The sequence below is a fragment of the Bubalus kerabau genome, chromosome 4 (genome assembly GCF_029407905.1).
Source record: "Bubalus kerabau isolate K-KA32 ecotype Philippines breed swamp buffalo chromosome 4, PCC_UOA_SB_1v2, whole genome shotgun sequence".
Taxonomy (NCBI): Eukaryota; Metazoa; Chordata; class Mammalia; order Artiodactyla; family Bovidae; genus Bubalus; species Bubalus kerabau.
Window position 1 is genome coordinate 61,030,829 of NC_073627.1, and position 72,089 is coordinate 61,102,917.

Sequence of the window (72,089 nt, forward strand, 5' to 3'; positions counted from 1 at the left end):
ATGGCGACTGCAGCCATGAAATTAAAAGATGCTTACTCCTTGGGAGGAAAGTTATGACCAACCTAGATAGCATATTAAAGAGCAGAGACATTACTTTGCCAACAAAAGTCCATCTAGTCAAGGCTATGGTTTTTCCAGTGGTCATGTATGGATGTAAGCGTTGGACTGTGAAGAAAGCTGAGCACCAAGGAATTGATGCTTTTGAACTGTGGTGTTGGAGAAGATTCTTGAGAGTCCCTTGGACTGCAAGGAGATCCAACCAGTCCATTCTAAAGGAGATCAGTCCTGGGTGTTCATTGGAAGGACTGATGCTGAGGCCAAAACTCCAGTACTTTGGCCACCTCATGTGAAGAGTTAACTAAGTGGAAAAGACTCTGATGCTGGGAGGGATTGGGGGCAGGAGGAGAAGGGGATGACAGAGGATGAGATGGCTGGATGGCATCACTGACTCGATGGACGTGAGTCTGAGTGAACTCCGGGAGTTGGTGATGGACAGGGAGGCCTGGCATGCTGCGATTCATGGGGTCGCAAAGAGTCGGACATGACTGAGCAACTGAACTGAACTGAACTGAAACAAATTAAAAGATGAAAACCATATGATAATCTCAGTAGATGCTAAAAGCTTTTGACAAAATTCAGCATCTACTTTTGATAAAATCTCTTTAGAAAATGGACATAGAAGGAACACACCTCAATGTAATAAAGGCCTTATATGATAAGCCAACAGTAAACATGAATGTCGATGGTGAAAAACTGAAAACATTTCCTCTAAAAGCAGCAACAAGACCAGGATGCCCACTCTTGCCACTATTATTCAACATAGTTATGGAAGTCATAGCTACAGCAAGAAGAAATAAAATAAATCTAGATTGGAAAAGAGAAGTAAGACTTTCACAGCTTGTAGATGACATAATACTTTATGTAGAAAATCCTAAAGATGCCACCAGAAATTTACTAGAGCTAATTAATATAGTAAAGTCATATAATAATGATGAAAAATCAGAAAGAGAAATTAAGGAAGCAGTCCCATTTACCATTGCAACAATAATAATAATATATCTAGGAGTAAATCTGCCTAAAGAGATCAAAGACCTGTATGCAGAATACTAAAAGACACTGATGTAAGAAATCAAAGATGGCACAAACAGATGGAAAGATATACCATGTTCTTGGAATGGAGGAATCAATATTGTGAACATGACTATAATACCCAACACAATCTAGAGATTCAGTGCAATGCTTATCAAACTGCCAATAGTATTTTTCATAGAACTAGAACAAAAAAAAATCATAATTTGTATGGAAACACAAAAGAGCCTGAATTGCAAAGAAATCTTGAGAAAGAAAAACCTGTAGGAATCAACCTTCCTGACTTCAGACTAACTACAAAACTACAGTCATCAAGACAGTATGGTCCTGGCACCAAAACAGAAATATGAGCCAATAGAAAAACGTAGCAAGCCCAAAGATAAACCCATACAACTATGGATACCATATATTTGAAAAAGGAGGCACAAATATACAATGGAGATAAGGCAGCCTCATCAGTATGTGGTTCTGTGAAAACTGGACAGCTACATGTAAAAGAATGAAACTAGAACACCTCCTAACATTATACAAAAAAATAAACTCAAAATGGTTTAAACACTTAATGTAAGGCTAAAAAATATAAAATTCTTAGAGGAAAACATATGCAGAACACTTTTTGACATAGATCACAGCAAGATCTTCTATGATCAACTTCCAAAATAATGGAAATAAAAACAAAAATAAACAAATGGGATCTAATTAACCTTAACATTTTTGCACATCAAAGGAAATGATGAACAAGAAGCAAAGACTACCCTCAGAATGGGAAAAAGTAATTGCAAATGAAGCAACTAACAAAGGATTAATCTCCAAAGTATATAAATAGCTCAAGTAACTAAATTTCAGAAAAACTAATTACTCTATTGAAAAATGGGCAGAAATCCTAAACAGACACTTCTCCAACAAAGACTTACAGATGGCTAACGAACACTTGAAAAAATGCTCAACGTCATTACTATAAGAGACATGCAAATCAAAACTACAATGAGATATTACTTCACACCATTCAGAATAGCCATCATCAAAAAATTTACAAACATAAAGTATGAGAGGACATGGAGAAAAGCAAATCCTCTTGTACTGTTTGTGAGGATGTAAACTGATACAGCTTCTAAAGAGAATGGTTTGCCTTGGAAATGAACAGAGATCATTCTGTCGTTTTTGAGACTGCATCCAAGTACTGCATTTCAGACGCTCCTGTTGACCATGATAGCTACTCCATTTCTTCTAAGGGATTCCTGCCCACAGTAGTAGATATAATGGTCATCTGAGTTAAATTTACCCATTAGCGTCCATTTTAGTTTGCCGATTCCTAGAATATCAATGTTCACTCTTGCCATCTCCTGTTTGACCACTTCCAATTTGCCTTGATTCATGGACCTAACATTCCAGGTTCCTATGCAATATTGCTCTTTACAGTATTGGACCTTGCTTCTTTCACCAGTCACATCTACAACTGGGTATTGTTTTTGCTTTGGCTCCATCCCTTCATTCTTTTTGGTCAGTTTTCATTCCAATCCCAAACAAAGGCAATGCCAAAGGATTCTCAAACTACCGCACAATTGCACTCATCTTGCACGCTAGTAAAGTAATGCTCAAAATTCTCCAAGCCAGGCTTCAGCAGTATGTAAACTGTGAACTTCCAGACGTTCAAGCTAGTTTTAGAAAAGGCAGAGGAACCAGAGATCAAATTGCCAACATCCGCTGGATCATTGAAAAAGAAAGAGAGTTTTAGAAAAACATCGATTTCTGCTTTATTGAATATGCCAAAGCTTTTGACTGTGTGGATCACAATAAACTGTGGAAAATTCTGAAAGAGATGGGAATACCAGACCACCTGACCTGCCTCTTGAGAAACCTATATTCAGCTCAGGAAGCAACAGTTAGAACTGGACATGGAACAACAGACTGGTTGCAAATAGGAAAAGGAGTATGTCAAGGTTGTATATTGTCACCTGCTTATTTAACTTATATGCAGAGTACATCATGAGAAACCCTGGACTGGAAGAAGCACAAGCTTGAATCAAGATTGCCAGGAGAAATATCAATAACCTCAGATATTCAGATGACACCACCCTTATGGCAGAAAGTGAAGAGGAACTAAAAAGCCTCTTGACGAAAGTGAAAGAGAAGAGTGAAAAAGTTGGCTTCAAGCTCAACATTCAGAAAAAGAAGATTATGGCATCTTGTCCCATCACTTCATGGCAAATAGATGGGGAAACAGTGGAAACAGTGTCAGACTTTATTTTTGGGGGCTCCAAAATCACTGCAGATGGTGATTGCAGCCATGAAATTAAAAGACGTTTATTTCTTGAAAGGAAAGTTGTAACCAACCTCGATATCGTATTAAAAAGCAAAGACATTACTTTGCCAACAAAGGTCCATCTAGTCAAGGCTATGGTTTTTCCAGTGGTCATGTATGGATATGAGAGTTGGACTATAAAGAAAGCTGAGAATCGAAGAATTGATGCCTTTGAACTGTGATACTGGAGAAGACTCTTGAGAGTCCCTTGGACTGCAAGGAGATCCAACCAGTCCATCCTAAAGGAGATCAGTCCTGAGTGTTCATTGGAAGGACTGATGCTGAAGCTGAAACTCCAATACTTTGGCCACCTCATGTGAAGAGTTGACTAAGTGGAAAAGTCCCTGATCCTGGGAAGGATTAGGGGCAGGAGGAGAAGGGGACAACAGAGGATGAGAAGGCTGGATGGCATCACCGACTCAATGGACGTGAGTTTGGGTAAACTCCAGGTGTTGCTGATGGACAGGGAGGCCTGACGTGCTGTGATTCATGGGGTCACAAAGAGTCAGACACAACTGAGTGACTGAACTAAACTGAACTGAAGAATAGTATGGAGATTTCCTTAAAAAAAAAAAAAAAATAGAAATAAAACTACCGTGTGACCCTATCTGTTGGGTCATCAAAAGAGCAAGAGAGTTCCAGAGAAACACCTATGTCTGCTTTACTGAGTATACCAAAGCATTTGACTGCCTGGATTACAACAAACTGTGGAAAAGTCTTAAAGAGATGGAAATGCCAGACCACCTGACCTGCCTCCTGAGAAAGCTGTATGCAGGTCAAGAAGCCATAACTAGAACTGGACATGGAACAACAGACTGGTTCCAAATAAGGAAGGGGATATGTCAAAGCTGTTTATTGTCACCCTGTTCATTTAACTTATATGTAGAGTACATCATGTGAAATACCAGGCTGGATGAAGCCCAAGCTGGAATCAAGATTTCTGGGAGAAATACCAATAACCTCAGATGAGCAGATGACACCACCCTTATAGCAGAAAGCAAAGCACTAAAGAGCCTCTTGATGAAAGTTAAAGAGGAGTGTGAAAAAGTTGGCCTAAAACTCAACATTCAGAAAACTAAGATTATGGCATCTGGTCCTATCACTTCATGTCAAATAGATGGGGAAACAATGGAAACAGAGAAAGACTTTACTTTTTGGGTTTCAAAGTCACTGTAGATGGTGACTGCAGCCATTAAATTAAAAGATGCTTGCTGCTTGGAAGAAAAGCTATGACCAACCCAGACAGCATATTAAAAAGCAGACACATTACTTTGCCAACAAAGGTCCATCTAGTCAAAGCTATGCTTTTTCTGTAGTCATGTATGGATGTGAGAGTTGGACTACAAAGAAAGTTGAGCACCGACGAATTGATGCTTTTGAACCGTGGGTGCTGGAGAAGACTGTTGAGAGTCCCTTGGACTCCAAGGAGATTCAACCAGTCCAACTTAAAGGAAATCAGTCCTGAATATTCATTGGAAGGACTGATGCTGAAGCTGAAACTCCAATACTTTGACCACCTGATGGGAAGATTTGACTCATTGGAAAAGACCCTGATCCTGGGAAAGATTGAATGCAGGAGAAGGGGCAACAGAGGATGAGATGGTTGGATGGCATCACTGACTCAGTGGACATGAGTTTGAACAAGCTCCTGGAGTTGGTGATGGACAGAGAAGCCTGGCATTCTGCAGTCCATGGGTTCACAAATAGTCAGAATTCTCAAATCAAAATATAGTTTGATTTCTATCTTTTAAGTACACAGAAACATAAAGTCTCTATTTGTACTATTGTTCTAGGCCCCACACATGTTAGTGGTTGATCTGCAACTAGGAGAGAGGTAAGGTTAATAAGAGAGTAGCAATATCCAAAATATCATCCAATGACTGTCTTTCCAAATAAGGGGATTGCTGTGCCTGGCATTTGTGTGAGGACCATGGGGATAGGGAGGAATGCAAATCAGGAAAGCCAACATGTATGGAGGGAAGCATATAGACAGAGGAGAGATTTCAAAGAAACAGAGGGGAGAGACTTGAGAGAAGCTCATATAACTATGCAAATGAGATGTAAATGTATCATTACTGAGTTTAAAAAGGAAACACCTTTAGAAGTTGTACTCCAATTGCAGGGGAATGTTACTTATCATATACTGTTTAGATTAAGAGAGTCATGGCACAGAGGTTGTTTTCATCAAATACTAATGAGTAATAATTGCTATCTAAGTAATACTACTCTTCAGAATGACACAGTAGAATACCTTTTTATCACATCTATTTATGATGTCAGTGGACAGAATATAATGGGAAAAATTTTATGAGGAGACAAGCACACATAAACCTTTCAAGTGAACTATCACAGTAGTGATGGAAATAAAACCATGTGAATAACAATGAAGATTTTCCCACAGATATATCTGAGAATGCCTCCTAAGAATACTACTTGTTAGTAGAGAAATGTTCAACCTTTGTGAGACTTAATTTCTTCATTCGTAGAGATAGGGATAATATAAGCTAGTTTGGGTACTACAATAATTAAATGATGTACATAATACATTTATTATAGGGCCAGGAACAGATTAACAGTAAATTGAATTAATTTTTGTGCTATTAATCTATTAAAATAAAAACCAGATCTTATCACTCCTTTGTTCATAAGCCTCTAAGGTTGAAAGTGCCCCATCACTAATAAAGGATAAGCCAAGTTCTGACAATGCATAAGAGGCCTCTTACACTTTGGCTGCACAGATTTCTACCTCACTCCCTTTCTGTCTGAAATCATCTCCTCCGGCTCACTGCTGTGGCCACACAGGCCTCCTCACCACTCCTTACCAAGGTCAGGACACCTGCATTTGTTTTTTCTAGGATCACGCTTCCCCTGCATGTTCTCTCAGTGAGGTTTTCCAAGATTGCTTTATTTAAAATTGCAGCCTTCCTCCTGAGAAGTCTATATCCCTTTGACTGCTTAACTTTCCCCAGTGTTGTTCATTGTGTTATTTACCATGACACATTTCTTACTACATTCACTTTTTGTCTCACCTCAGTGGATAGTAATCTCCATGTAATGGGGGATTTGGGTTTATTTTTGAAAGTCTTTATATTCATGGTTCCTAGAACACAGTCTGGCCCATATTTCACACTCATTAAATATTTATTGGATGGTGATGATATGTTTGATGATAAAGATGAAGACAGATGCATAGCCATAGCATCTACAACATTTGTAATTGCATATCTTATTTGGGGAGTGAGAAGGAGAAACGAATGTTCCTTAATATTTGTTAAAGCAAAGTGTAAAGCAAAAAGAGGCAGACAGCCTGAACTTCGGCCTCATTGGTGTTATTATATAATTATGTACCATGCACATCCATCACCACTCCTGGATTTCGGGTGCCACAGTGGTGAGTAAGATTGAAGATCATAAGCCTTAGAGTCCTTTCATTCACCAGTATAACATGTTTACCTATTGTTTCATTGTCTTGCTTTTTATTAAAAAAAATATATATGGCATCTTAGTACTTAATTTTTTAGAATAACTTTTCTTTGTACTCATCCTGCTTCTTAAATTCCTCACTTCAATCTCTTTCACATTCCTGTGGGGTATTATTGGGTTGGTCAAAAAGTTCCTTCAATTTTTTAAGCAAGAATGAAAGACACATTTTTCATTTTCATCAAGAACCTTATTGAACAATGTATTCACCATTTTACTCCATTACCTCTGCCATTTTGCAGGCAACTTCATAATTCCATCTTTCCAAAACTTCTAACTATTGATGTCTTTTATGATCTTCTACCAAATTGAACTTTTTCTTATTAAGAGAATTTTGCAAAGACCAAAATAAATGAAAATCCAAAGGTGCAATATCTGGTAAATAAAGCAAATGAGTCAGAACTTCTCAGCCAAGCTGTAACAATTTTTGCCTGATCATCAAACACATGGTCTTGTGTTGTCCTGATGGAAGATTATAAATTTTCTGTTCACCAATTCTGAAATCTTTTCATCAAGTTCTGCTTTCATTTGGTCTAACTGGGAGCAGAATTTGATGGAATTAATCATTTGGTTTTCTGGAAGGAGTTCATAATACACAATATCACTTTCTTTGGATGAAGACTGGCCTTCGGTGTGGTTGGTAGTGTTTTATTTCAATTGCCCCCTGATTTCTTCTGTTCCACATTATTTATATATCCACTTTTCATCACCCATCACAATTTGTTTTCAAAACAAAAGGTTTTCTGATACATTTCAATAGAGAACTACATGCAGAAATATGGCTAAGAAGGTTTTCTTCACTTAGCTTATATGGAACCCAAACATCCAAGTGATTAACATAACCAAGCAGATTCGAATTGTTTCAACACTTGATTTGGATATTGTAAGTATGTCAATTATCTCCAACATAGTGAAACATTCAGTTCAGTTCAGTTCAGTTCAGTTGCTCAGTAATGTCTGACTTTTTGCAACCCCATGGACTGCAGAACGCCAGGCCTCCCTGTCCATCACCAACTCCCAGAGCTTACTCAAACTCATGTTCATTGACTCAGTGATGTCATCCAACCATCTCATCCTCTGTTGTCTTCTTCTCCTCCTGCCCTCAATCTTTCCCAGCATCAGGGTTTTTTCCAGTGAGTCAGTTCTTTACATCAGGTGGCCAAAGTATTGGAGTTTCAGCTTCAGCATCAGTCCTTCCAAAGAACATTCAGACTGATTTCTTTTAGAATGGACTGATTGGATCTCCAAGCAGTCCAAGGGACTCTCAAGAGTCTTTTCCAACACCACAGTTCAAAAGCATCAATTCTTCAGCACTCAGCTTTATACTCCAACCCTCATATCCATACATAACTACTGGAAAAACCATAGCTTTGCCTAGCTGGACCTTTGTTGGCAAAGTAATGTGTCTGCTTTTTAAAATGCTGTCTAGGTTGGTCATAGCTTTTCTTCCAAGAAGCAAGCATCTTTTACTTTCATGGCTGCAGCCACCATCTGCAATGATTTTGGAGCCCAAGAAAATAAAGTATCTCACTCTTCCATTGTTTCCTCATCTATTTGCCATGAAGTGATGTAACTGGATGCCACGACCTTAGTTTTCTGAATGTTGAGTTTTAAGCCAATGTTTTCACTCTCCTCTTGCACTTTCAAGAGGCTTTTTAGTTCTTCTTTGCTTTCTGCATTAAGAGTGGTATTGTCTGTTTATCTGAGGTTATTTATATTTCTCCCAGCAATCTTGATTCCAGTTTGTGCTTCATCCAGCCTAGCATTTCTCATGATGTACTCTGAATATAAGTTAAATAAGCAGGGTGACAATACACAGCCTTGATGTACTCCTTTCCCAATTTGGAACCAGTCTGTTGTTCCATGTCCAGTTCTAACTGTTGCTTCTTGACCTGTATACAGATTTCTCAGGAGGTAGGTCAGGTGGTCTGGTATTCCCATCTCTTTAAGAATTCCCCACAGTTTGTTGTGATCCACACAGTCAAAGGCTTTGGCATAGTCAGTAAAGCAGAAGTAGACGTTTCTCTGGAACTCTCTTGCTTTTTTGATGATCCAATGTATGTTAGCAATTTGATCTCTGGTTCCTCTGCCTTTTCTAAAACCAGCTTCAACATCTGGAAGTTCACTCTTCACATTCTGTTGAAGCCTGGCTTGGAGAATATTGAGCATTATTTTGCTAGAGTTTGACATGAGTGCAATTGGGTGGTAGTTTGAGCATTCTTTGTCATTGCCTTTACTTGGGATTGGAATGAAAACTGACCTTTTCCAGTCCTGTGGCCACTGCTGAGTTTTCCACATTTGCTGGCATATTGAATGCAGCACTTTAATAGCATCATTTTTAAGGTTTGAAATTGCTCAACTGAAATTCCATCACCTCCACTAGCTTTGTTTGTAGTGATGCTTCCTAAGGTCCACCTGACTTCACATTCTAGGATATCTGACATTCATTGTTGTCAATTAATGTCTCAGTTTGATATTATCAACCTCAAGTGGTCTACCTGACTGTCAATCATTGTCTGAGGATAAATTTCTACCACAGATTTCACAAACCACTTCTCACACATTTAATCAGTCACAGCACCTTCTCCTTACACTGCACAAACCTTTTTTTTTTTTTTGAATTGCATTTTTACCTTTCTTGAAATAATAAAATATAATATACTGTAAATACTGCTTTTTTATTCCATGTTCAATATTAAAATGATGACACAAAAATGCATCAATTTTGAAAAACTTTTTTTTTTAATGCGTGCTGGTATGATAGCTGTCCCAATACAGTCTCACAAAATTGTTTTAAATGAAGTTAAAGATAAATAAGTTCTACTTTTACTAGAGCCATCTTATGGAAAAGCTGCATGAACATTTTGGCCACACAATATTTTAGCTTAAAGCTTTAGAAATCAGGTATGTAGAAAACTTCTGTCTGTTCCTTCAATGTCAATTCTGCTTTTTCTTTCTCTTGTAAGAACATAAAGAGATCTCTTGTTGCAGTGCTTGGTCTTTGACCTGTCATTAACACAAGGCTACTATAACCTTGTACATCCCTAAATGATGATAGCTCTAAGAGCATCTCTTAAGTGGATGGGCTCCTGGATGGGCATTAGCTACAGAGACGTCCAAGCCATGTTTTAGTTCAACTCGACTACTCATCATGTCTGACTCTTTGTGACCCTATGGACTGCAGCACGCCAGGCTTCCCTGTCCATCACCAACACCTAGAGATCGTTCAAACTCATGTCTATTGACATGGTGATGTCATCCAACCATCTCATCCTCTGTCATCCTCTTCTCTTCCTGCCTTCAGTTTTTCCCAGCATCAGGGCCTTCTTTAAAGAGTCAGTTCTTTGCATCAGGTGGCCAAAGTATTGGAACTTTAGCATCAGTCCTTCCAATGAATATTCAGGATTGATTTCCTTTAGGATTGACTAGTTTGATCTCTTTGTAGTCCAAGGGACTTCCAAGAGGTTTATCCAACACCACAGTTCAAATGCATCATTTCTTCAGCACTCAGTTTTCTTTATGGTCCAAGTCTCACATCCATACATGATGACAGGAAAAACCACAGCTTTGACTAGAAGGACCTTTGTTGGCAAAGTAATGTCTCTGCTTTTTAATATGCTGTCAAGGTTTGTCATAGCTTTTCTTCCAAAGAACAAACATCTTTTAATTTCATGTTTGCAGTCACTATCTGCAGTGATTTTGGAGCCCAAGAATATAAAGTCTGTACTGTTTCCATTGTTTCTCCATCTGTTTGCCATGAAGTGATGGGCCCAGATGCCAAGATCTTAGTTTTTTGAATGTGGAGCTGTAAGCCAGCTTTTTCACTCTCCTCTTTCACTTTCATCAAGAAGTTCTTTGATTCCTCTTCACTTTCTGCCATAAGGATGGTGTCATCTGCATGTTTTACATTATTGATATTTTTCCCTGAAATCTTGATTCCAGGTTGTGCTTCATCCAGTCTGGCATTTCACATAATTCACTCTGCAAATAAGTTAAATAAACAAGGTGACAATAAACAGCCTTACCGTACTCCTTTCCCAATTTGGAACCAGTTCATTGTCCCATGTCCAGTTCTAAGTGTTGCTTCTTGACCTACATACAGATTTCTAAGGAGGCCACAAAGGACAGAAACTGTATATACCTAACAGAAGCAGAAGATATTAAGAAGACATGGCAAGAATACACAGAGGAACTATACAAAGAAGATCTTAATGACCCACATAACCATGATGGTGTGATGACTCACCTAGAGCCAGACATCCTGGAATGCAAAGTCAAGTGGGCCTTAGGAAGCATCACTGTGAACAAAGCTAGTGTCAGTGATGGAATTACAGCTGAGCTATTTCAAATCCTAAAAAATGTTTCTGTGAAAGTGGTACACTCAGTATGCCAACAAATTGGAAAATTCAGCAGTGGCCACAGGACTGGAAAAGGTCAGTTTTCATTCCAATCCCAAAGAAAGGCAATGTCAAAAAATGTTTAAACTACTACACAATTGCACTCATGTCACACTAGCAAAATAATGCTCAAAATTCTCCAAGTTAGGCTTCAGCATTATATGAACCATGAACTTTCAGATGTTCAAGCTGGATTTAGAAAAGGCAGATGGTCCAGATATCAAATTGCAAACATCTGGTGGATCATCAAAAAAGCAAGAGAGTTCCAGAAAAAACATTACATCTGCTTTATTGACTATGCCAAAGTCTTTGACTGTGTGGCTCACAACAAACTCCGGAAAACTCTTAAAGAGATGGGAATACCAAACTGTCTTATCTGCCTCCTGAGAAAACTGTATGTAGGACAAGAAGCCATGATTAGAAGCTTGGAATTTTCAGTTCTAGTGCTCAACCTCAAGAGAGAAGAGAGAGGCTAGAAACTGAATCAGTTAAGCTTACATGAAGAAGTCTGTATAAAATCCTAGCAGTCCGAAGTGTGAAAGTTTCTAATCTCATGAACACATCTATTTTGGAAGTTCCAGTTACATTTCAGTCACTCAGTCTTGTCCAACTCTTTGCGACCCCATGAACTGCAGCACACCAGGCCTCCCTGTCCATCACCAACTCCCGGAGTTTATCCAAACTCATGTCCATTGAGTCGGTGATGCCATCCAGCCATCTCATCCTTTATTGCCCCCTTCTCCTCCTGACTTCAATATTTCCCAACACTGGGGTCTTTTCAAATTAGTCAGCTTTTCATATCAGGTTGCCAAAATATTGGAGTTTCAGCTCCAACATCAGTCCTTCCAATGAACATCCAGGACTGATTTCCTTTAGGATGGACTGGCTGGATCTCCTTGCAGTCCAAGGGACTCTCAAGAGTCTTCTCCAATACCACAGTTCAGAAGCATCAGTTCTTCTGCGCTCAGCCTTCTTTATAGTCCAATCCTCACATCCATACATGAGTACTGGAAAAACCATAGCCTTGACTAGATGGAACTTTGTTGACAAAGTAATGTCTCTGCTTTAACCTAGACTCTGGAAGTGACACACCCCAATTCTATGGTGACAGAAGTCTTGTCCTTAGGGCCCTCCCAGAGCTTATCTGACTGATCATATGTATCCTTTATCATGTCCTTTGATAAACTGATACACATAAGTAAGTGTTTCCCTGAGCTACTCTAACAAATTAATCAAACCCTAGGAGAGAAACATGGTGACCTCTGATTTGTAGGCAAATCAAACAATTGTGGGAAACCTGCTACTTGCAATTGACATGTGAAGTATAGTGGGAGCAGTCTTGTGGGACTGAGCACTTATCTGTGAGATCTGACACTATCTCCAGGTAAATAGTGTTAAAATTGAGTTACAATTTAGAGGACTCAGTTGGTATCACAGGGCATTGTCCAGTGTAAGAAAAAAAAAAAAAATGCTGACTTGGTGACCAGAAATGTGTTTTATATGAGTAAAGAAGGAAACACACAGTAGGGAAAATAAGTTTTTCCCTATATAAGAAGGAAAAAAAAAAAAAAACTAAGTTTTTCTTTATAGGTGAGATAACAGATTATAAAGTAAGCAGTATGTTAGGAGACTTATTGAAATGAGAAAAGATATGATGGTAACTTGGATGAACATATTCTCAGTTGATAAGAAGAGAACAGATAAAAGATAACCAGGAAGCAAACTGAGACAACTTGATGAAGGCCTGGGATTTTTTCTTTGGAGCATCTGACTCCATTCTTTACAACATAAATAATAAGCCATAATGAACAAAACTGAAGTTGCCAATATATGAAATCATAAAAAATATGCTAGGCACATTCACAGATTAACCATTAATTCTTAATAGAGATCAAGAAAAGATCATAAGAATTTTCAGCATTTCAACTGAATTTTAAAGGATGTAGAATTTTTTTACTGGGCAGGGTAAAAATATACCTGCTCACTAAATGCTCTTGTTTGAGAAATCCATTGTGGCCACCATATTGCTTTCTTCCTTCTTTGCCTGTAGGTCACCATGTTTATTATACTCTAAACCTCTTATCTTAACCAAAGCTGACTACATTCAAGAGCCTGATGCAAAGGCCACCTGTAATGGCTTTTTTCTACCCACTCAAGTGTTCTTGCCTGGAGAATCCCCGGGACGGGGGAGCCTGGTGGGCTGCCGTCTATGGGGTCGCACAGAGTCGGACACGACTGAAGCGACTTAGCAGCAGCAGCTGCAGTGTCTGGCCAACAGCTTATAAATTAATCAGGTGCCATGCTTTGTCTAGTTCTTCATGAAAACTAGGTTAACCAATTGAAACCAGTGGCTGGATCACAGGGATAAGCTAGAAAATCTTCATCATTTTATGGGTGCAGTTTTAGAGTAAAGAATGCCTATTGCTGTTATTGTTGTTGTTATGATTATTAGTGACTCACTAGATAGCCAGGGCATGAGAACAAACTTGAGTCCTCCATAATATTCCACCATTCCATTAGGACTAATTTTGCAGTACTTGAAAATTTTTCCCACTTTGCTTGATTTGCTGACCTAAGCATGTATCTATACCTTGAAGCAAAGTGACTAAGTTGATTCTCAATATCCAGTTTTTCAACTATTTTAATAATGTCACCTCTTTTCCAGAAAATGAAAAATATTAGAAACTTTAAAAAATTTCAAAAAATTAATACTAATTTCTTGTTTTTATTAAGTAGACACATTTCCAATATTCTAAAAATCAAAAATATGTAAATGGATTTTAGCATTAGCATTATCATACAGTTTCAGAAGTGATTTGCACATGTGAAAATGCTGAAATTTTATTTTTTCCTAACAATCCCTTGGTTACTATGGGATTACTGTAGCTTGAACAATGATAGAAGGAATCTGTACCCTCTAATCTGTTCAGTACTTTGATGTTATACATTTCAGTGAAACTATCTAGCTTTCAAATGTAAATTCAAATATCTTATTAAGTGCTTTAAAGAGTACAACATTAAAAATATATATCTTTGTTCACATATAATTAATTCTCTATGAAGTACAATATTTTCTTTGAAATTAGGGCTAAATGCTTCTAAGTTTACCAGAAGTTACCATTATATATTTTCAAATAGGGGAAAATTTTTGGATGTAAAAATTTATAGGAAGTAAAAATTTCTTGTCACTGATAACAACAAAAAGTTATTTCCTATATTAGATTTCTTGATAGATCAATATTTATACTGTTATAGTGAAATAATAATTAATATTTTGGTAATCTTCTGAAGGCTGCAAATTCTTTAGGCTTATTATGTATGAACACAGGGAGTAAATCTCAGAATTTTACCATGGTCTTATACAGTCTATGTCAAGCCGGGATGTTAGGACCTGGGTTAAACAAAGTGCTTTATCTTCCAGTCAATTTTGTTATTAGTAGTTTATTATTTTGGTTGTTTATTTGGTTTGTTATTTGATCTATTGAGATTTTCTTCCATTTATAGAAAAATATGTAAAGAATCTCCCTTTTTACTAAGTTTTTTTGTGAAACAATTTTTTTGAAAGTTTCAAATAGAGAAGCCACTTTTTATACGTTATTTATATTTCCTCATAAGCTTCTTTAAAATTTTCCCTGTATTAAATTTATTCTTATACATAGCTTAAAAGTTCAGATAGATATTTTCAAAATGGCACTTTCTTTCCCTGCCAAGACCCAATTTCTGCTCATTCCCTAGCAGCCAGTTTCTTCTTTTAACTATTGTTTTGACCATTTATGTCTACATTTTCTATAATATATTCATAATATTGTTCCTTGATTTTCTTTTCTATTATAGATAGGTATCTTGCCAGTCTCCCAAAGAAGGAAGGATTTTGCATTCACACACAAGCATTACATACTCTGACCCACACAGAGGCATTTCCTTTTATCCATTTCCCCAATATATTTCTATGACATTTTACAGTTTTACTTCTCTAAAAACATATTATGCACAGTTGTGTCACATTACTAAGATTATATAATTCTTCCTGTAAATCTTTTTGTATTTTCTAGGGTTAATAATTACTTTTTTTGTTGCTTAGTTTTCTATGGCCCTATCATTAATTCTCTTGAATTATTTATCAAAAATGTAAAGCTTATCTCATCATAGCCAAATACATCAGTGATTCTGTTACTTCCTCTTTGGAGATATTATTCCTGGACTCCTGGAAACCCTTGCTACAAACTGGATAGATTAGCTTTTGTGTAACTATCATCCTTGAATCTGCTTTCACTTTTATCATGGAATTGTCTTCACTGTCTTTTATGCAAACTGCAAACCTTGACTTTACCTTACACCACATACACAAATTAACTTGAAATGGATTATAGACTTACATGTAAGTGTTTAAACTATAACATTTCTGGAAGACAATATAAAAAAAGTAACAGTGGTTTTAGTTTGGCAAAAACAAAGAAATAAATTCATCAAAATTTAAAAAATATATTATAAATACATTAAAATTAAAATTCATCAAACATTTTAAGAAGTTCTTCAAAAGGTGCAGTTAGAACTAAAATACAAACCACATATAGGACAAAGTATTTGCAAAATATGTATTCAGTAAAAGAATACATACAGACAACATAAGGAATTCTTACTACTAAATAATGAGGACAAATCAATTAAAAACAGAGGGTACAAAAGATTTGAACAGACACTTCACCAAAGAAGATAGAGTTGACAAAAGAAAAATTGTTCACCATCATTAGTCATTAATAAATACAAATTAAAACCAGAGTGAGATGTCACTATAGAGCCAGTTATTATTTATCATCTCTCACATCCAAATTTACCCTTCAATACCTGCTCTTTAATTTTAGATTGGATTCCTCTAGAATTCTTGCAGTACATTGAGCGGGATGTTAGAATTTCTCCATAGAGGGACCTAGAGGTAACTGCAAGAAGGAGGGAGCTGGTTTTGCTGGTTCTAGCTGCTCCACTGTTGCTCAGTGGTGCAATGTGTGGACATTCTGAAGTGCTCTGCCTTAGCCCTATGCCCAGAATTTGTGGTCCCTAAACAGACCTGAAAATGTGTATCAAAGTCAGTAGCAAAAACAAGGAAGGCCAATAATAAATATTGGTGTGTGGACCAAGAGAAGCTAGAGCTAGGATAAAAAATGGATATCTTCTACAGAAGTGAGTAGGTGCAAAATCTCAGAAATTACCAGATGTAAAAGATTTTTATTCCTAATAGAGTCTTGCATGTTTCTCACTATATGTTAGCTGAGTCAAAACCATTTAAAGATTTTGGGTCAATAAAACAGTTCAAGTAACTCACTTATATTTCTGAAGCTACTGTGTGATAGAAACTGAATTTGAACTTAGATCTAGTAGTCTATGAAATCTGTCAACATCACACAGCATTTGCCAAACTATATTTTACTGGAAACTGCTTTTACTTAATGACAACAGTTATAATATGGCAGAGAAGGAGATATCATGAGCAGTTAAGCTGGGAAAATGCTAATAAAATAGCTGTCTTTACTGTGGAAAAATTTAGGAATATACTGGTTGATAAAGAGGACATGTATTCAACATACATTTCAAGCCTTAACTGCTTTCATTAAAGGAGCATCTCTTGGGACTGGTGTTCTGCAGAACATAATTTGGAAATATTGTTGCCTTACAACTTACAACTCACGATGATGTCATAATAATTTAGTTCTCCTTTCATGCTGTAGAGTCATAGCACTGTTTTCTCAAAACAATTTCAATAAGAAAACCACTGTTTACTTATTCCGAGCATAAGAAATGCAGTTTTTTTCTTTTTTTTACTTCTGTGTGGTTTTATAATACTCCAGCCTCCCATAAACAGGCATGAAAATCAGAGTAACAGTTATTTTAAAAAGAATATCTACATTGCTGATGGTTACTTGAGTGTTTGCTAATTACCATCCCTCGTGCAGCTTTCCAGGATGCTTCATAAGACATACTGAATTCCGTAGATCCTTCTATCATCATTGGTGCTTTGTAACTGACAGTTTCAGATATTTCTGAGGATTTATAGGTTCACTACACTTCCAGTAAACAATTTTTTTTTTTTAACAGCCACTTTTCCAGACCCTTCTGAAGCTCTCCACAGTAGTTATTTAAGCTGTTTTTTCTATTTTCCTCTCAGAAGTTTCCAAGTACTTAGAGATACAGTCTTTAACTCATGAAATCCTTTCAAAAAGTAATAGGTTTCAAGAGAGCTGGTAGGCCACTGAAGAATGTTAAGAAAGAGCTCCAGAGAATACAAACTATATCTATTGGACAATGTGGTAATAATGCTTTAGCAATTTTAAACTATTTTTCAGTATATAAAAATAACATAAACATATTGGAAGCAACTCAGGAAATAGAGGAAAAAAAATTATAATTTCATCACTTTGAGCCAAACATGATTAGTGTCTTAGAGTATTTTTTCCCTATGTAGTTTTACCCCCATTCTTACCTGAGAACAGTATTGCATTCTGCTGTTTCACTTAGTACATGAACCTTTTTCTATGGAATTTCATGCTCTTCATAACCAGAACTTTAATGGGTTAAAAATATTTCAGCAATTTATTTAATTATTCCCCTTTGGAAGCATATTTGGTTTATTTTCTATTTTCTCTGTAAATACTTCTGCAATAAACTCATGGTGCATAAAGCTTTTCCCCTATATTTTGAACTCTTTATGATAGCTTCTCTTAAGTGAAATTACTAGGTCAATGGACATGAACATTTTTATAGTCTTATGCCTATTATCAAATTACTTTCTGAGAGACTATACAATTTACAGTGCGACTAAGTGTGTATAAAACTCAGTTATTTAAAGATAATCTTACTCTTAAGGCATCTGTCAAAGGTGTTAGTTTATGCATTTCTGTATTTCCATACTTTATTGATTTTATGTATAACAGCAGATCATTAAAATACCAGTAAATAGACCTCATAATCTGCTTTTTTTTTCCCTTCCAAGTCCATATAATAAATATATTTTAAAGAATAGCATTTAATTGCCACTTTTTACACATTCTTTCAAATGTGGGGTAATTGTGTTTTGTAGTAAAATAGATGTACTTTGGAGATACGTGCCCAGCCTTTTTTATTTATTTATTTATTTCTTACTTTACAATATTGTATTGGTTTTGCCATACATCAACATGAACTTGCCTTTTTTAATTCTCTGAGAGTTGCCACATTCAAGCCTCAGGTGAACCGGTGGGTTCTTTCAAGCCATATTTTGTTACACTAGCTCCCTCCTCCCCAGCCAAAGCATATGGAAACTGAGATTGCTACCTGACCCAGTCAGATTTCCTCTTCCAAGACCTTGAACTAAGAGACCCAGAAGTCTTCAGGCAGTCAGCATTTTCTTGGAAGTGACAGTTCATGAAGACTTAAGAAGGAGACTAGTTGCTTGGTGTCCAAATAGCGGATGAGCAGCAAAAAGAGGGTTTCTTTACAAAGAGACAGAGATGCTGGGGAAAGAGACAGAAGATTTAAGTTTGCTTTAGTTTCATTTGGCTTTTTAATTCCCATATTTGGTCCCAAGTATGACCAGACTATTATGCCTATCTAGCGCTATAGGTTCAGTTCAGTCGCTCAGTCGTGTCCAACTCTTTGCGACCCCATGAACTGCAGCACACCAGGCCTCCCTGCCCATCACCAACTCCCAGAGTCCACCCAAACCCATGTCCATTGAATTGGTGATGCCATCCAACCATCTCATCTTCTGTTGTCCCCTTCTCCTCCTGCCCGCAATCTTTCCCGGCATCAGGATCTTTTCCAATGAGTCAGCTCTTCGCATCAGGTGGCCAAAGTATTGGAGTTTCAGCTTCAACATCAGTTCTTCCAGTGAACACCCAGGACTGATCTCCTTTAGGATGGATTTGTTGGATCTCCCTGCAGTCCAAGGGACTCTCAAGAGTCTTCTCCAACACCACAGTTCAAAAGCATCAATTCTTTGGTCCTTAGCTTTCTTTATAGTCCAACTCTCACATCCATACATGACTACTGGAAAAGCCATAGCCTTGCCTAGATGGCCCTTTGTTGACAAAGTAATATCTCTGTGTCTCAATATTCTGTCACAACTTTCCTTCCAAAGAATAAGCATCTTTTAATTTCATGGCTGCAATCACCATCTGCAGTGATTTATAATACTAAAAATCACTATACCTCATGCCATGACAGTTCCAAGGATGACCAAAAAGGACAAAAATGAGTCATGGTCCAATTTCTGAAAACCCCCACCCTTTTCCCCAAATATATAATATCCCTCTCACTCATTAGAGTATGAAATTACCAAGCGCATAAAAACTAACCAACCCCATACCTTGGGGGTGTTCTTATCCTTCAAGAAGGCCTGCACTTTGGTTTTAGAAAAGTGCATCTGTCTTTCAATAAACCCACTTTCACTTTACCTTGGCTTACCTTTCATTTCCTTCTTCTCAAAGCCAAGGACCCTCACTTGGCGGCCAGTTCCAGGGATTCACTCTGACCTGGGGCATGACCATTCTCTTGCTCCTTCTCCTCCTGCCACAGAGTCAGTCTCCAAGCTACACTCCAGCACCACAGCCTGTTGTTCCCTTGCCTCCAGGGGACAACATATTCTGGGATATAGCTCCTTGTGGGATCAAGCTGAGACTGAAACTTTCTCTGAAATTTCACCCTTTCTTGGCTTACCTCCCTTTAAAACCTGCTTCTCATCCATCCTTACCACTCTAATCCTTCTTCTAGGAGCATTTACTTTATAAATCACTAGCACCCAAGTCCTTAACTTCAGGTCTGCATCTGGGATAATCGAATCCAAAACAATGACCTGTCTTGCAAAGGCCAGGGACAGAATAGATAATTATGCATAGTAAAGTGAATGAACTGCCAACTATCATTATGTACCATTTAAAGTTTTCAGGGATAGATTACCTTATGTAAAGCTTATCTTGGAAGAAAAGCAATTAAAGTTTTATTACAGCTTTTAACCTGAAAACAAGATTAAATCTGATCTATTACTATAAAACAGCCTTCTTACTAATGAGGAAATTCTGTGCCATGTGTTTGCATTGAAACTTTTATCTCTTTTCTCACCAGAATAATGTTTGATAAATGACACAGGCTATACTCTGATTTAAACTGTTACACAATAATTATATCCTTATTCTAGGTAACATGCATGCTAAATTGCTTCAGTTGTGTCTGACTCTTTGCGATCCTATGGACTGTAGTCTGCCAGGCTCCTCTGTCCATGGGATTCTTCAGGCAAAAACTGGAGTGGATTACCATGCCCTCCCTAAGGGGATTGAACCTGTATCTCTTATGGCTCCTGCATTGGCGGGGGATTCTTTACTAGGGCCACCTGGGAAACTCTAATTCTGAGTAGACATAATACAAATAATCAGACAGCAAAGGGTTAGCTAAGTTATTTAACTATATATTAGACTATCCCTAACAAAACATTATATGTATGCACGCATGCTAAGTCGCTTCAGTTGTGTTCAACTCTTTCCAACCCTATGGACTGTAGCCGGCCAGGCTCCTTTGTCCATGGGGATTTTCCAGACAAGAATACTGGAGTGGGTTGCCATGTTCTCCTCCAGGGGATCTTCTGGACCCAGGGATAGAACCTGCATCTCCTGCATTGCAGGCAGATTCTTTATCGCTGAGCCACCGGGGAAGCCCAAAAACATTATATATCAGCTGATAATTTTTAAAGTTCTCTTATGTCATCACCACTCTGTATTGTAATTGCTTTTCAGAAATCATACATTACTGAATAACTGCTAAATAGCAGAAGCTAAGTATTTTGAATTTAAAGTCTTGCATCATTTCGCTACGTAATGATATAAATTAATAACTCCATTATTTGCTATGGTAGGTATTATATCACAGAAAAATGGGTTCAGAGAGGAAGAACACTATTGAAGGCCTCAAGGTAAATGACTGATATATGAAAAAGGGGGACATGTTCCTTGCCTTTGAGCAGCTTAACATACAATGAAGATAGGAATTTTATTCATCTTAGTTATACCTACTTAAACGATCACTTATACCTCAAGGAATCTCAAATCTTTCTTTGGATAGTTTTTTTCTAAACTTTTTCTGCAAATAATAGAGATTATCTGCAGTAGTAAGATTTAGAAGACATATTTCTGTTTTAATGCTACTGTTAAGCATTGGCATTTGATTATTCTAGATTTTTTACTTGCCTCCTTAGTAAAATAGCCATAATTGTACTCAAGGCTTTTATACCACCTTAAAGTGGGCTTCCCTGATAGCTGAGTTGCTAGCGAATCTGCCTGTAATTTAGGAGACCCCTGTTTCATCCCTGGGTCGGGAAGATCCCCTGGAGAAGGGATAGGCTACCCACTCCAGTATTCTTGGGCTTCCCTTGTGGTTCAGCAGGTAAAGAATCTGTCCACAACTGGGAGACCTGGATTCGATCCCTGGGTTGGGAAGATCCCCTGGAGAAGGGAAAGGAAAAGGCTACCCACTCCCGTGTTCTGGCTTGGAGAATTCCATGGATTGTATAATCCATGGGGTCGCAAAGAGTTGGACACAACTAAACGGCTTTCACTTTCACTAATCTCATAATTAACTGCTGTAACATTCTCTCCAGGGTCAGAATAGTGAATTAACGTAAACTAAATAAAAACCAATCTTAAATGTACCCTCCATCTAGAAAAAGCTACACTTCTAGAGAAGTCTGAATTTCAATAAGCTTTCAAACTTTCTAGCTGAGTCTTTACTTTTCATACTTTAAATACCTGTGGATAAATACTGCAAAGTTTCATGAAAATACAACTCTGGTGAAAAGTACCAACCCTCACCTGTATTAAGAGAAGATGACACTTTAAGCCAAGAAGCTATTTCCTCCTCAAATCGCTCCCTGCTTTATTCCTTAACTGCAATTGCAACCTCCCTCTCAATGTGCCTTCCTCCACTTAATCTCTCTTCCACCTCTGGGCTATCACTTTGAAATATACAGTACTTGGAAAAAATGGCCTCAAGAGAAGATATGATTCTTCAACATATTTTATGGGTGAACCTACAGGAGGAAGAAATAAAATCTTTTAAAGCCCAAGATTTAATGAAAATGGGAACAAATCACAGTGGAATGCAGTTCCAGCTATGAGCTACAAACACACGAAGGGACACTGAAGTTAAGTATGCTTTATATTTCAAATGTCTTGAGCACATGGTGATTTAAAGTGGCCACTAGAGAGTATGCAAAATGTGCATAATTAATGTGTATTGGATTTCCTTTTGGTGGATCTCCTTTTTTATTTGCTGTTATCTTCTTGCCTTAATTTACCTGACCTGTCAGTTATCTTGAGTTCAGAAATAACAGTCAGCTTATTTGACCTTGACTGATGGTCAAGTGTAAGTCATTAACAGAAACCACAAGGCAGAGTGCAAAACAATAGAGACTTTGGAATCATAAAGAAAGGGGTTCAAGAGTAGTGGTTCCCAAAGAGAGAAGGATGAATTGGGAGTGTGGGATTAGCAGATGTAAACTGTTATACACAGAACAGATAAACAACAAAGTCCTGCTGTACAGCACAGGGAACTCTACTCAATATCCTTTAATAAACCATAATAGAAGTGAAAGTGAAAGTCAGTCCTGTCCAACTCTTTATGACCCCATGGACTACACAATCCATGGAATTCTTCAGGCCAGAATACTGGAGTGGGTAACTGTTTCCTTCTCTAGTGGATCTTCCCAACCCAGGGTTTGAATCCAGGTGTCCCACATTGCAGGCAGATTCTTTACCAGCTGAGCCACCAGGGAAGCCCAAACCATAATGAAAAATGATATGAAATAGAATATTTGTATATCTGAATCTCTTTGCTGTAAAGCAAAAATTAAAATATTGTAAATCAATTATACTTCAATAAGATGTTTAACAAATGAGAAGAAGTTCAAATTCTATCTTTGTTACATATAGTTTTTCTTTATACATGTCATCCAATTCTTTGGTTCCTCAGGTTTTCATAGGTAAGTAGAAATAATTTTAGCAGAAAAAATAACTGCTATTTGTTAGCAGTTATTTTGGACTATGAGATAATGCATGTAAATCATGTGAAGTGCTTTGCAAAGTGGCTGGAATATGAAGTATGAATGTCCTTTAACATTATAACTTAAATTTTAGTAATTTTTATAATTCAGTTCTTTCTCATTATGACTTACTTACAGTTCCATTCAGTCATTCGGTCATATCTCACTCTTTGCAACCCCGTGGACTGTAGCACTCCAGGCTTCCCTGTCTATCACCAATTCCCAGAGCTTGCTCAAACACATGTCCATCAAGTTGGTGATGCCATCCAATCATCTCATCCTCTGCTGTTCCCTTCTCCTCCTGCCTTTAATCTTTCCATAATCAGGATCTTTTCCAAAGAGTCAGTTCTTCACATTAAGTGGCCAAAGTATTGAAGCTTCAGTTTCAGCATCAGTCCTTCAAATGATTAATTTCCTTTAGGATGGATTGCTTTGATCTCCTTGCAATCCAAGGGACTCTCAAGAGTCTTCTCCAAAACCACACTTCAAAAGCATCAGTTCTTTGGCACTCAACTTTCTTTATGATTCAACTCTCATATTCATTCATGACTACTGGAAAAACCATAGCTTTGACTAGACAGAACTTTGTTGGCAAAGTAATGTCTCTGCTTTTTAATATGCTGTCTAAGTCATAATTTTTCTCCCAAGGAGTAAGAGTCTTTTAATTTCATGGCTGCAGTCACCATCTGCTGTGATTTTAGAGCCTAAGAAAATAAAATCTGTCACTGTTTCCACTGTTTCCCCAACTATTTGCCATGAAGTGATGGGACTGGATGCCATGATCTTAGTTTTTTGAATGTTGAGTTTTAAGCCAGCTTTTTCACTCTCCTGTTTCTCTTTCATCAAGAGTGTCTTTAGTTCTTCTTCACTTTCTGCCATAAAGGTGGTGCCATCTGTGTATCTGAGGTTATTGATATTCCAAGTCAAATATTTGTTTTAAAACTATTTAATTTTAAAATATGCACTGAAAGGAAATTAAGGGAATGGGTTGTATTTTCCTTTCTACCTATCTCTTCTCAATTTCTCTAGTGGCTTAGCCATATTTTAGGTGCTTGATAAATAAATATTGAACAGATTTTGAACCATGGAAAGTAGTCATAAACTGGAGATTTACACATTTTAACATTTAGCTTTAGAAAACTGAAATACAAGATTAACAATCTGAATCATTGCAAAAAAGTATGAAGTAAAAATGACACCTCATAGTAAAAGGACATTAGTGGAAAAAAATAGTGAAATTTGAGTAAAATGAATTCTAGTTAATAGTAGTGTATTGATGTTGGTTTCTTTATTGTGATAAATGTACTATGGTATTGAAAGATAAGGGCCAATCAAAAAACAGGAAGTAAAGAGTGTGGCAAGGAGGTGGAGAAATTAGAATCCTTGTGATCTGGTGGTGGTAATATAAAATTGTCCATCAAAGGATAAATGGAGCAGAATGAGACATATAAATATGACAAAATATTATTCAGCCTTAAAAAGAAAGTATGTTCTGACTTATGTAACAATATGAATGAATCTTGGACACATTATATAAGTGAAATGTCAGTCAAAAAAAGACAATGCTGTATGATTCCACTTATATGAAGTACCTAGAATAATCACATTCACAGAGACAGAAAATATAATGGTGTTTGCCAGGGACTAGGGAGATGAAGGAATGGAGAACTATTGTTTAGTTACTAAAGAGTTTCAAATTTACAAGATAAAAAGAATTATGGAGATGTATGGTAGTGACAACTACGCAAACACTCTGAGTGCATTTAATTCCATTGAATTTGAATTGTATACTCAGAAATGATATAAATGGCAATTTTGTGTTATGTACATTTTCCCCCAGTTAAAAAAAAAAAAAAAGGAAATATAGGGGAAGCTGAATAAATGTTATATGAAAACTTTATATTATCTTTGCCACTTTTTTGTGATTTGACATTATTCCAAAATAAAAAGTTGATTGTAAAAATGTAGTCTCCTTTCCAAACAAAATCCTGAATCCTTAGTCCCACTTCTCAGAAGCAACTACTGGAAACATTACACATAAAATAAAGAAACACACACATACATACACTGAAAAGTCTCAGAAAAATTCCCAAATGGAGCTAAAAACCTATAATTGTCTTACTGCCAAACAGCCAAACAATGATGCTTCCTTCTGTAGACAAAGATGAGAGGGAGATAGAGTATGATCATTTCTCTTAAACAAGATATGCCAAATAAGTTTGCTGGACACTTTCCTCTAAATCATCTGTAAAATGGTATGAGGAAGAATAATTGAAGTGCATCTTCAAACCCTGAGGTTTGTTTGTGTTTTATCGTCTTAAGAATTTTACTTCCTTGCTCCTTTTTTGTATTTACATCTTACTAAATAGAACCAAACACATTCTTTTGAATATAGAACTAAACAAGAGGAAGTCATAATGGAATTTAGAATAGGGGTGTGATTGAATTTTGCATGAGGCCACCTCCTCCAATCAGTGGGAAATCCAGGATATTGACAGGACAACTACCTGCATTACCTATCTCCATTGTGCTGAAATCAGATGCAGTCAAATCCTCTGGTGACTTAGTTATAAGCTATGGGTACCAGTTCTGTCATGTGCCATCAAGGAATGAATACAAAAGTAAAAGCCCAAAAACAATTAAATAGTTGATTATTCTTCCCATCAATAGGAAGAAGCCAAGAAGTAAAATTGATAAAATCTACTTTTTCTATGCATTTGAAAGAAAATAAAAGTTTCATGAAATCCTTTGAATATATTCTATTGCTTAGTGTCCTGAAATATTCTTCTCATTGTGATTTCATCATCAAAATAAAGTTTAACACAGAAAGAGGAGCACTCTCCCCAGCTTTGGCCAACCTAAAACAAACAGAAAAACCCACACTGACATATTCACATATAGCCACACCCATACCCTCCCACATACCTTTAATATCACAGATAGATGATTATAAAAATTGTTCTTGATTCCTTTCACTAAACAATGTTCAGACCACCAGCACAGAAAGACTAACATTCTTTAATGAATGCATTGTTTGCCATTATAGGGATGTACCATTATTTATAGAATATTATCTCTTTTCAGTGCTATATCTTCAGGTCTCACAATAATACTTGGTACATAGTAAAGCATGAGAAATATTTATTGAATAAAAAATGGTTTCAACCATTCCCTAAAGGTGAATTTTTACATTACTTTTTGTCTTTGGTTGTTTAAACAATGCTTTGATAAACATCTCTCCATATGTGTTTAAATATTATGTATACATTTTGTTTTGTAATGAACTCTAATTCCTAGAAAAAGAATTATTATACATAAAGAGAAACATAAGCATTTTTATTTTGATAAATAGGTAGTTTAATAACTTAGTTATCTCTGAAATAAAACTATGAATTTTATGAGAAAGATTTTTAGGCCTGACTCTAAAAACCACACTTGTAAGTTGAATTTGGAATTTGTTTTGCTAATAAAGACAGAGAGTGCCATGTATAATGGAAAATGTGAATAACTCGTATACAATTTGTTTGGCTTTGAGATATTTTTGTTCACAGTTATGGATAGACCTGTTTTTCTAAGAATCAGTAGCATTTCAAACAAATATAAATATTACTAGTTAAGATCTAATTCTAGGTAATTCTTATGGCTCAGTCAGTAAAGAATCTGTCTGCATTGCAGGAGACCTGGGTTTGTTCTCTGGGTTGGGAAGATCCCCTGGAGGAGGGCATGGCAACCCACTCCAGTGGGTGTTCTTGATGGAAGAATTCCCATGGATGGAGAAGTCTGATAGCCTGCAGTCCATGGGGTGGCAAAGAGTCGGACATGACTGACCAACTAAGCAAACACACACAAAATCTAATTCTAAGTAAGTCTAGGTAAAATCTAACTCTAGGTAGATCTAACTCTGGTAAATGACTCAACTACCTATTTGAAATTTTTTTTCCCACAAGCTACATAATGTTAGATATAGACAGCTTTGATTCCTGCATTAACATAAAGCACCAGATTCATCAGAGGTAGGATGCTTTGCTTACTTAGTTTTTTCATTATTACTGTTTAATCTAATAGCTAAGGACATGGAATTTGAAGAGGTAGCTAAGGACATGGGATTTGAAGAGGTCAAGCCTGAGATGAAATTTCATCTTTGTCACATAACTAGCTTGGAATTAATTTAATTTAATTTATTTAATTCCTCTAAGCCTAAATTATTTCAATATCAAAATGAGGATGATGCCATTTATCTTACAGTTTTGAGGTGAAGAGTAAATGAGATTGTATATTTTTTTAGTATCCATAAAGTTTTTTATATACAAAAGAATACTTTTTCTTCCTCCAACAAAATACCTCAGAATTTGGAATCACCTTTAGTGTCTTGGGGCTAACATCATAAATGTTCAATATATCTTTTTCACCCATCAAAAAGCTTAAGTTTCTCTGAATTATTCTCTTCTGGACTAAACTATTCTTTTTGTTTGTTTAGAAAAACAAAGGCAGGAATCACAGAAAGAATGTATCTTTCAGATCTGCTCACACCATTTAAAACAATAACATTTTGAATACTGGCATTGAATTTTCCTACTGAGATAAAATACACAAACAGAAAATAGAAAATTTGAGTACTATTAAGTGTTATTTCACAAGTTAGTACCACGTGGATAGTATCTTTTCAGGATCAGTACAACAGATGAGTACTCCACAAGAACAATCTGGAAAAAGTGGAGAGCTTAGTAGCAGTTGATGATGAATGGGCTGGAGTATTCTCTCCACCCACCTTGATCTGTTTCATGTCTAATGCCTGGGTAATGCTAAAAAAGAAGCTGTGAGTCGCACTTCAAAATTATGACTCTATTTGATAATAGAATGTTATTCTAGATCAGGACTCTTTCAAACCTATGCCTAATATAGAGCCTCAGCCTGGAAGCTCTTTTGTTAGTTGTTAGTTATCTCTTTTTAATATATAGTCCCATAAGAAGCAATCTTTTTTTGTTTGCAATAGAAAATAAATGTCTCCACCCCACCTTGGTAATTCTCTAAAAGTTAAAAGTCCCCTGAAATACGTAGCTAAACATTTACATATACCATCAGTTCAGTTCAGTTCAGTTCAGTTCAGTCCAGTCACTTAGTCATGTCCGACTCTTTGCGACCCCGTAAATCGCAGCACGCCAGGCTTCCCTGTCCATCACCAACTCCCAGAGTTCACTCAGACTCAGGTCTATCGAGTCAGTGATGCCATCCAGCCATCTCATCCTCTGTCGTCCCCTTCTCCTCCTGCCCCCAATCCCTCCCAGCATCAGAGTCTTCTCCAATGAGTCAATTCTTCACATGAGGTGGCCAAAGTACTGGAATTTCAGCTTTAGCATCATTCCTTCCAAAGAAATCCCAGGGCTGATCTCCTTCAGAATGGACTGGTTGGATCTCCTTGCAGTCCAAGGGACTCTCAAGAGTCTTCTCCAACACCACAGTTCAAAAGCATCAATTCTTAGGCTCTCAGCTTTCTTCACAGTCCAACTCTCACATCCATACATGACCACTGGAAAAACCATGGCCTTGACTAGATGGAACTTTGTTGGCAAAGTAATGTCTCTGCTTTTCAATATGCTATCTAGGTTGGTCATAACTTTCCTTCCAAGGAGTAAGCATCTTTTAATTTCATGGCTGCATTCACCATCTGCAGTGATTTTGGAGCCCCCAAAAATTAAAGTCTGACACTGTTTCCACTGTTTCCCCATCTATTTCCCATGAAGTGATGGGACCAGATGCCATGATCTTCGTTTTCTGAATGTTGAGCTTTAAGCCAACTTATTCACTCTCTTCTTTCACTTTCATCAAGAGGATTTTGAGTTCCTCTTCACTTTCTGCCATAAGGGTGGTGTCATCTGCATATCTGAGGTTATTGATATTTCTCCCGGCAATCTTGATTCCAGTTTGTGGTTCTTCCAGCCCAGCATTTCTGATGCTGTACTCTGCATAGAAGTTAAATAAGCAGGGTGACAATATACAGCCTTGACATACTCCTTTTCCTATTTGGAACCAGTCTGTTGTTCCATGTCCAGTTCTAACTGTTGCTTCCTGACATGCATATTTATAATAACATTACCATGTGCTGTGCTTGGTCACTCAATAGTGTCTGACTCTTTGCAACCCCCTGGAGAATAGATAGATTTCATACAATGAATAATAATAATACTCTCACATTCTCTTGCTTTTTAAAGAGCTTTCATTCATTATTTGATTCTTTGTTAATCCTTTTAGGTGGCTACTTATAAAATATAATCTCTATTATACAATTCTGTGCCTTCTAGACTCAACATTTTTTCATCTGCCCCATTTCCTCACCCCCAGAACTCTTCTACTACTTCATACAGAACTATTGACACAGGTAAAAATACACAATGCTGCTGCTGCTGCTAAGTCGCTTCAGTCGTGTCTGACTCTGTGCGACCTCATAGACGGCAGCCCACCAGGCTCCCCCGTCCCTGGGATTCTCCAGGCAAGAACACTGGAGTGGGTTGCCATTTCCTTCTCCAATGCATGAAAGTGAAAAGTGAAAGTGAAGTCTCTCAGTCATTTCCGACTCTAGTGACCCCATGGACTGCAGCCTACCAGGCTCCTCTGTCCATGGGATTTTCCAGGCAAAAGTACTGGAGTGGGGTGCCATTTCCTTCTCCAAAAATACACAATAATTGAAAGTATTCATGCCTGTTTTTTCACATTGTGTTTTCCTGGCTTGGGGAACCCTTCCATTGCTGAACAAAGTCACTTCCATGATGATTCCACATCTGGTTTAAAATTGAGTGCAGCTCTCCCCTAAGCATTTATGTATACCAGTTACTTAAGCTGTGGTCCAAATTCTAATGTAAACTTGCTCTATTAACCATTATATTATACTTTTCTCGGGAGATCTGGGTTCGATCCCTGGGCTGGGAAGATCCTCTGGAGAAGGGAAAGGCTACCCACTCTAGTGTTCTGGCCTGGAGAATTCCATGGACTATATAGTCCATGGGGTCACAAAGAGTTGGACATCACTGAACGACTTTCACTCACTCTGTCAGTTAGATCTGACCTATTCTATGTAATTTCAACTGCTGTTTTAATGACACAGAAATGGATGAGGTGGCCACATCCTGAGAACTGGCATTAAATAAGTAAGAACTGGATGCTTAATTCTATGAGATGTGAAGAAAAATATTAGAAGACATTTTTCATTCTTGTTAGTTCTTCATGCTAATATTTGATCTTGGGAAGTCTCAAATTTAGGGAGTTAATGTGTAAGTTTTGAGTTATTGTGAAAAAAGACTAATTCAGCCTCATGCAGCCTAGGTCAGGGTACCTATCATTTTAACAATGACACTGGAACACTAGGACCTCAGAAAACTTTGTTGTAGCACAACAGAAATGCTTTAAAGGTTGATTGCTTTCTGACTGCCTATCAGTGAATTGCTCTCTGCCTTTTTTTTTTTTTTAATTATCTGCGTAACTTTGGATTCAAGATTTTCTTAAAAAAAAAAAAAAAGTTTTGACTTCAAACTTTCAATGTCTTAAGTGTTTCAAAACTCTTTTCCTTATGGCATAAACTTTAATCATTTTCAATGACATCTTCCCTCCTCAGCCATGACACACAGAGCTCCCTGTAGTTGACGATGGACTCTAAAATATTAATTTCAGACAACTAGAGAGGACAGCTAACTCTCACCTTGTAGCCCTCTATTGTTTTTTGCTTACAGTAACTAGTCTTTGGAGTTAATCACTTAGACCTCAAAACTTTGAGGGATTGAGAGCCAGTAGTAAGAATAAGGAAGCATCCTCATAATAACTGATACAGTATAATGCATAGAACTTCCATGTGCATTGATTATGCCATTTTTATAACAAGTCTAGCTAACTAATAAGTAAATAGTCTTGGAGGAAAAATGATTTGTTGGCAGATATTGATATAGGTAAGACAGTCTAGCCACAACCCAAGTGGTCTTTGTTTTCCACCCTTAGAGATAGTAATTTTTTCCTATCAGAATCTATTCTAAGGGGAGTTGATATTGTTATTTTGAATATCCATGTGTTCCCCCATCTATGAAATATTTGTAATTTAATCTGTTTGTTTATTCATTCAACAAACAATATTTGTTTATTATAGGGAAGTCATTGTGATAGGTGCAAGAATATGTCAGTAAACAAAACAGGAAGGTTTTTCACATCTGAAGTGTTGAAAATCCACATCTGCAATTGAGGGAAAAACTATAAAGGGGGGGGGAATTAGGATGATGTCAAAGGATACAGTGTGTGATTCTATTCTTGACTCAGGGTTCAGAGAATACTATTTTGAGAACATAATATTTAGGTTGTGACTTAAAATAAATGTAAATGTTTATTAAGCAAAGTAGGGTATGAAGGATAAAGAGATGTTCCATTAAGGCATGGGAATGTTGGGATTAGATTCTCTTGAAATATGTCTTATAATACTTCTGTTTGCCTTCACTTCTCTGTGTGTATGTCTTAGGCAATGAATCATTTCCTTGGAGACAGCATTTTCTACTCTTTCTATTCTTGAGAGTCCCTTGGACTGCAAGGAGATCCAACCAGTCCATCCTAAAGGAGATCAGTCCTGAGTGTTCATTGGAAGGGCTGATGTTGAAGCTGAAACTCCAATACTTTGGCCACCAGATGCCAAGAGTTGACTCATTGGAAAAGACCCTGATGCTGGGAAAAATTGACAGTGGGAGGAGAAGGGGTGACAGAGGATGAGACTGTTGGATGGCATCATTGACTCGATGGCCATGAGTTTGGGTAAACTCTGGGAGTTGGTGATGAACAGGGAAGCCTGGAGTGCTGCAGTCCATGGGGTTGCAAAGAGTCAGACACGACTGAGTGACTGAACTGAACTGAACTCTTGTGCGTATGTCTTAGGCAAAGAATTATTTCCTTGGAGACAGCACTTTCTACTCACCTCAAAATTGCATGCCTGTCTCTTTCCAGAGCCTTGAGAAGAGGTGAAGGCAGACATTTTTGATACAACTGTTTCAAAAATTGGAAATACACCACCTTCTCAGAAACATGAATCCAGATATAAGGAAGCAAACATGTCAAATGTTAGGAAGACAAATGCATAGACAAGGCATATAGATAACTCATACTGGAATATTAGGACTTAAACCTTGAGCCCAGCAGCTTTTAGGTATTACTCCATGAAACTCCAAGATGGCTCATTAATCAAAACTAGGACCCACCCTAAGACTGTTTGACTCATTGCTAAGTGCTAGCAATAGCAATGTCACATGAATATACAACAAGGCTTATCTGAAGTCCCCAATCTACAAAAGACAGTTTGGGAAAATTTCTATCAGGAGAAGCACATGCAAAAGCAAGAAAGCATTGAAATATTACAGGAAGAGGAGACTAACACAAAGAAAGACTATAATGAGTGGATTAAATTATTCAAGGAATCTAAGAAGTGGTAAGTAGGTAAGGGAAGTAGTTAATGGATAGCTATCTTTTCTTAAAGCTTTGGAATTTTATATTATAGGTCATGGTCTTCTGTGACTGTAGGCAAGTCTGTTTTGCTGCAGGTAGGCAATTTGTAGTTTTTGTGGCTTTAACTTAAGAGCACATGTCACCAAATAATTTTTTAGCCTCAAATATAATTGAGGTCTCTGAAGTTTCAGATTTCTGGTCTAGAATCAATGCCTTAATCACTTTTTACTAGTATTTTGTTTTCTCCTTAAGTGAAGCAAAATCAAACCCTTGTCTCTGCAAAGAACAAGTGTTTTGTTTTCTTTTCACTCTCAGGTTCTCCTTAGCTCCTAACTGAAATATTGCATACTACTGCCACGAAAGAATTAATTTTTCATACCCAACAATTTAGCAGATAAGTTTACCTCTTTGTAATGAGTGACAGGTAGTTTATTCTAGGTTCAGACCTCCAACACCAGCCAGTCATTTGCACGTGAAATGGAGTATTGTAAATTGGAAACTTTAGGAAATGCACAGGCCACTGCCTGCATTGGTCCAACAAGGGAATCCTTTTCTCATACTCAGTGTTGTGGGGCCATTTTACTGAGTGACAGATCTCTGATAAGAGCCAGAATCCAGTGACCTCCTTCTCTGGGGTTATCAATCATGCACACTAGAGTTACATGGCAATTGCATTCCACAGGCACAGTGAGCAGACTCTGCTAATGGATTTTGGTACTGTGCTGTAGCCATTAGAATCACTGAATATGATAGACATTTGAGCTGTGTGAGTTAAAGGGAAAAATCTACCCATGTGAGAAACTCATGCTTTTCTCCCCTCAACTGCAAAGAGTTTGCTAATTTCCCTAAGCACAAAGAAAGTTTAATTAAAGCCAATGAAGCAAGGGAAAGCCATAGTTGAATGAATTTTTATGTAGCTCATATAGATGGAGCTGAGCAAAATATGAAATGTGATGATATAAGCTTTGTTTGGTAAACAGTCTCACTCCAGGCACTTCCCACAGTCCCTGGGGCTCTTTAAAGTATTTACTAAGTAGTGCTTCAGCTCCTCCTTCTCCTCTTTGTAGCTCCCAGTCTTTCTAATGTATTAACAACCACTCTCTGTTTCCAAGAGGCATAAGGCAGAAGCAAAAATCAACAGGGAAAAGTGCCTCTGCATTTGCCTGTGGCAAAACTCTGGGCTTTGTTCCAGCAGCCCCTTCTCGCCTGCTCCAGTAGACAGGTGATTTCAGGGACTCCATTCAGGAGATTTTCACACCTGCTTTGCTGCCTGGGCAACAGCACTTTCTCATTTGCAAAGACATCTTTGTTTTCAGTTTTACATTTAGTCATATCTATCCAGGTCTTCCCTGGTGGCTCAGATGGTAATCTGCCACAATGCCAGAGACAAGGGTTTGATCCCTGGGTCGGGAAGATCCCCAGTAGAAGAGCATGGCCACCCACTCTAGTATTCTTGCCTGGAGAATTCCCTGGAGAGAGGAGCCTGGTGGGCTATAGTCCATGGGGTCACAAAAAGTTGAACATGACTGAGTGACTACACTTTCACTTTTTTAATCTATTCATCTTGAAATAAAAGGTTTTTTTAAGATTAGAAAATAATAAAATGAGTTTATGCTTAACCTTATAGAATCCCATAGAGTAAGATTGCTTCAAAAGAGAAAATCTCTTGGAAGTACCCATTTATCATAATTTTTTTTTCATATTCTATACTTTTTATTTTTTAACATTAAATGAATTTTCTGGTTATTAATACTATTGTACATCTAAATGAATTCATATTATTATTAATAACTTATTTTTAATTATATTTGGAAATGAGCAATGAACAGCTTTTTGCACATCTAAGCCATACTCTTAATGCACTCTCTATGGCAGAAAGTTGGCTTAAAGCTCAACATTCAGAAAACGAAGATCATGGCATCTGGTCCCATGACTTCATGGGAAATAGATGGGGAAACAGTGTCAGATTTTATTTTTGGGGGCTCCAAAATCACTACACATGGTGACTGCAGCCATGAAATTAAAATACGCTTACCACTTGGAAGGAAAGTTATGTCCAACCTAGATAGCGTATTAAAAAGCAGAGACATTACTTTGCCAACAAAGGTCCGTCTAGTCAAGGCTATGGTTTTTCCAGTGGTCATGTATGGATGTGGGAGTTGGACTGTAAAGAAAGCTGAGTGCTGAAGAATTAATGCTTTTGAACTGTGGTATTGGAGAAGACTCTTGAGAGTCCCTTGGACTTCAAGGAGATCCAACCAGTCCATTCTGAAGGAGATCAGTCCTGGATGTTCATTGGAAGGAATGATGCTGAAGCTGAAACTCCAATACTTTGGCCACCTCATGCGAAGAGTTGACTCATTGGAAAAGACTCTGATGCTGGGAGGGATTGGAGGCAGGAGGAAAAGGGGACAACAGAGGATGAGATGGCTGGATGGCATCACTGACTCGATGGACATGGGTTTGGGTGAACTCCAGGAGTTGGTGATGGACAGGGAGGCCTGGTGTGCTGCAATTCATGGGGTCGCAAAGAGTCAGACATGACTGAGCAACTGAACTGAAGTGAACTGATGGAAGAAAGTGAAGAGGAACTAAAGACCCTCTTGATGAAAGTGAAAGAGGAGGGTGAAAAAGCTGACTTAAAACTCAATATTACAAAAACTAAGATCATGGCATCCAGTCCCATCACTTCATGGCAATAGATGGGGAAACAATGGAAACAGTGATAGGTTTTATTTTCTTGTCTTGCAAAATCACTGCAAATGGTGTCTGCAGCCATGAAATTAAAAGATGCTTGCTCCTTGGAAGAAAAGCTATGACCAACCTAGACAGCATTTTAAAAAGCAGAGATATCACTTTGCCAACAAAGTTCTGTCTAGTCAAAACTATGGTTTTTCCAGTAGTCATATATGGATGTGAGAATTGGACTATAAAGCTGACTGCTGAAGAATTGATGCTGAAGAATTGAACTGTGGTGTTGGAGAAGACTCTTGAGAGTCCCTTGGACTGCAAAGAGATCCAACCAGTTCATCGTAAAGGAAATCAGTCCTTCATATTCATTTGATGGACTGATGCTGATGCTGAAGCTCCAATACTTTGGTCACCTGATGTGAAGAACTGCCTTGATGCTGGGAACTATTGAGGGCAGAAGAAGATGACAGAGGATGAGATGGTTGGATGGCATCACTGACTCAAGGGACATGAGTTTGAGCAAGCTCCATGAGTTGCTGATGGATGGGGAAGCCTCGTGTGCTACCTTCCATGGGGTCACAAAGAGTCAGACATGACTGAACGACTGAACTGAAGCCATACTCAGAAATCAACTAATTCAGACCCTGATGACTTCAATTTTCCACAAATATTTACTGGATGCCAACTATGTGCCAGGCACTACTCTGAACTCTGGAGATTCAACAGTTAATAAAGGTCCTAATGGAGTTTATACTCTAATTAGAACAGACAGACTTCAAAATCATATGAATCATATGAATCATATCCCAGAAAGTGATTGTGTTTGGAGATATATTTTTTAAAGAAGTTTTTAAGTTAAAATGAAATCATTAGGGTGGGCCCTGATCCAATGTGGCCTTTTTGTGTGAAGAGTAGTTTAGCACACACACAGAAAGAAGGCTGTGTGAAGACACTAGAAGACAGTCATCTCCCAAGGAGAGGCCTAAGAAGACGTAATCCCTATTGATCTCTTGATCTCAGACTGTTAGACATGAGAGCTGTGAGAAAACAAACTTCTGTTGTGTAAGCCACCTGGTCTGTGGTGCTTTAATAATAATTATGGCAGATTATAATAAACTAATACAATGAACAAAGAGTTACGTACCAGGAAGTGAGATCCTAGAACTCAGGGAGATATGGATCAAGTCAGGTCTTAGGGGCCATTGCTATGAGGAATTTGTCCCACGTGCTGCAGTTATAACAGAGCTTATGGGAGATGGCCTTAGAAGCAGAAAATTAGCAGACCACTCATTGTATCCTGAACTCTCATTATTTCACAGCATGGGCTTAGTATAGATGTTCTGTATGCATCAAAGTCCCAGGAGAAAGGGCCTGCCTTAGTGAACAGGCTGGATATAAACCTGAGAGTTCTGAAAGTGGGAAGGGTCCTCAGCCTCATAGCTTACTACGTATTTATAGATTAACCTAAGAGAGGTAGGGCATGCAGAGTTTCTCTAGGTAACAAGGAATATATCAATGAACTTCCTGACCAGGAACAATGCTAGACAGTGTGTCTGAAAAGTGCTGAGGTCTGCAAATTAAGGACCTGGGAACAGCTTTACATGCCAGGAATAACATCAGACTGCATCAATCCTAGTGACCTAGTTGTCTGTTAAGCTACTATCAAAAGTTGGAAGGAAATGAGTCTCTAGGACCATTTGAATTTGTCTCTTAACAGATTCAATGATGAACCAAGGGTTTTCTTGTGAACCCCTAGAAACATAAATTTGTTTTTAGAGCAAGATTTGTTTTGTATGTGGTAGATGTAAAATCTCTGGTTAGGCATCCAAGTGGAGATGCTAGGAGGGGAATTAAATATAACAGTATAGGTTGGGGAAGTTTCATGCTGCAGATTAAATTTTGGAGGTTATCAGCATAGTGGTAAGTCATAAGTGGTAGAAAAATTGTCACAAAAATGTGTGCAGATAAAGGAGACAAGAGGTCCAAGGGCTGAACTTTGAGCCAGTCCATCACTAGGAAATTGGAGAGATGAGGGAAAATCAGAAAAAGAGGCTGGGAAGAAATAGACTGTAAGCAGGAGGCAAAGAAGAATATGGGGTCCTCAGAGCCAAGTGAGTAAGATGTTTTCGGAAAGAAACAATGATCTGTGTCTTCTAGGATTAAAGATCTGGAATTAACTACTGACATTCCAGTGAGTGTTCATAGGTGGCATCAACAGGGGTGAGTTCAGAAGAAAGGTGAAGGGTGCCTGGTTAGAAGATGGTTAAAAAATAACGAGAGGGAGGTACCTTGAGACAGGGAGCATGGAGTACTCCTTCTAGGAGATGCTGTATAAAGAGGAGCAGAGCAGTGGAGTGGCAGTTAGTAAGAAAGCGAGTCAAGAGATGCTCTATATGTCTTTGTATGTTCGTGACCATAATTCAAGAGAGGGTGGGGGAAAAATAAAAAAAAAAAAAAAAAAAAAGGATAGTGGAGAAGAAAGAGAGAAATGCTGGAGTGATGTCCTTAGTAGATGATCAGATCAGATCAGTCGCTCAGTCTAAAGGTGCACAATTGGAAAAACAGATATTTCATTCATGGACAGAGGTGCATCTTTACAAAGAAGATGTAATGGCCATTTATTTTTTGACGTGGAGGGAAGGAAAATAACTTTTAGTCCACTTAAAATAAACAATATTAAGTTAGACTTTAAAAATAGATATCAGATTATTGCTTTTTTAAAGCATTTATTGAAGCAGATGGGCTTCCTTGGCGGCTCAGTAGTAAAGAAGCTCCCTGCCAATGCAGGAGATACAGGTGTGATCCCTGGGTCGGGAAGATCCCCTGAAGAAGGGAATGGCAACCCACTCCAGCATTCTTGCCTGGGAAACCCCATGGACAGAGGAGCCTAGTGGGCTACAGTCTATGGGGTCACAGAAGAGTTGGACATGACTTAGCAACTAAACAGTAACAACATATTGAAGCAGGTACAGCATAATATTTAACAGCACAGTTCAGCCGTCAATAGCTATATGTTGTTTTTGGCAAGATTGTATAAGGTTTTAAACAATGGTTTGAATACATAAGATGATTATTTGTTTTGTGAAACAAAAAATTATAAGGAAAAAAGGGAGAATGGCTGTTAGCAGAGCCTACCATGCTCTTTTCCTCTCAAAGAAGATGATAATGCTAAAAAGCGTTCTCAGAACTCAGTGAGATACTGCAGATAAAATATATCACGAATTGTCTAGTACACAGTTCAGTTCAGTCGCTCAGTCGTGTCACAGTAAGTTCTCAATAAATGCTAGTTGTTATTGTTAATATTATTTGTATTTCAAAGTCAGAGCATACCAGTTACTCAAATGAGACAAGCAAATTCTGAATTATCAAAGAAGACCCCAAAGATCTTGTGTTTATATGGCTACACATACTCTGTGAACCTAGCCTTTGGAAAGTGGACTTCTCTGTATCTAGTCTGAAATCTGACCCCACTGGCTGCTTCCGATTTACTGCCAAATAACAAAGGCTTTTTGTGCAAACTCTACTGCAGATAAAGACCTCAGATTAGCATGTTTTAATTATAACTATTAAAAATGTATATGTATCCACAGAATAATCAACCAGAATGATGGCTTTCTTAATAAATCATGTGTGAAACCATTTTCCAAAGCGTCTTTCCCTCAAAGGACACTTTGAAAGGCAAAGTTATATCTTTAATTACTCAAGTAGCTTTTTTTTTTTTCTTTTCCCCATCTAAAAAGGATTAATAATAAAATTGATCTTTTTTTCAGGTTAGTTTATAAACAGTTTGTTAGTTCCCAGAGTGTGTCTTTTTAATCCTTTACTTTTCCTTACTACTGTGATTCCTGTGGAAGCACGTAAGTTTCCTGATAGTAGTGGTGATATTGTCTTCATCTTGGTTTTCTAAGCACCAGCATCTAGCCTGATACATAGTAAGTGTCCCATAAATATTTCTATATAAAATTAAGAAAGTAGAAAGAAGCAGGGAAAGTACCACTTATTGAGGGTCTATTATGTGCTTAGCAAGGCTCTGACATTTAACATTCTCTTTTGTTTAATTAAAGATAAATGGCAAATGCTCACTTAGGAAATGAGGGATGATGCTCCCAGAGGCAATACTACTTTCTACACAAAAATCTTATGCCATAGACCTCTGTCTTCCTTTACACAGGCTCTGAGGAGTAAACAGCCTTACCACTTATATTTAAAGTCGTCATTTTCCCAGTTGGTGATTTCTACATTTCCTAAACTCTGCCTTTCACTAACACCCAAATAATCATATGTCCATAGGTTCTATGTGTATAATAATAGTAATTATAATGATAATAGTCATAACAGTATTGACAATAGCTAAAATGTATTTAATGCTTTTTATGTGTCAGGTACAGTGGTGGTTGCTTTAAAGGTATCATTTATTTGCATCTTTACAACAGCCTTATGAGCTAAGTACTATTATTTTCTCCCTTTGATAAATTAGAGATTTGAGTCTTAGAGGCATTAGTCACATGTGCATGGATACACAGCCCATCATTAGTCTAACGTCCTTAAACATGGGAAAAGTTCTAGGGCATAATAAAAACAACAAACATGGAAAATGGCCACAGAGTCAAATCTCCAAAAGGTTTTTACTAAATTTTTAAAATACTTTTAGATTTAAGGTAAAATTGTTAGAATAGCACAGACAATTTTCATATATTCTTCTCTGAACTTCTCCTAATATTAAAACCTACATAATATTGATACATTTATCCAAAGTACAAAATCACCATTGATATATTGCTGTTAATTAAACTACAGACTTTATTTGGATCTTACCATTGTGCCTGAGAGTGCCTTTTTCTGTCCCAGCATCTAATCCAGAGCATTGTACTACATTTAGTCATCATATCCCCGTTTCCTCAAACGTGTGACAATTTCAGCTTTTTCATAAAATGCTAGAAAAGTACTGATCATATATTTTATATAATGACCCTCAACTTGGGTTTGTCTAATGTTTTCTCATGATTAGACTGAATATGGTTTTTGAGGGAAAATATAGAAGTGAAATGTCCTTCCATCTCATTCTATTAGGGGGTGAAAAAAAGTGAAAGTGTGCCACTTAGTTATGTCTGACTATTTTCAACCCCTTGGACTGTAGCCCTCCAGGCTCCTCTGTCATGGGATTCTCCAGGCAAGAATACTGGAGTGGGTTGCCATGCGATCTTCCAGGGGATCTTCCCAGCCCAGGGATAAAAACTATGTCTCTTATGTCTTTGGCATTGGCAGGTGGTTCTTTACCTCTAATGCCACCTGAGAAGCCCCAGGAAATATATGCATGCTTACTAACTCAAGTATATACACACATATATATTTATTTCTTTATATATCTGTTCTTACTATTATCTCCAACTCTATTACAGCTTCAAAATTTTCATACCAGTTTCTGCCCTGCTCACCTTGTAAATTCTGTGACTTACAATGAGAAGGCTAGTTTTCATTACTTATAATTTATTTACATATTTATGTAACCTTATGTATTAATACATTTAAAGTAGTTTCACAATTGCTAGCCAGATGAGAAACAAAAGTTCCAACTAAAGTATGATGTTTGTGTATTTTTATAGTTAGTCTAACAAGTAAAGACACTGTTTTCCAAATTTATTTAGACCAGTTTCTCCCCCTACCTCCTTGAACCGAAAAAGCCCTCCTTTTCCTTTTTTCCCCATTTACCTTTTTTTTTCCCTGTTTTGAATAGCACAGGGTTGGGGTGCCTGCTGGCCTAAATCAGGGTCTGGTACAGGTTGATGAAGCATTAGTTTAATCCCAATGAGATGTTCAAACCTACTGACCACTCCTATTCATTATCCTTCATTCTCATGTCCAATTTCTTTCATCAATTGAGCCAAGTCAATTGTCTGATTTTCCTCCTGTTACAATGGATTAATTATAACTGCTCCTGTCATAGATTAACTCAGGCTCTGAATTTTAATCCCTCTCCCTTTCACAAAGATTTCTCATCTATAATCAATTTGTTCCCTCTTCTGTCATCAATTCTTCCCTTTTTCTTGGATTACTCCAATAAATCTTAAAATACACCTTGGAAATTTTCATTTAGGGAATAACAAAGCTTTCATTAGCCTCAGATTGTCCCTATAACAACAATATAAATTTTCCATTTGGGTTCACAGAAACTTTTCCTGGAATTGTTTACAGTCACTGTCTCTACTTTGTCACACTCCCCATGGATTCCCCAGTGTATCCAGTTTGAGTTCATATAATCTTTTGATAGTTGTAACTGTTAAGATCACTAATGAACTCTATGATGTAAAATTCCAGAGTCTCTTCTCTTTCTTCCTATATTATCTCTCAGTAACAACTGGTGTTACTAATCTAGAATCTTCCCCCGCCCCATCTTTGAATATATATATTCACCTGGTTTTCCCCTCTCCTCATTGTTTCTCCTTTTCAGTATTCTAAACAGATGTGAGTCATGGAGATCAATGAACAATTGTTTCTCTTTATCTATATATTTTCTTACTCAGGACACACTCATTCTCTAGGTAGTGTTGTTTGACCCCACAGTTTTACACATATTTTCTTAATTTGTTCATTTTTCCTCCAATCATAATTTCTTCCATTCATTTTTAGACTGTCATTATCTAATTGCCCAACTTGTTATCCTTTCTCAAATGTCAAATTGGTATTTCAGATTTAGCATATTTGAAACAAAATTTTCTCTTCACAGCATCAATTTTCTCTCCCTCATTGTTCAATCACTAAGTCGTGTCTGACTTTGTATGACCCCATGGACTACAGCACTCCAGGCTTCTCTGTCCTTCACTGTCTCCCAAAGTTTGCTCAAATTCATGTTCATTGAATTGATGACACCATCCAGGCACCTCATGCTCTGCCACCCACTTCTCCTTTTGCCTTCAATTTTTGCCTGCATCAGGGTCTTATCCAATGAGTCAGTTCTTCATATCAGGTGCCCAAAGTATTGGAGCTTCAGCTTCAGCATCAGTCCTTCCAATGAACATTCAGCCTTGATTTCCTTTCAGTTCAGTTCAGTTCAGTTGCTCAGTTGTGTCCAACTCTTTGCAACCCCATGAACTGCAGCACGCCAGGCCTCCCTGTCCATCACCAACTCCCATAGTTTACCCAAACTCATGTCCATTGAGTCAGTGATGCCATCCATCCATATCATCCTTTGTTGTACCCTTCTCTTCTGCCCTCAATCTTTCCCAGCATCAGGGTCTTTTCAAATGAGTCAGGTCTTCCCATCAGGTGACCAAAGAATTGGAGTTTCAGCTTCAGCATCAGTCCTTCCAATGAACACCCAGGACTGATCTCCTTTAGGATGGACTGGTTGCATCTCCTTGCAGTCCAAGTGACTCTCAAGAGTCTTCTCCAACACCACAGTTGAAAAGCATCAATTCTTCAGTGCTCAGCTTTCTTTATAGTCCAACTCTCACATCCATACATGATTACTGGAAAAACCACAGCCTTGAGTAGATGGACCTTTGTTGACAAAGTAATGTCTCTGCTTTTTAATATGCTGTCTAGGTTGGTCATAACTTTCCTTCCAAGGAGTAAGCATCTTTTAATTTTGTGGCTGAAATCACCTTCTGTAGTGATTTTGGATCACCGGAAATTTTGGATTTCCAAAATTTTTTTTTTGGAAATTTTGATTTCATTTAGGATTCACTGGTTTGATCTCATTGCTGTCCAGGGGACTCCCAAGAATCTTCTCTTCTTCAAAAGCATCAGTTCTTCAGGACTCAGCCTTCTTACAGTCCATCTCTCAAATCTGTATGTGACTACTGAAAAAACCATAGCCTTGAATATATGGACCTTTGTTTCCATTTTTTCCTCATCTATTTGCCATGAAGTGATGGGACAGGATGCCATGATCTTAGTTTTTTGAATGTTGAGTTTTAAGCCAGCCTTTTCATCTCCTTCGGTTATCTCCATATCGGTAAATGAGTATATGCACTCTGTTGCTTAAGCCAACAATAAATGAGTCATCCTTGAGTCCTCCCTCAGTCACTAGCTCCAGTTAGTTATCCAAACCTGTTGACTTTATTTCCAAAATGAATCATTTCTCTCCATCCTTAACACTAAATCTCTTGGACTACTGCAGTAACCCTTTTAATTCATCTCAAGTCTTCCTTTCTTAATCCCTTTTGTTATTCTGTCCAGAATTAACAGTAAATTAAAAATAAAATGATTTCCAATCAAGTGACAACACCCCTTAAAATCTCCCAGTGACTTAGCTGGCGAACCAGGAAAACGGTGGTATAATTCAGTCCAAGTCTGAATGTCTGAAAACCAAGAACCCTGATGTGCAAGGACAGGAGAAGTGACAGCTTCAACTCAAGGAGATAGAGTGAGAATTTGCCCTTCCCTAATTGTTTGTCCTATTTAGGCCCACAAGGTATTGGAAAGTGCCTATGTAAGTTGGCACAGATCTTTACTGAGGCTACCAATTCAAATAGTGATTTCTTTGGGAAACATCCCCCATCACACACAGAAATAATGTATTTCCAGCTATCTGAGCATTCTTTAGCCCAGCCAAGTTAACATATGAAGTTAACCACAAATTCTCTCTTGGACCTTGTCACTCTCTCCCTGCTTCAGAGAGACAAGTGTACTGGAGACAGGCAAGTATATTGAAGCTATACTTGTCTTCTTTCTGTTCTTAACTGTTCTATGCTCTTGCCTGCTTTAGGCCTTTGTAATTATGATTCTCTTTGCCTGAAAACAAGGTTCCCCCAAATCTCTGCAATGTGCCATTAAAGTCCTCCTTAAAAAGGGTCTCTTTGCTTCTGGTTCAAGATGGCAGAGAAGAAGGATGTAAATTCATCTCCTCCTGTGACAGCAACAAAATTGCAACTAGATGTTGAACAGCCATCGACAGGAGAATTCTGCTGTTGCTGCTGCTAAGTCACTTCAGTCGTGTCTGACTCTGTGCAACCCCATAGACGGCAGCCCACTAGGCTCCTCCGTCCCTGGGATTCTGGAACCCACCAAAATAAAAAAAAAAAAAAAGAAAGAAAAGAAAAGAAAAAAGAAAAACAGGACCCATGACCAAAGACAAAGAAGAAGCTGCTGCAAAATTGTGGGAGGGGCACAATCATGATAAAATCAAATCCTACACCCACTGGGTGGATGACCCACAGACTGGAGGAATAGTAATACCAAATAAGTTCTCACACTATTGTGAAGGTTCTGAACCCCATGTCAGTCTTCCCAACCTGGGGATCTGATAAAGTAACTGGGAATCCCCAGGGAATCTGGGCTTGTGGGCCAGTGGGATTTGATTATAGGACTTTCAGAGGTATGGGGGAAACAAAGACTGGAGTCTTGAAGTGCATAAAAATTTTTTTGGATGCACCAAGACCCAGAGGAGAGGAGCAATAACCCAACAGAAGGTTGAACCAAAACTATCTGCTAGAGTTGGAGGGCCTGCTGTGGAGGTGTGGGGTGGCAGGGACCCACAACAGGAATGGGGACACTGGAAGGTCCCCTTGGCATCACACTCTTGGAGTTCAACATTAATCCTACCATAGAGCCCTTAGAACACAGGACTAGGTCACCTGAGGCCAAACAACTACCAGGCAAGCAGTGCTACCCCACCCTACAGTAGATAATTGGATTAAATTTTACTGAACAAAGCCTTGACCACCAGTTCAGTTCAGTTCAGTCTCTCAGTCCTGTCTGACTCCTTGAAACCACATGGACTGAAGCATGCCAGGCTTCCCTTCCCATCACCAACTCCAAAAGCTTGCTCAAACTCATGTCCATTAAGTTGGTGATGCCATCCAACCATCTCATCCTCTGTCATCCCCTTCTCCTCCTGCCTTCAATCTTTCACAGAATCAGGATTTTTCCAATGAGATAGTTCTTTGCATCAGGTGGCAAAGTATTGGAGTTTCTGCTTCAGTGTCAGTCCTTCCAATGAATATTCAGAACTGATTTTCTTTAAAATTGACTAATTAAATATCCTTGCAGTCCAAGGAAATTTCAAGAGTCTTCTCCAACACCCATAGTTCAAAAGCATCAGTTCTTTGGCATGCAGCTTTCTTTATAGTCCAACTCTCACATCCATACATGACTACTAGAAAAACCGTAGTTTTGACTGGATGGACCTTGGTTTGCAAAGTAGTACCTCTGCTTTTTAATATGCTATCTAGGTTGGTCAAAGCTTTTCTTCCAAGAAGTAAGCATCTTTTAATTTTATGGATGCAGACACCATCTGCATTGATTTTAGAGGCCAAAAATTAAGTTTCTCACTCATTATGTTATTTCCCCATCTATTTGCCATGAAGTAATGGGACTGGATGCCACAATCTCCACTTTCTGAATGTTGAATTTTAAGCCAACTTTTTTCACTCTCCTCTTTCACTCTTTTTCAAGAGGCTCTTTAGTTCTTTGCTTTCTGTCATAAGGGTGGTGTCATCTGCATATCTGAGGTTATTGATATTTCTCCCAGTAATCTTAATTCCAGTTTATGCTTCATCCAGCAAGGCATTTCACATGATGTACATTACATATAAGTTAAATAAGCAGAGTGACAATATACAGCCTTGATGTACTTCTTTTCCTATTTGGAACCAGTCTGTTCCATGTCTGGTTCTAACTGTTGCTTCTTGACCTGCATACAGATTTCTCAGGGGGCAGGGAAGGTGGTGTGGTATTCCCATCTCTTTAAGAATTATGCACTGTTGGTTATGATCCACACAGTCAAAGGCTTAGCAGTAATCAATAAAGCAGAAGTAAATGTTTTTCAGGAACTCTCTTGCTTTTTCAGTGATCCAGCTGATACTGGCAATTTCACCTGTGGTTCCCCTGCCTTTTCTAAATCCACCTGGAACATATGGCAGTTCATGGTTCACATATTTTTGAAGCTTAGCTTGGAGAATTTTGAGCATTACTTTGTTAGTATTTGATTTGAGTGCGATTGTGCATTAGTTTGAACATTTTCTGGCGTTGCCTTTCTTTGGGTTGGAATGAAAACTGACCTTTTCCAGTCCTGCAGCCACTGCTGAGTTTTCCAAATTTGCTGGCATATTGAGTGTAGCACTTTCACAGCATCATCTTTGATTTGAAATAGCTCAGCAAGAATTCCATCACCTCCACTAGCTTTGTTTGCAGTGATGCTTCCTAAGGCCCACTTGACTTCACATTCCAGGATGTTTGGCTCTAGGTGAGTGATCACACCATCATAGTATTCTGGGTCATGAAGATCTTTTCTGTATAGTTCTTCTGTGTATTCTTGCCACATCTTCTTAATATCTTCTGCTTCTGTTAGGTCCATATTATTTCTGCCATTTATTGTGCCTACCTTTGCATGAAATGTTCCCTTGTTATCACTAATTTTCTTGAAGGGATCGCTAGTCTTTCCCATTCTATTGTTTTCCTCTATTTCTTTGCATTGATCACTGAGGAAGGCTTTCTTATCTCTCCTTGCTATTCTTTGGAACTCTGCAGTCAAATGGGTGTATCTTTCCTTTTCTCCTTTGTGGTTCGCTTCTCTTATTTTCTCAGCTATTTGTAAAGCCTCTTTGGACAACCCTTTTGCCTTTTTTCACTTCTTTTTCTTGGGGATGGTCTTGATCACTGCCTCCCGTACAATGTCATGAACCTCATCTGTAGTTCCTCAGGCACTCTATCAGATCTAGTCCCTTGAATCTATTGTAATTTCCATTGTATAATTGTAAGGGATTTGATGTAGGTCATAACTGAATGGTCTAGTGGTTTTCCCTACTTTCTTCAAGTTAAGTCTGAATTTTGCAATAAGGAGTCATGATCTGAGCCACAGTCAGCTCCATCTTGCTTTTGCTGACTGTATATAGAGCTTCTCCATGTTTGGCTACAAAGAATAAAATCAGTCTGATTTCGGTATTGACCATCTAGTGATGTCCCTGTGTAGAGCCTTCTCTTGCGTTATTGATAGATGGTGTTTGCTATGACCAGTGTGTTCTCTTGGAAAAACTCTGTTAACCTTTGCCCTGCTTCATTTCATACTCCAAGGCCAAATTTACCTGTTATTCCAGGTATCTTTTGATTTTCTACTTTTGCATTCCAGTCTCCTATATGAAAAGGACATTATTTTTGGGGGTGTTAGTTCTAGAAGGTCTTGTAGGTCTTCATGGATCTGTTCAACTTCAGCTTCTTCAGCGTTACTGTTTGAGGCATAGAATTGGATTACTGTGATATTGAATGGTTTGCCTTGAAAATAAATAGAGATCATTCTGTTGTTGTAGAGATCACACCCAAGTACTGCTTTTTGGACTTTTTTGTTAACTCTGATGGCTATTGCATTTCTTCTAAAAGATTCTTGCCCACAGTAGTAGAAAAAATGGTCATCTAAGTTAAATTTTCCCGTTCCAGTCCATTTTAGCTCACTGATTCCTGAAATGTTGATGTTAATTCTTGCCCTCTTCTGTCTGGCCACTTCCAATTTACCTCAATTCATGGACCTAAATTTCCACATTCCTATGCCATATTGTTCTTTACAGCATTAGACTTTACTTCCATCACCAGTCACATCCACACTTGGATGATGTTTTTACTTTGTCGTCATCTCTTTGTTCTTTGTAGAGTTATTTCTCCACTCTTCTCCAGTAACATACTGGGCATCCACCATCCTGGGGAGTTCATCTTTTGCTGTCACGTCTTTCTGCCTTTTCATACTATTCATGGGATTCTCAAGGTAAGAATACTGAAGTGTTTTGCCATTCCCTTCTCCAGTGCACCACATCTAGTCAGAACTCTCCAACATGACCCATCCTTGTTGGGTCACCCTACATGGCCTGACTCATAGTTTCATTGAGTTAGACAAGGCTGTGATTCATTTGATGAGTTTGATTAGTTTTCTGTGATTGTGGTTTTCATCTCATCTGCCCTCTGAAAGATAAAGATCAGAGGCTTATGGAAGCTTCCTGATGGGACAGACTGACTGTGGGGGAAACTGGGTCTTATTCTTATGGGTGGGGCTATGCTCAGTAAATCTGTTGCACTCAGTGCCCCCATTTGGAGACTCCTGGACATTCACAGGCAAGTCTTGCTCACTAGAGCAAGATCCAGTTTTTCCCTGTCATCAAGAACCTTACACAAGCCTCTTAGAATGTTAGGTAGAGAGAATAGGAGAAAGGAGTCCAGAATGGCAGTGGCTAAAAGACAAGGAAGGGAAAAACCTGTGAAAATAGAACAAAGGAAGGTCTGAGGACTAGAGAGAGGACCTCAGGTAGAACAAACAGCACCCCCGGGTAGCCCAATTTACATAGGACAGGCCCGGGGGAAGGAAAAAAAAAAAAAAAAATATATATATATATATATATAGCAGTGCCAAAGGACTGGGGCTCTCTCTTGCACTTTCTCTTTCTCCCTACATGCCCCGCCTTGCTCTTTCTTTCTTTCTCTCGTCTCGTCACATCATTTGGGTCAGCTAGTAAAGAATCCACCTGTAATGTGGCAGACCTGTGTTCCATCTCTGGGTTGGGAAGATCCTTTGGAGAAGGAAATGGCAACCCACTCAAGTATTCTGGCCTAGAGAATTCCATGGACTGTCCATGGGGTCACAAAGAGTCAGACACCACTGAGTGACTTTCAGTTTCAGTTTTCAGTTTCGTGCCTCGAGGATGTATTTCCCTTTATTTTCTAAAAAAAACTGAGCTGTAACACTGATCTGTCTGAGTGCTGTAACACAGTCTGTCCAAGAGCTGAGACACGGTCCCTTTGAGAGCTGTGACACACCGAGGGCTTTAAGCTCTGTCACTTCAAATTTTTGTTGTGATGAGACAGAACTGAGGAAATTACACACTCCCCTGGCAGCCTCAATCATAAGAGGGAAGACGGAAGAAGCAAGAAGAAGCACAGTCTCCCAGTGAGCAAAACAAAAACTATATTACAGAAAGTTGTTCATGATGAAGAAGCAGAAAGTTATGTCCCAGATGAAGAGACTATTAAAACTCTAGAAAAACCACTAAATGAATTGGAGATAGGCAGTCTTCCAGAAAAAGAATTCAGGATAATGATAGTGAAGATGATCCAGGATCTCAGGAAAAGAATGGAGGCAAAGATTGAGAAGATGCAAGAAATGTTTACCAAAGACCTAAAAGAACTAAAGAACAAACAAACAGATGAATAATACACTACAAGGAATCAATAGTAGAATAACTGAGGCAGAAGAACAGATAAATGACCTGGAGGACAGAATGGTGGAAATCACTGTAACAGAGAAGAATATAGAAAAAGTAATGAAAATAAATAAAGAGAGCCTAAGAGACCTCTGGGAGAGCATTAAATGCACTCATTTGCCTTATAGGAGTTCCAGAAGGAAAAGAGAGCCAGAAAGGGCCTGAGAAAATATTTGAAGAGATAATAGCTGAAAACTTCCTGAACATGGGAAAGGAAATAGGCAACAAAGTTCAGGAAACACAGTGAGTCCCAGGCAGGATAAACGCCAGGAGGAACACACTGAGACCCATAGTAATCAAACTGACACAAATCAAAGACAGAGATAAAATGTTAGAAACAACAAAATGACAAATAAGATTAAAGGGAACTCCCATCAAGCTATCTGCTGATTTTTCAACAGAAACTCTATGAACCAGAAAGGAATGACATTATATATTTGAGGTTATGAAAGGGAAGAACCCACAACCAAGAATACTCTACCCAGCAACACTCTCCTTAAGATTTGATGGAGGAATCAAAAGCTTTCCAGACTAGCAAAAGTTAAGAGAATTCAGCAGCACCAAATCATCTTTACAACAAATGCTAAAGGAACTTCTCTAGGCAGGAAACACAAGGGAAGGAAAAGACCTACAGAAAATAAACCCAAAACAATTAAGAAAATGGTAATATGATCATATGTAACAATCATCACCTTAAATGTAAATGGATTAATGTACCAACCAAAAGACACAGACTGGCTGGGTAGATGAAAACATATACATTTGTGCACTTCCACTTACCACATCACTCTGCTTGGACCCTCCCCCACCCCAAATTGTATGTAATTATTTTATATTTTTAGGTTAATAATGTCCCCATTATAGCTTGCAATTATAATTATCTTTCATTTTTGTCTGACTGTTGATTATGAAAACTGATAAACATCTTTTACTATTGTAATTATGTAACTATTACTCACTTAATACTTGTATCATGATTGGTCAACTCTACATCACCAAAACTAGGATCCAATAGAAAAACCTGTAATCACTTTTTAAAATCCAGATTCATATCAGAATTATCTTGAAAATTTTTGAAAAATACAAATGCTCAGGTATTGCTGTTTTTCTCCAGAGCTCCAGATATGTTTCTAATGAGCAGTCATGTTTAAAAATAACTGGACTATATGATGATCTTTTACTTTTATCTAGTTTGTTTCACTTTTTCTATTTCATATTCAGTACTTCTGTTTCATTTAGTTTATGTTCTCCGATTTCTACATCTCTCTCTCTCTTTTTTTTAATATTCTTTTTCAAGTGTGATTAGAACTGCTTTCTAAAACAGCAAGATATTTCTATGATTCCATTTATTGATTTCAAGAAAAAAAAATGTTCACTATTTCCTTCACAGACACTCTTTGCACAACATTTCTACCTACGTTCAAGAAATACCTGACTCCAGATATCCATATGTTATGTATGTAAGCCTCCTTGTAAAGGTTGGGATATGATAGGTTATGTTGAAGAAAGTACACTGTCATCTTAAAGCTTAACATAACAAAATGTGTTATGTTTTCATACAGAATTCACTACTTATTAGGGTGAATGTCCAGGAAAACCTCTCGTCATGTAGCAACTCGACAATCCAGACTACTTCAACCTTGTGGTTCTACCATATCATCAGTAGTTCTCTCAGGTTGCTCAGGCAGGAAAGAGATCACTGCAGAGTTACACCATGGGTATTCTATAATTTGGCTTGGAAGTCACACACCCATTTCTCCCTACAGTCTACTGACCCTAACAAAGCACATCTCCCTGCATAGCTGCACATCTGCCTGCACATCTTGCCCTGTGCCCAGGAAAAGAGGAAAACTAAATAGGGTTCAGCACAAGAATTTCCTATTGCATCTTACTAATTTCCTCTTCTCTTTCTGCCACTAGCATCTTACACTCGCCTGTTCTGGTTCATATTTTGGTGGGAAATCAAACTGTCACTCTGCTTCCTCTCTTCCCTGTTCCCAAGACATGTGTACACATGGGCCACTAGGCTACAAGACTTACAAAGGCAGGGATCTTATCTGTTCTATTCATCAATGTGCTCCTAGCACCTAGCACTGTGTCCGAAGTTTGAGTGTCTTAATAAAATTTCCTTAAATGAATTAAGAAATCTGCTTTCTTTTATGACATTGTCTAATAAGACAATAACAAACACATCTGTTAAATTATTAAAAGCACCTCCAACTTCTGCTGAAGCATTCACTTAATTTTTCAATGTAAAAGAAAGAAGCACAGATTGTAATAAAAAGTGTCATGATCTGATACTTTGATCTATGTGTATTGCTCAGAGTGAAGGATGGTGTATAGTGGTCTGCATCTCTTATGCCATCTATATTTGCTTTGCAGGCTCTACTTTTATTATTCCCAAAGGGTCTGAAAAAAAAAAATATCTATTTGGTGTACAGAAGCCCCAGTTTTGTCTACCCCAGGAAGGAATTTGTATGCTCGAGAAAACAGTCCTGAGCCTAATGCTGCGAATTCCACTCCTGTTTTTGAATTTACCTTCTATTGCCTGTTTTCTACTTCTGGCCTTTGATCTCTAGAGCATTTCTGGTTACCTTAAGGTGTTTTGAATTTCCAAAACAATTTAAACATAAAATTAAACTTTAATTCATCTTAATTTGGCAAAAATAAATAAAACATCAGCAGTGTTGCAAAACTGAACAAGAGGCTATTGCACCACTCAAAAGGTAATGAATAGGGGAAGACTGTAAGTTTTGATGGCATTTCTCCAGTTGATTACACTGTGCCTGTGTTTGGAAGGCAGCCTTCTGATTAAGTATCTTGATATTCCTGGGTCACCATTTGTAGACATTCAGAGGCAAAATGTTACATGAAGTTTTAAATGAGAAGGAAAACAAGTAGGAAATACAAAGGGGAAAATGGTAAATTAGATTTTTCTTGAGAACATTCCATTACCTATAAAAGGTATCTTCTCAAAATTTTCTTTACACAGATGTATATATACAAGTGTGTTTGTGGATATGTGTGTGTAAAGCACTAACAGAAACATGCCTTCTTAGTTTAAATTATACCTAAATATGTTTAATTTTAAATTAGATCTTAAAAAGTTTCATTTTCTCCATTGTCTTAGCAAGTCTCCCTCACATAACATAATCAAAGCAAGCAGAAAACAACTTAATACAATCTCTTAATGCAAATTTCATCTATTATTTCCTGTTTTGCTTTTGTCTACTTCGACCTCCCTTGTAACTTAATATTAGTAGGAATAGCTATGTCAAGATTGAGCCTTCAGTAACCAGTCATTTATCATTCTTAAGTTCACGTCACTGAAAGGTTTCAGAAGCAGAAGGTTCACTATACTGGAAAAAAAAATCAATAAGACTCTCTCATTTTGTATAGAAGATTCATATCTTTTTGCTTCAAGTGAGAACTTCACAAAGTCTCAGAACCTATCCTGTCACCCCACCACTGTCAGGGCTGAATAATTTTGTCACCCACTTTACCACATATACTTATTTTTATTTTTTTTGAGGGAGGAGAATATGAGTGCACACAATTTACTGATTCTGAGTTTCTGTTCTCTTAACTCAAAAATCAATATTTGAATAGAGATGTGTGCTTTTTTTTGTTGTTTTCCCTTTCTTTTTCCTTTCAGAATTGGAACTGGAATATCACATTTCTGAGATGCCAATAATGCCTTGATGGGCTAAGGACTTGAATCACTTGGAAACTTTAAATTGCAACTTAGCTCTTGGTTCTCAGTGGGAAAAGAGGCCCAAGACAGTGGGTTATGCTGATATAGGTAGAAATATTGACCCCAGAGAGGCAAAGAAATCAAGAGAAGCCTAAGGAATAAGAAAAAAGGCTCTAAGGAAGGAGACTGGGTGTGACTGAATGTCAAAATGTGAAGGGTCTGAGATTTTACCTTACTTGCAAACTAAAAAGTAAGCTTTGGTCCGAAGGGAGACATTATCTTGATTATATTGTATAGTATACAAAAGTGCCCTCTGCTCCAGAGACACTATACCTATCTTCCAAGACTTTTTTTTTTTTTTTTTTAATACAAACATCTTTGGAAAGATATTTCAGAAAAAAAGAAGCAGTAAAGCCTCTGCTTTCAAAATTTGATGGAACTTGAGAGACCAGTGGAGAGCTGTCTCCCAGAAGAGTGTGTGCAGCATCTGAAAGAGATCACACCAGACAAAATCCTTTTTCATAGCTTCTCTCATATTTTCATTATATTCTCAGAAATGTAGATGTTTCATACATCTGTATATGGTAGATATTTTCATTTTGTGTTAATGATAGTATCATAAGAATACATGCATACGTGCATATGCACACATCTGTATCCACACGCATAGATTTCTTTCTCTGTGATATTCCTGCATTCAACTCACTGTAGTTGAAAATCAAAATCAACTGAGAAAATTTATTCCCTCTTTGACTAATTGTTAAAGTTCAACACAGGCTCAGCTAGTCCAATTTAAGTACCTTATTTAATTCCTTTTATAAAGTGCTTTAAAAAAAGTTCACTAAGGAATGATTCATGGGTAAAAACAAAACAAAACAAAAAAATGCTGTACATATTTAATGTATACAACTTAATGAGTTTAAAGTTAATGATACAGCAATGAAGCCATCACCACCATCAATGCCATAAGCATATTTATCACCTCCTAAACTTTCCTTCTATCTCTTTATTTTTATTATCATTATTTGTTGTTTTTTTTTTTTTGTCTGTACACACACCATAGTTTTATTTTTTATCATTATTTGTATGTGTGTGTGGTAAGAATGAGCTTTCCAGTTGGCACTAGTGGTAAAGAACCTTCTTGCCAATTCTGGAGATGTAATAGGTGCAGGTTTGATCCCTGGGTTGGGAGGATCCCCTGGAGAAACTGCATGGCAGCCCACTTTAGTATTCTTGCCTGGAGAATCCCATGGATAGAGGCACCTGGCAGGCTATGGTGCATATGGAGAGTGCAAAAAGCAGGACACAACTGAAGCAACTTTGCACACATGCATATGGTTAAAACACTTAGCATGAGCTCTATCACCTAATAAATTTTAAATATATAATATATTATTGTTAGCTATATGCTGGGGCCCAGCCCCAGCTGATCCAGGGTATTCGAAGGAGAGACGGCGTAGGCGAGGGTCAGGAAACAACTGCTTAATTACACTTTAATTAAGGATACAAAGAGTAATAGAATGAGGATAGCTCAGTAGGAAAATTCAGTGGAGAAAAGAGGCTGAGTAGCTTGGTTTACACGGGAGACGAATAAAACTTCAAGACAAGAAGTTTGCACCACTTACGTAGGCCGCAGGCGTCCTTCCGTTCTCCCGAAGGAGAGGAGAAACTGAGGCCTCCCGGGTCGGATCTTAGAAGCCCAGGCATAATTAGCAAGCATGGTGGGTTCTGCGCTGCAGATGGAGACTAAGCCAGAATTTGAAAGAGAGAGCGACATGGGGAGACCAAATTTTGGTGAACAAGGCCTGCACTTTATTTTCCAAAGTAGTTTTTATACCTTAAGTTATGCATAGAGGATAATGGGGGAAGGGGTGGAGTCATGCAAGGACAGCAGTTCCTGGTTCTAATCTAAGCCAGGCTTTCAAACTTATCATATGCAAAAGTTCAGGTGATTGACATCATCTTCTGGCCCGGAGGCCTGTTAACATTTTAAGAAACTTATTTTTCTCTAAAGGTGATTATTCCAAAGTCAGGCACCAGCCTCCCAAAAAGCATTGGACAAAGATACATTTTACATTTCTATACACCCATTATATCAATCAATACACTGCCAAGGACACAGTAGGTAAGGAGTATGGAGACTTAGCAGCAAACATTGGCCCAACAAGTGAAAAACCCTTCACAAATACAATTTCTAATCAATCTTTTAACTACTCAAAGGAATCTGTGTTTAGGCAGTTTAGAACATCTCCTGCCTCTCACAGTTGGGAGGCTCTGAACAATCACATGTGGCTGGAAAAACCTATTCAGGCAGGCTAGAGGATTTCCAAAGGAGTTTGTAGGTTAAACACTGTCACACCCAGGAATTATTAACTGGAGCTGTAAGCTAACTCTTTTTTCAGAGAGAGGTAGTGGGGGACAGCCCCTGGTAAAGTCAGAGGTGTAGGTGAAAGCACAAAGCAGGAAGTAGGCAGACTCTGGTTTGGGGGGTAGATGCTCGAGCATTTCCAGGGGGACTCCTGAGGCTTGATCCCGCCTTTGCGTATGCCAAGCCTCCTTCCTCATGACCTTTGTCATGGGCGGAGTTCCTCATGCTGGCTCCTGGCAGTGATAGAATTCCAGTTGAGCTATTCCAGATCCTGAAAGATGATGCTGTGGAAAGTGCTGCACTCAATATGCAATATGCAATATGCACTCAATATGCAATATGCCGGCTCCCGGCAGCTATAGAGACAACGTTGTGAAGTAGATCTCTGGAATTTATTTATCTGGTATAACTGAAGCTCTGCACCCTTTGACAATCACTTTTCCATTCCACTAGGGCTCCCACCAGCCCCTGGTAACCACTATTCTAGTCTCCACTTCTATGAATTTACTATATTAAATTACATACTTAAGATCATATAGTATTTATTTTTCTGTGTCTGACATTTGGCTTAGCATATTTTCCTCCAGGTTCATCCATTGCTGTCACAAATGACAGAATTCCTTCACATTTAAAGTTGAATAATATTATACTCTAGGCATATACAATACTTTCTTTATTCTTTCATCTATCAGTAGACATTTAGATTTTTTTGTTCATATTTTGGCTACTGTGAATAACGCTGCAATAGATATGGGAATGTAGGTATCACTATGAGATTCTGATTAAAATTCCTTTGGGTGAATGCCCAGAAGTGAGATTGCTAGATCTCATGGTAGTTTTATTTTAATTTTTTGAGAAGCCACCATACTGTTTCCTGTAATGGCTCCACTTAATTATATTCCCACCAGTAACATAAAAGGGTTACTTTTCCTCCACGTTGTTATCAATGCTTATCTTTTGTTTTATAGATCATAAACATCCTAAAAGGTGTGAGGCTATATCTCATTTGGTTTTCATCTACATTTATTTTAGGATTAGTGATGTTGAACAACTTTTCTTATTAACTGTTGGTGTCATCAGCCTATTTATGAATTTATGTAAAGCTAAAGAACCTCTTTCTAGACAAAGGCAAACACGCTGATAGTGTTACACACAATGTCAGAGATTACAGACTCTAAGAGTCACATCCACAGATGCCTTCATCGCAACATTATTTTTTTGTAAGAAGAAAAAAATACATGTTAAATGTAGGAAAATTTAGGTTAATTTGCATTTACTAAGAGTGCCATGTTCAAATTTAGGAATTTTCTATGTAACAGGAAGATAGCAACATTTGTTTCACCCTTATATTCAGATTTTTTTTTCTAAATAATAATTCATTTTCTGCCTTTGATTGTAATACTTTACTGGAGGTTCAAATTCTGTCCTTGATGTTAAATAACTTGGAAACAGATTTACTTCATGTTAGTATTGAATTGGGCTTCCCTTGTGGCTCAGCTGGTAAAGAATGCGCCTGCAATGTGATAGACCCGGATTCCATCCCTGGGTTGGGAAGATCCCTTGGAGGAAGGAAAGGCTACCCACTCCAGTATTCTGGCTATGCACATTTTAGGACAGGATCACAGATTATCACTACAATGATCAAGCAGATAAACTAAAGAATAAAGCAGACTGCCTGACATACAAAGAATAATCTTGTATGAGTAGAATAGTGTGTGGTGATAAAGATAAGTGATAACAGTTTCAGTGAGAGGTAATAATAAAGAGTACTGAGGACTGTGACAAACCGGAGAGGGTATGAAAGTAGGTACTGCAAATCAGCTATGGTAAATCACTGGCCACTTTAAATGCTATCTCTGTATTATAAGATATTCCTTTCATTTTTCAAAATAAGATGCAAATATTTGCTTTTTGCATAAAATCTCCAATTTAAAACATGTTTTTAAAACATTTTAAACATAACTTAAAACAGTATATGGATTAAATGATGTCCATCCATTCATCATATTTGGCCCATAGCATGAAAGAAGCATTTCTTTTTGGGAGATTAAAATGAGCATGCTTTAATCTCAGAATCTACTTTAATGGTGTGATCTAAAAATCAATATATAAACATATAGAATATTCACCATCCTATCCCCTAATCATCCATCACCTGCTGAGTCCTGTATTGCTTATCTTGGTGATGTTGTAATTATATTACTAACCTCTACTTGCTATTTCTTATAAGCAGTTAAAAACTCAGTTGTTCATCCCCTGATCCCCCAGTTTCCTTGTTTATTTATCTATACTATCTCACTTGTCTTGAACTTTTACTCTCAGGTTATTTCCCTCTTTAAAACTATCCATTCTTCCATTCAAGATCCATTTTTTCTACATAAATTTCTCTCTGCAAGAAGAATTTCTCTCTTCCTCCATCCAAGCATCCACAGTGTCCTTAGTATACATTGTAATCATTGTTTTGCTGTATATATTTGTTTGCATATGTGCACTGTGAACTTGGGTAACTTTCTTAAGGATATGGAATAAGGAATTTGTTATGTCTATAGCTATATCTCTCACTGTGCTTAGCATAATACTTTATGTAAATTGGTATTTTTTACTATTATCATTAACTACTTGGCTTAAAGTACAGCTTTAAAGGTAAATAAAGTGAAAAACAAAATAAAGGAAAAGGAAGAAAGGGGGAAATGAATGAGAAAGAAAAGAAAGGAGGGAAAAGAGAAAAGAAAGAGGGAGATGAGAAAGGAGAGAGGGAAGAGAGAAAGAGAAAAAAACTGAATAAAGCAAAAACTAGCAAAGATGTGATACTGAGGTTACTTGGTCTTGGTGAATAAATCCCATGCTTTAAAACATATTTAAACACTACAGATTATGGTTTTCCTGCTCAGGACCCAGATGGCACTTCATAAACAACACACCAATGATGGCATGACTATTGTTGAGCTTCATGGCTTCATAAATACTGTTTATGGAACATCCACTGGGCATCAATGTGCTTTTAGTATATGTCAGGATGAAGTAACCCTGTAGGCCCTTCGTATGAGAGTTGTTAGAATACATTTGGGAGTAGAAGAGAAGCGAAAAGCAAAGGAGAAAAGGCAAGATATAAACATCTGAATGCAGAGTTCCAAAGAACAGCAAGAAGAGATAAGAAAGCCTTCTTCAGCAATCAATGCAAAGAAATAGAGGAAAACAACAAAATGGGAAAGATTAGGGATCTCTTCAAGAAAATCAGAGATACCAAAGGAACATTCCATGCAAAGATGAGCTCGATAAAGGACAGAAATGGTATGGACCTAACAGAAGCAGAAGATATTAAGAAGAGATGGCAAGAATACACAGAAGAACTGTACAAAAAAGATCTTCATGACCCAGATAATCATGATGGTGTGATCACTGACCTAGAGCCAGACATCCTGGAATGTGAAGTCAAGTGGGCCTTAGAAAGCATGACTACGAACAAAGCTAGTGGAGGTGATGGAATTCCAGTGGAGCTATTTCAAATCCTGAAAGATGATGCTGTGAAAGTGCTGCACTCAATATGCCAGCAAATTTGGAAAACTCAGCAGTGGCTACAGGACTGGAAAAGGTCAGTTTTCATTCCAATCCCAAAGAAAGGCAATGCCAAAGAATGCTCAAACTACCGCACAATTGCACTCATCTCACACGCTAGTAAAGTAATGCTCAAAATTCTCCAAGCCAGGCTTCAGCAATATGTGAACCATAAACTTCCTGATGTTAAAGCTGGTTTTAGAAAAGGCAGAAGAACCAGACATCAAATTGCCAACATCCACTGGATCATGGAAAAAGCAAGAGTTTTTGAGAAAAACATCTATTTCTGATTTATTGACTATGCCAAAGCCTTTGACTGTGTCGATCACAATAAACTGTGGAAAATTCTGAAAGAGATGGGAATACCAGACCACCTGATCTGCCTCTTGAGAAATTTGTATGCAGGTCAGGAAGCAACAGTTAGAATTGGACATGGAACAACAGACTGGTTCCAAATAGGAAAAGGAGTTCATCAAGGCTGTATATTGTCACCCTGTTTATTTAACTTCTATGCAGAGTACATCATGAGAAACGCTGGACTGGAAGAAGCACAAGCTGGAATCAAGATTGCTGGGAGAAATATCAATAACCTCAGATATGCAGATGACACCACCCTTATGGCAGAAAGTGAAGAGGAACTCAAAAGCCTCTTGATGAAAGTGGAAGTGGAGAGTGAAAAAGTTGGCTTAAAGCTCAACATTCAGAAAACGAAGATCATGGCATCTAGTCCCACCACTTCATGGGAAATAGATGGGGAAACAGTGGAAACAGTGTCAGACTTTATTTTTTGGGCTCCAAAATCACTGCAGATGGTGACTGCAGCCATGAAATTAAAAGACACTTACTCCTTGGAAGGAAAGTTATGACCAACCTAGATAGCATATTCAAAAGCAAAGACATTACTTTGCCAACAAGGGTTTGTCTAGTGAAGGCTATGGTTTTTCCTGTGGTCATGTATGGATGTGAGAGTTGGACTGTGAAGAAAGCTGAGTGCCAAAGAATTGATGCTTTTGAACTGTGGTGTTGGAGAAGACTCTTGAGAGTCCCTTGGACTGCAAGGAGATCCAACCAGTCCATTGTGAAGGAGATCAGCCCTGGGATTTCTTTGGAAGGAATGATGCTAAAGCTGAAACTCCAGTACTTTGGCCACCTCATGTGAAGAGTTGACTCATTGGAAAAGACTCTGATGCTGGGAGGGATTGGGGGCAGGAGGAGAAGGGGACGACAGAGGATGAGATGGCTGGATGGCATCACTGACTTGATGGACGTGAGTCTGGGTGAACTCCGGGAGTTGGTGATGGACAGGGAGGCCTGGCGTGCTGCAATTCATGGGGTTGCAAAGAGTTGGACACAACTGAGCGACTGATCTGATCTGGGCAGTGGCATGTTTATTGAAGCAAAATGCCCACGAGGAGCCAAAAGGGTCTAATGTCCACCTAAGTCATTTGCTTGCAGTAGTCTGGTATGACTGCTGTGATCCATGACAGATGTTAACCAGTGAAGTAACCGCCCAGCAGTACATAGAAGCAATCCACAACCACTCCTTCAATACTGTCACCAGGTGATTTTGCCCCCAGAAAAATCGATCCACATATAAACACTTTTGTCTTAACTTCAGATCTGGAAAAAAAAAAAATGACAAAATTCCAGCTCAAAGGTTTTTCTTTACAAATAAGAGGTGCCCTCAAGGGGTAAGACATTAACATTTAAATCAAATGGTGCCTGTTACCCGATTGTTTGACATTGCATTAGCTCAACAACATGTAGAGGTAACTGACTGACTGTAATTCCCTGGTAGAGACCTGCACTGGGGCCTGGGCATGCCTGCTTTGTAAGGAGAGGCTTTATCACTTCATAGATAATCACACTCCACTCTCAAGGCACCAGGAAGAATTCAGAAGAAATACCAATTTAGAGAATCTGTGAAAGTTCTTTTGGGGATTGATCATGCCCTGCTCTTCTTAGTGTTTAAGTTTCTGTTGTCTAAAACCTTAGCTATGAGAATTTATTATTCCTTGGTTAAGAATTTTACAACAGTCTTCAGTTCTTTAGCTGGAAGGAACTTCACTGATTAGGTTAGATTTTCATCTCTGATCCTCTGTCATCTTCCTTCTTTGGCTTAATCAATGGGGCTGAAAATTACATAAAATATCCTAGTAACTTTTTCTGTTATATCGAATGATCTGAAAATGGGTTGATCCACCTTCTCTTAATTGTGAGTTGTAATTGATACTCAGTAGAAAATTGCTAAATTGAAAACATGACTGAATGACATTAACTTCACATAATCTGCTTTCTCAAATTATTTTAGTCTTATCTGTTGTGACTCAGAAATTGTCAGGGTAAAAATGGTTCAGTATTTTCTCCCAACTTGTAGGGATGAAATTAACTGATTCTGTGCTAGTTTACAAAGCATCCCTTGCACTGGACCTACTCAACTATCTCAAGGGGAAACTGAGAATTTCAAAGACAGATAATATATAAACACTTGACTGAAATATGAAAACCTTACATGAAACACGTATTTTAAAAAGGAAGCCAGTGGCAGGCAGGACTGATAGAAAGTGGTCTAAAGGAAATAATTTGTTGTTATTGTTCAGTCACTCAGTCATGTCCAGCTCTTTGTGACCCCATGGACTGCAGCTCACCAGGCATCCCTGTCCTTCACCATCTCCTGGAGCTTGCTCAAACTCACGTCCATTGAGTCAGTGATGCCATCCAACCATCTCATCCTCTGGCGTCTCCTTCTCCTCCTGCCTTCAATCTTTCCCAGCATCAGGGTCTTTTCTGAATAAGTCAGCTCTTCTCATCAGGTGGCCAAAGTATAGAATAAAAGAAAAAGCAGATATTTATTCATCACTTAAAATATACCAGGCTTTATACTTTGCACTAAATATTATTGTGTTAACATTTTCAACATCAGTACACAATAACTATTGTCATATTTCTCTTCAGATGAGGAAATATCAGGTCCAGAGAGGTAAAACAACTTGCTGGAAGATCACACAGTAATTTGGTGAAAGGGCAGAAAACAGCCCTGATGTCCTAAGTTCTAAATCTCAAACTGTTTTACTTTATCCCTCAGCTATCAATAATTATATATTTTTTAAAGATGTATCTTTATCTCCACAGTTTTACTATGAAGAAAAGATAGTAAAACAAAATATTAATGTAGGTAAAATAAAGTTATTGATCTAGCAAGTCACTGTCATATGGCTCTTCATTACACCTAATAGCTCCTTCCAACACCAAGTTTTTGACTAGTGTTGAACCAGACTTAGCCATTTATCTTGTCTCTTTCTTCTCCATCCCTTTCTGCCCCAGGATAGCTTCCCTCTACTCTACTTTAACTTTAAAATGTACTTGAAGTTTATAAACAACACATTTTCAATCTAGTCTCTCAATAGAGAAACAATTTGACACAGATTGAAAGATAACAGAAGACAGTTATATTTTGTTTTGGTTTTTGTTTATTACATAAAATAAAATAAGACTGGGCTTTAACAGACTATTGGGGCAAAAATTAGTTTGCTTGATGTTTGTTCACTAGCATGCCTTAATTCTCTTAAATCACTAACATATCAAGTCACTTTATGGGGTTTTTTACACTTATTTTTCACTTGAAACAGTAATAACTTCTACCCTTCTATCATAGCCTTCTATGTTTCTTTGATCTCAGACACAGAAATTGGCTTGAAAAGCACAGTTCTTGAAATAGAGTAGGCCTATCCATAATGCCCATTAATGTAGTGTCCTTAGCCAGACAGCATCATTCATAACCCTGAGAGTGGGGCTGACACAGTTCCATATCTGCAGCTTCAACTCACCAATTTATGCAGCCAGAGCCAATGACTTAGTCGGAAATCTCACAAGGAGCAGTGAACGCACACTCACACACACACAGAATAAAGAAATAGATGTAGATACAAGTGCCCCTATAGTGAGAATCAGACCAGTTGATATAAGCAACTTGAGAGATAAAAATCCAGGGAGACAATCAGGTCAGGTCATGATTTAGTGCTTCAAGGACAAGAGAGAAACAAAATATGTCATAAGATTTAGGTAGGCAGCTTTTACACGGTCTTTATTTCTTCACATCATTTGAACTCAGCATGTACATTTACAAGAAATTCTTGCCCAACTATGAGTGTGTACAAAATGAGTACTTGATAAAATTGTTTCAAATTAATAAAGGGGAGTGATATGTCACTGGGTGTTTACTGGCTAGTTAGCCTCTGAGAGACTTAACACAGAGAGGGAGTGTTTCAGAAAGAAGCTTTAATTTTTCTCTTAAGGAAAATATTTAATGAAAATTAATAGCTATAAATAATTATGCTCTCATTTGCTTTGTATCACAGTATGCTTAAATGTAGCATAATATGCTTGAAGCACAGTGAATGATTAAGAAGGATATAAAAGTGGGGTCCTTCGATCTTGCCCTTCATCAGAAGAAACAGTTAAAAGTGGACAGGACTGGTTCCAAACTGGGAAAGGAGTCAAAGCTGTATATTATCTCCTTGCTCATTTAACTTATATGAAGAATACATCATTCACAATGAGTGATTAAGAAGGGTTTGTTAAGGTATAAAAGAGATCAAGTATGTCATGTAGAGATCCAGTAGCCATGTTTGGAAGTGAGAGTTGGACCATAAAGAAAGCTGAGGGCTGAAGAATTGATGCTGTTGAACTGTGGTGTTAGAGAAGACTCTTGAGAGTCCCTTGGACTGTGAGGAGATCCAACCAGTATATCCTAAAGGAGATCAGTCCAGAATATTCATTGGAAGGACTGATGTTGAAGCTGAAACTCCAATACTTTGGCCACCTGATGAGAAGAACTGACTCATTGTAAAAGACCCTGATGCTGGGAAAGATTGAAGGCAGGAGTAGAAGGGGATGACAGAGTATGAAATGGTTAGATGGCATCACCAACTGATGGACATGAGTTGAGCAAGCTCTGGGAGTTGGTGATGGACGACTGAGCAACTTAACTGAAAAGAGATCAAATTGCCAATATCTGTTGGATCATAGAAAAAGAAAGAGAATTCCAGTACTTACTTTGGCTTAATTGACTATGCTAAAGCCTTTGTGTGGATCACAGCAAACTATGGAAAATTCTTAATGGGATGGGAATACTAGATCACCTTACCTGCCTCCTGAGAAATCTGTATGCTGGTCAAGAAGCAACAGCAAGAACTGGACATGGAACTATGGACTGGCTCCAAGTTTGGACAGAAGTACATCAAGATTGTTTATTGTCATCTTGCTTATTTAATGTATATGCAGAGTATACCGTGCAAAATGCCAGACTGGATGAAGCACAAGCTGGAATCAGGATTACAGGGAGAAATATCAAAAACCTCAGATATGCAGATGACACCATCAGTATGGAAGAAATTGAAGAGCAACTAAGGAGCCTCTTGATAGAAGTGAAAGAGGAGAGTGAAAAAGCTGGCTTAAAACTCAACATTCAAAAAACTAAGATCATGGCATCAGAGTTGGACTATAAAGAAAGCTGAGTGTTGACAAACAGATGCTTTTGAACCGTGGTGTTGGAGAAAACACTTGAGAATCCCCTGGACTGCAAGGAGATCCAACCAGTCCATCCTAAAGGAAATCAGTCCTAAATATTCATTGGAGGGACTGATGCTGAAGCTGAAACTCCCAATACTTTGGCCACCTGATGCAATGAAGTGACTCATTGGAAAAGACCCTGATGCTGGGAAAGATTGAAGGCAGGAGAAGAAGGGGACAACAGAGGGTGAGATGGTTGGACGTCCTCAAGGACTCGATGAACACGAGTTTGAGTAAGCTCTGGGAGTTGGTGATGGACAGGGAGGCCTGGAGCGCTGCAGTCCATTGGGTCACAAAGAGTAAGACACGACTGAGCAACTGAACTGAACTGAGCTGGTTTTTATTTACTTCCCCACTGCAGATACCTTATAAAAACTGTCAACATAAATAAATAAATAAAAGCATAGTGTGAGAGTTGAGTTGTGAGTTAATTTTTATGGGGGCAAAATGAGGACTGTCAAATAGCTCTCAGGAGTTGCTCCAAAGAGGTAGGGAGAGGTCACTATATATGTGATTTTAGTGAAGAGGCACAATTACAATCAAGCACACATTTTGGCAGATGGTTGCTGCCAGTCACACGAGCAGATGTTTCTGTTAACAATTTTAGTCCTTTTCTAGATATGAGAAGATAAATGAATTTAAGCTTGCAAAGTCTTCTAAAATATCTATCTGAAGTCTTGTTCTGCCAATTTTTCCCAGACCACAGAGAGCCTCTTCCCTGACCTCAGCCCTGAAATCCTTTCAGGGTCTGTTGAAGATTAGCAACTGCAATGGTGACTTCATCCCTGTAGAGGCAGCTCATGAAAAATCATTTTTTTGTCCACAAAACAATACGCCAGATGTTAGAGTTAAAGTGATTAATATTCAGATCAGATCAGATCAGTCGCTCAGTCATGTCCGACTCTTTGCGACCCCATGAATCGCAGCACGCCAGGCCTCCCTGTCCATCACCAACTCCCGGAGTTCACTCATACTCACGTCAATCGAGTCAGTGATGCCATCCAGGCATCTCATCCTCTGTCGTCCCCTTCTCCTCTTGCCCCCAATCCCTCCCAGCATCAAAATCTTTTCCAATGAGTCAACTCTTCGCATCAGGTGGCCAAAGTACTGGAGTTTCAGCTTTAGCATCATTCCTTCCAAAGACATCCCAGGGCTGATCTCCTTCAGAATGGACTTGTTGGATCTCCTTGCAGTCCAAGAGACTCTCAAGAGTCTTCTCCAACACCAGAGTTCAAAAGCATCAACTCTTTGGCACTCAGCCTTCTTCACAGTCCAACTCTCACATCCATACATGACCACAGGAAAAACCATAGCCTTCACTAGACAAACCCTTGTTGGCAAAGTAATGTCTTTGCTTTTGAATATGCTGTCTAGGTTGGTCATAACTTTCCTTCCAAGGAGTAAGCGTCTTTTAATTTCATGGCTGCAGTCACCATCTGCAGTGATTTTGGAGCCCAGAAAAGTAAAGTCTGACACTGTTTTCCCTGTTTCCCCATCTATTTCCCATGAAGTGATGGGACCAGATGCCATGATCTTCGTTTTCTGAATGTTGAGCTTTAAGCCAACTTTTTCACTCTCCACTTTCACTTTCATCAAGAGGCTTTTGAGTTCCTCTTCACTTTCTGCCATAAGGGTGGTGTCATCTGCATATCTGAGGTTATTGATATTTCTCCAAGCAATCTTGATTCCAGCTTGTGCTTCTTCCAGTCCAGCGTTTCTCATGAAGTACTCTGCATAGAAGTTAAATAAACAGGGTGACAATATACAGCCTTAATGAACTCCTTTTCCTATTTGGAACCAGTCTGTTGTTCCATGTCCAATTCTAACTGTTGCTTCCTGACCTGCATACAAATTTCTCAAGAGGCAGGTCAGGTGGTCTGGTATTCCCATCTCTTTCAGAATTTTCCACAGCTTATTGTGATCCACACAGTCAAAGGCTTTGGCATAGTCAATTATGTTGTATTATATATGTGGGTATCTACACTGTCACAGGTCACCAAAAGAGGGTTATATAGTGTTTCTAAAACAATTTCATGTAAAAATATATCAGTGTATTTTTCTTTATCCCTCTATTAATATTTTTAAATTATAAATCAACATAACTTTTTCAAATTATTATTATTAACAGTTATACAAAGCTCAATTCAACAATATAAAGAACTCCTTAGGTATGAATACATTTAGAAAAGAAACAGAATAATCTAACACATACGTCCTAATTTTGAAAACTTTTAAAGACTAGTGTTATTCAAGTTTCTATTGGTTTCATGCCTAAAATGTTTTTATTTCACTCTGATATTTCATGTTGTGTGTTTTGTATCAAAATATGGAATTTTTGTACTTCATATATCATAAACTTACACAACATTATGTCAATTATATCTCAATAAACCTGGAAAAAAGAAAACAAAATCAGAAAATAGAAACATTCATTCACCAACCAAATAGTTAGATAGTACCTAGTGTTACTGCCTGTGAATTTGAAATGGAACTTTGAATGATTATGGGATCATTCAGGGAGTGATTTGGTATTTAGGTCACTAATTAGAATTATAATTACACTCATATCTTCAACTTTACATCTTTCAGGTCTTTGGAATTTAGGTCTTTGTAGTTGGTCACTTTTGAACCTACCTGTCAGGAAGAGAGAGTGTATTTATGTATAACAAGTTCATTACATTCCCTTGCAAGGAAAAGTCATTTAGCTTTTCTCTATATATGCCAAAGGCTCTTTAAATAAGACTGTGTTACATCTTCTATCCTATTATTTTATAACTAGCTTCTCTATATCTCCAAATGGACTCTGAATTCTGGAAGGACACTCTAAGTTACATTTGTCTTTGGTTATTCAGGACCTAAAAATGTACCTGGCATATTTAGGTCTCTCAATCTTTGTTAAATAAAGGAATATATATTTTAAAGTACTTCAGTTTACATTTATGAATAAGATATTTCATAAGTTCTTATAACTGATTATCCTTCACTCTAGTGTGACGGACAAGTTACTGAATGAATAACTGCTTTCTGAGGGTGTGTTTTTTTTTGGGGGGGGGCGGGTCTAAGCTACATGTTTGGATTTCATACACTCACCCAGAGAGGGCTTTATTTTTATCCCATCTCACAGGAGATGAGATGCTCAGAACATATCATCAATGTTTCTAATAAAAAGAAACAAAAGGAAATTACACAATTGGGTATATCTCAAAATATTTAAAACAGTTGCCGAGTATAAAGGACAAATAAGTATGGTTAGGTGTGATATTTTATTTTAGATGAAGAGAAGTTTTTGTTCCCTCACACCAACCAATTTTCCAATTCTTCAAATCAACGGGGTGTCATACAATTCAACTTAACTCTGACATTAACTACACAGATTTCCCATTGGATCCTATAGATTTAAGAGTCCATTCCCATAAAACTGTCGTCTCTTCAGGCACCAGTTGCAAGCATCAAGTCCTAAGTTCTACTTGGCTACAAAACCAGAGATACCACCCCGGGTTCGATAATTTGCTAAAATGACTCATAAAGCTCAGGAAAACGCTATACTTAAATATTGCAATTTATTACAGCTGATAAAAATGAACATCCAGGTAAGAGGTATATAAGAGGAAGACCAGAGGGTCCTGAGCTCAGAAACATCTCTCCCCTGCATTTGGGACGTGTCACCATCAGAAACGCGGATGTGTTTGCCAATTCATAAGCATGTTAAATCTTGTCATTTGAGAGTCTTTAAAACAGTGTCAGACTTTATTTTTTGGGCTCCAAAATCACTGCAGATGGTGACTGCAGCCATGAAATTAAAAGACGCTTACTCCTTGGAAGGAAAGTTATGACCAACCTAGATAGCATATTCAAAAGCAGAGACATTACTTTGCCAACAAAAGTCTGTCTAGTCAAGGCTATGGTTTTTCCAGTGGTCATGTATGGATGTGAGAGTTGGACTGTGAAGAAGGCTGAGCACCGAAGAATTGATGCTTTTGAACTGTGGTGTTGGAGAAGACTCTTGAGAGTCCCTTGGACTGCAAGGAGATCCAACCCGTCCATTCTAAAGGAGATCAGCCCTGGGTGTTCTTTGGAAGGAATGATGCCGAAGCTGAAACTCCAGTACTTGGGCCACCTGATGCAAAGAGTTGACTCATTGGAAAAGACTCTGATGCTGGGTGGGATTGGGGGCAGGAGGAGAAGGGGACGACAGAGGATGAGATGCCTGGATGGCATCACCGACTCGATGGACGTGAGTTTGAGTGAACTCCTGGAGTTGTTGATGGACAGAGAGGCCTGGCATGCTGCAGTACACGGGGTTGCAAAGAGTCAGACACGACTGAGCGACTGAACTGAACTGAACTGAATTGAACTGAATGGAGGTTTCATTACATAGGCACGATTGTGATCACTAGTGATTAACTCAGTCTCTAGTTTCTCTCCCCTCTCAGAGGCTATGGTCTCTGGCTGAAAGTTCAAGCCTCAGACTAAGTGTTGTTCTTCCTGGTGGCCAGCCCTCATCCTGAAGCTTTCTTAAGAATCCACCAAAAGTTACTTCATTAGAACAAAACACACTTTTATCATCTTATCCCTGAGGAAATTCCAAGGGTTTCAGGAGCTCTAAAGGTGCCAGGAGCCAAGGATAAAGACCAACTATTAATTTTTTTTTTCTTTTTATACCACCGATGACAAGGAACTTACTACTGTGGAAAAATAATTTCACGGAAAAAAAAAAAGTGAGTGGTTGGAATGTATAAGGATTCAAGCTCCAGTCCCATTCCTTACCAGCTATATGATCTTACATTGTTTAGTGCTTGGTATCCTCATTTATTAAAAAAAGGAATACGCCAAGATAAATGACTTATGGTATATAAAACATAGAGCACAGAGCAGGTACATGGCAAAACCAACATTCAATCAGAGAGAGTTATTATTTGAATCAGGGGTCTGCAAACTTCTTTGAAGGAAAAACTATTTTATGCTTTACAGATCATTGAGTTTCTGTTGCAACAACTCAACTCTGCTATTGCAAAGTGAAAGCAGCCACAGACAAATGGGCAAGTGAGCATGCCTGTATTACAAAAAAAACAAAAAACAAAAAACAAAACCCACCAAAACCACAACTTTATTTACAAAAGCAAGGTGCAGTCCATATTGTTCCTACAGGCCATATATTGTTCAGATCCCTGATTTGTATGATGCAAAGTCAGAATTAAGACTGTATATTAATTCTAAATTTAAACATTGACCGCAAAGAATGCAGTTTGTTAAAAGAATTGTGTATTATGTCCTCAAACTCTGGTGACTTGATATTCAGGGTTGAATTGTGTCCCTCTAATAAAAAGATATGTTTAAATCCTAAACACTCAGTTCCTCAGTATGTGACCTTTTTTGCAAATAGAGTCTAAATAGTGATAATCAAGTTAAATAAGGTCATTAGAGTGAGCCCTAATCTATTATAGTACAGCCAGTGTTCTTATGAAAAGGGGAAATTTGAACCAGACACACACAAAAGGAAGATGATATGAAGAGAGGAAGGGAGAAATTAAGTGATGCTCAAAGCTACTGGAAGCTAAGGTAACACAACATTTCAGGAGGAAAGAAAAGCCAACCAGTCTGCCAGGCCAATTAAATTCTGCTTAATAGACATCTGGAAACTAGGTTGTATCTCCTGAACAGTTTTCTTTTCTAGTTGCAAGAGCCTGAGGGCAAAGAGTTACACAAAGTCTTTATCTCCTCACCTTAGCTCATGCAGTGACAGGGCAGCTGGGATTTGAGCGTAACTTTGAACACCTGTCAGTGAGGTGTGAGCCTCTGACAGAAGGCTGGTGTGGAGCTGCAGCAGAACCTAATAAATTTCCAGGCCTCATGCCCGGGACCAGCTCTGCTACCTACTTTATTTTGTAAGGAGGAAATATATTTAAATTCATTGTTTCATTTGTTTAAATAAGCAAAAGCCTCCTCCTGAAGGAACCATATCTCTTTCCGAATGACAGTTTGATATTTATTAATATATCATTATGATTAGTTTCATAGTCTTACTCTGATTTCAGTCTCTTGCTGGGATATAAAAATTTCATATTCTTACAAGAACTGCTACTTTGACTGGACAGAGTGACAAATACTGATTCCACTCTTCCCTATGTTTTAATCTTAATAACATTGAAATTTTATATTTTCAAGAAGATGCTTCTTAAAATCCATCACTATTTGATGGTCTCTGCTGATTTGGAATGATCAAGTCAATATCCAGCTTGTTCATGTTTAAATTACAATTGGAAATGTAATGTGGCTATTAAGCATCACATATGCTTTGAAATTGGGAATGAATGGATGGTAGAGAAGTGTTACAAGTGCTGCATATACACAGTATTGTGGAATGAAACTATGCTTAAGAGAGGCAGAATCAACCCAGACTGTCAAGCAGTCTGGGATAGAAGAAGAATCCTTCTGGCAGTCTCTCAAATTACAGCCTATGGAATGTTTGAGACACATTTGTGCTCAACTAAGAAAAAATAAATTAAAAAAAAAACAGATTTTATCAGAATAATTTTCCTGATTTCCTACTTTAGCAAACAGTTCTACATCAGGCATTGAAGAGGTAATTAAAGTCAACTTTGAAAACATGAGACGGGAAGACATAATGCTCTAGAGTATGTCATGTTTATATTCCATATTAATATGATTTTGAGGAAAGAATTGAAAAATGGAGTGTAACAGATAAAGCAAACTGTTTTGTATCACTTTGGCATTTTTAATGCACTTACTTGAAAATACAAAGCACCTTTGCCTGCATGCTTAGTCTTTTCAAGCTTAAGCTGTGTACAACTCTTTGTGACCATATGGACTGCAGCCTGCCAGGCTCCTCTGTCTATGGGATTTTTCTGGCAAGAATACTGGAGTGGGTTGCCAAGCCCTTGTACAGGGGATGACTCAGGGATCGAACCCATATCTCCTGCATTGCATGCTGTCTCAGCAACTCCAGTGTCTCAACAACCTGCAGTGGTTCCCAAAGACTGGTCTATGGACCAGTTCAGACACTCAGATTCTTCCAGGTGTATGATGAAATGGTAAATGGCCCATGTTATAAATGAGGATAAAGTCATTTGCATTCTTCAAGGAAGTAAATGTTTTCAGAGAGCTAAAGCTTAAAATAAATTTTATATTCTGAGGTGAAAACCTTCCTAATTTTTTTTTTATGGCAGATGATGTAATTTTTAGTGATATAATGATGGTAGCATTTAGCATTGAGCTGTGAAT

General features: G+C 38.0%; 1 long non-coding RNA gene across 1 annotated transcript; it reads right to left on the minus strand.

Moving 5' to 3' along the window:
- Positions 1 to 10,537: 10,537 nt before the first annotated feature.
- LOC129651445 (uncharacterized) lies at positions 10,538 to 55,128 on the minus strand. The gene is made up of 3 exons (XR_008714145.1): positions 54,979 to 55,128; positions 18,574 to 18,752; positions 10,538 to 10,852 (listed from the first exon to the last, which is right to left on the minus strand). It is a non-coding gene; the product is annotated as an uncharacterized LOC129651445 (long non-coding RNA).
- Positions 55,129 to 72,089: the final 16,961 nt, after the last annotated feature.